At 51.7% G+C, this 70,696-nt stretch overlaps 1 protein-coding gene across 1 annotated transcript; it reads left to right on the top strand.

Annotated features, from left to right (window-relative positions):
• The first annotated feature begins 28,955 nt into the window (after positions 1–28,955).
• On the top strand, positions 28,956–55,353 carry TRIM29 (tripartite motif containing 29). The gene is made up of 9 exons (XM_007196680.2): positions 28,956–29,753; positions 38,479–38,574; positions 39,340–39,573; positions 40,750–40,948; positions 43,602–43,703; positions 46,040–46,123; positions 48,304–48,399; positions 51,312–51,388; positions 54,196–55,353. Exons 1-9 carry the CDS (start codon positions 28,962–28,964, stop codon positions 54,256–54,258), a joined length of 1,743 nt encoding a protein of 580 aa, XP_007196742.2. The 5' UTR covers positions 28,956–28,961; the 3' UTR covers positions 54,259–55,353.
• Positions 55,354–70,696: the final 15,343 nt, after the last annotated feature.

Genomic DNA, 70,696 nt, shown 5'->3' with positions numbered 1-70,696 from the left:
AATTTTCTATGCTTAAATGCGTTTACTTTTTTTTTTTTTTTTTTTGCCATCAGCAGGAACATATGATACCCGCTCTTCCATATATGGCTTGCTCTTTTATTTTTTAATTTAAAAATTTTATTTTTAATGTTTTATATTCATATTTATATTGCCCTATATGACTTGTTCTTAATATATCTTAGAGATCTTCATATAAATCTACTTCATTTACATGCACATATATTTCTTTATATACACACATATCTACTTCATTCTTTGGCTGGTATTGTATAGCATAGATGTACCATAATTTATTTACCCCACGCTCTAGTGATAGACACTTAATTTCTTTTTAGTTTTTAGTTATCATAAACAAAAGTGCAGTGGACAGCCTTATACATACACGTCTGTGCAAATATAACTGAGGGGTACATTTCTAGAAGAGGAATTGCCGTATCAGAAGTGTGTCGTTTAAGCTGACAGACGTTGCTCGGGTTGTTTTCTGGCCAAGATTGCATCCAAAGTGCGGGGAGAATTGGTTGTCAACCTTCCATCTCTCCCCCACCTCATCTGGGAATAATGTGACCCCCAGGGTGGGATAATTCCCTAGGGGATGATTGAGAAATCATCTCTGTTTGGCTTTGGGATGCAGGAAGAAAGGTGTTTTCTGTCTGGTTTTTTGTTTGTCTGTTTGGTTTTTTGCAGAATAGTCTGTCCTCTTAATGATGTTTGCTTGGGCTGAGTGCTTCTTGCTTTCCCTGAGCAGAGCTGCACTGCAGAGGGACTGCCAGATTCAGGGGGTGTCAGCTGGGCTCCCCACAGAGTAGAGTGGCCAGCTAGTCTGCCCCCAGGGAACTCCCCGGGCTTCCCAGCAGCTGTTCACCAAACTGCAATAATGTTGCAATCATTTGCCTGGTGGATTTAACTTTTTAAAGACTTTTGTAGCCAATGTTTCATTCCATTTCAGCTGTGAGGCAGGCCAAACAAATACTCTTAGGTCAGGTGAGGAAACAGACCCAGAGAGGCTGTGTGATGGAGTGTGGTCATGAAAAGGTACTGGTTCGTGAGCTGGGACCCTCGGGTTCAAGTTCAGCACCGAGGTGGTAGCGCGGTGGGCCTCTGTGGAAGCCGTTGGACAGGATGGTCTTCCAGCCCCTCCCCATCAAGGACGTGGTTTGATGACTATCCAAGGGCCTGCAGTTAGCTTGGGCGCAAGCTGGCTGTTCATGATTTGTGAAACCCATCCTACAGCGGCTCCAGGCTGGTACCACCTCCTGATGCGGCTTCTAGAGAGGAAGCAGGGGGTCTTTCTCCTTTGGGTGACGGCACGTCTTCCAAGACTCCTCAGGGCTGGGTTTGGTGGGGCGTGTGGAGAGGGGGGCAGGAAGCACAGCAGTGGCTGGAGCTGATGTAATTGGGCCAGGCTGCTAGGGAAGAGGCCCCGCACCAACACCTTCCAAAGGCACTGTGGGTAGAGCCCTGCTGCCCCATTAAAGCCCCTATAATTCATGCCATCTGCCCCCCATAAAACCAACCAATCTCCAGAGTCTGACCCTGCAGATGGCTTTGGGATCTAATCAAAGCCAGCCCTGTCCCTGGTCTTCTCTTCCACTGGTCTGTGAATAGCCTTCAGCCATCCTGGCTCCAAACCCCCTTTACCCCTTCATCCCTGGCTTCCTTTCTCTCCGCCAGGATCTCTGTTCTGCTGCCCTTTCACCCCCTTGGACTAGGGTCACACAGAGGAGCCCATTCCAAAGCCAAGTGTGATGTCTTGAAAGAATCTAGGTTGGGATCAGGAGGCCGGGGCTCCTCCCCTCGGCCCACCACCGACTTGCTGTGTGGCTTCCAGAAAGTCATTTAACCTTGTGGGGCCTCAGTTTCCCTATCTTTGGCAACCAACATTTATATTTTAATAAAGGGCTTTCAAAATGTTTTTCACCTACATAGCTCCATTTAATGTTTCAAAAGGAGATCATTATGCCTCTTCTAATTACCATCACAGGGAGAAGTTCATGAGAAGGTGGGTTGTGGAGGTTAGGAAGCAATACCTAGGTCACCAGTTACCCTGCCAGACTGTGGAAGGGTCTCCACAGAAGATGGCACGAGCCTCTCTGTAGGCCGGTCAAGGCCCTCTGTGGGAGGGGGCAGGATTTCCTAAAAGCTCCTCACCCTCGAGGAGTTCATACACCACCCAGGGGGACCACAGCATGTGGGTCCGCAAGGAAAGAGACTCCTGCTCCAGGCCACTCAGCTTAACCCAATGAGGCGGGGGTGTGGGTAGTGACAGGCCTTGCACTTGCCAACAGTCAGGGTCTGTCTCCCCAGAAGGCAAAACAGGAGGAAACACGCTAAATAGTAGGGGAAGGATTGAGGACAGACCCATGAAGGGCTGTGTCAAAGGGAGCCGGGGCCTGGGTGGCTGGTTGAGCCGGGGTGTGGCGACACCCTGTGGTGGGAATGAGGAACCACAGCCTGCTTCCCTCGGAAAGGCGATGGGGCGAACCGGGGATGCGGCTTACTTGAGTTTACACCTGTGCTGGGCAGGTACTTTCCCCAGCTGACCCTTGAGTCCCCGAACTGCCCTCTCCTCTGTGTTCACTCTGATGTTCAAGAACACCTCCTGTCTCCTCAGCTTTAAGACAACCTTCCCTGGGCCCAGGGCAGGGAGGAGAGTGAGGATCCAGCCTTCATCACCCTTCAGGCCAGAGCTCAATGAGTGAGCTAACGACAGCAGGAGGGATTGTAGTTGGATACCAGAAGGGACTTACTGGGTGGAAGATTGTTCCATGGTGGCACAGAAATCCTTCTGCCCAGGCCAAGTTCAGTGACGGAAGGTAAAGGAAGGGGATAGACTGTTTCCTAGGGTGTTCAGATGACCACTTCAGAGGCTGGTCCCATTGCCAGTGGCCTGACGTTGTTGTTCTGGTGGACAAAGTGGACACAGCAGGTCACGTGGGCATTGCTTAGTCCTCGGCTCTTAAATGTCCAGGCCAAACCCCAGCCATTCTCGGCGCCAACTTGGTGTAGCCAGTGAGACTCCTCCAGGGTCCCTGCACCATGGGCTTGCTGAGGGCACTGACTCAGGCTGGGAACTGACTCTAAGGGGCGAGCTGGGCATCTCATGTTGGGTGAGGGTATGGCTGCTGAGCCACGTGGGTTGTGGGGCTGGGTGGGTCATAGTAACAAGAACTAACACTCACCATGCATCTTCCTGTGCCAGCAGCTGTGTGTCCACAGTCCCTCCCAGCGACCCTATGCGGTAGATCCGTCATTTCCTCCATTTTACAGGTGAGGAAAGTGAGACACAGAGAAATTAAGGAACTGGTACAAAGCCACACAGCTGGAAGACAGTGGAGCCAGGATCTGAATGCAGGCGACCGGACTCCACAGCCCACACTTGTCACCGTTACACCTGCCTAAGGGGTAGGATGGTTGGGCTGGACCGAAAGTGGGGCTGCGAGGTCAGTGGGGGCAGAGTTGGAGCAGGAAAGGGGGCTCGAGATCCTGGGGGGCCTGAGGGCTTAGGGAGATGGGGGCAGGCTGTGAGGAGGGGAAACCCAGCCGTGTCATTGGACCTCCCTGTGAGAGGCTGAGCATGCTTGCTCAGAAGGGCTAGAGGTTGTACAGTTCCACCTGCCCAAGAGCAGAGTTCCCGTCTGTGGGCAGGGCACACTGATGTGGCAGGAATGAGCTGCAGGTGTTCTAAGACAGAGATCTCCTCCGTCCGATCCTCCAGATGGGCCCAGGTTCCTGGGGCATCTGCCAGCCCCTCCCCCAGCTGTAGCCTCTGGCTGAAAGCAGCCCCTCACTTTACTTCAGTGGGTCATGCCATGCCACGTCGTCGTTTTTCTCACGTGCCATGCGGTGACAAAGTTTGGGAAGCTCTGTCTCAGACAGGAGCTCACACGGTCTCTGAATCCTTCTAGGAGCTCAGAACATCAGATGCTGCTTCAACAGCTGCTACTACTGCTTCTCCGGTGTCAAGAACAGAGAGCCATGCCTACACTGGAGTGCTTGGGGACCTGTTGGTGGGGTGGCATGGGCCCGGCTGCCAGGCTGGGCTCTCTGCCCTGGAGCTGGCTGGTGAAAGCCCACGAAGCTCAGGGAATCTCCTGTGGAAAGCTCATTGTGTCCATCCAGTTCCTCTGTGCCTGCTTGCTTCTAGCTGCATGCTCCTGGGCAGGTGACCTCCCTGGGCCCCAGATTCCTCATCAGGAAAATGAAAATAATAAACGTCCCCTCCCCCCGCCCCCCGGAGGGTACTTGTGAGCATTAAGTGAGCGCATGTGCCTCTTCAGCAAGCCTTTCCAATCTCGCTCTGGGCCGGGCAGTGGTTGGTGTCAGGGATGGGAAGTGAGTTAGTACACCGCAGTGTCTCTGGGCAAAGAGAGGAGGGGACCCAGGGGCAGGGAAACAGATCCAGAGACAGAAACCCAGATACTTAATAAATGGGGCTGCGCACAGAGCCCATACAAAACGCACCACCAGTAAATAACCTGCTGGGCTTCCCTTTAGAACAAGAACGATCGGCATCGTCCCGGTGACCCGCTGGACGTTGGACTTCAGAAGCGCCCTCTGCCTCCCTGCTCAGTTTGGTCGCTCCCCTCACTCACCCCAACCCCTGGGAGGCCAGAGAGAACGTCCTGGAGCCCGGGTCCCTGCCACCCTCAGATGCTCACTGGGCAGCAAACTCAGGTCCCCGATTCTCCGGTCGCGGGGAACCCGCGGGCAGACACAAAACCCATTCCAGCGTTGGGCATGAAACAGGCCTTTCTGTCGGGCGGGAGCAGCCATCAAAGCCGAGCAAGCGAGCGGGGGCAGCCCGGAGCGCTGAGAGCCTGGGCGCCGCTGGTTCCCACCGCGTTCACCGCTCCCACGGGCGCCGCCGCACCGCCGCGCCCCTCCAGACGCGCGTTCTCGCCCCTCTGCCTCCTCCGTTTCCATCCTCCCACTTTTAACTTCAGGGATGAGGCCGCTCTTACTTGCGTTGCACGTTTACAGCTTTGGGGAGCACCTTTCACTCCAGTTGACTCATTTGCTCTGCATCACAGACTGAGGAGGCATGAGGGTGCCACTCAGAGCTTGTCAAGTGGCTCATTTGTTCAGTAAGCACCTGCTGTGTGCTGAGCTCTGAGGATACAAGGGCAGGGCTGGACTTTGCAGGGCGTTGGGCCATCTTAAGGACCAAGGTCTTGTTCCTGAGAGCTGTGGGGCGCCACTGGAAGGATTTAGGTAGGGCCAGCATGTGAAGAAGGGAGGAGATGGCAAGTTCAAATTTATGTTTCAGAAAGACCCCCCCCCCCCCCGGCTGCTGCATGGAGAATGCATTGAAGTGAGCCAGAGGCATTGCGGGGAGAGCAGCCGGAAGCTCCCGAGAAGGCCAGGGTGGTGATGGGGACAGGGTCACACAAGTGCAGAATTCAATGCATGACAAGTGTTGTGTGATTCAGCCCTTCGTCCAGCCCCTCACACGAGATTCAGGGTAAAGCTGTTTGTAGGGTGAGAAGAGGGAGGGGTATGGAGACATTTCAAACTAGAAAGATTCAGGGGAAGCTCCCCATCCGTCGACTGTGGTAAGACTTGGGCATTAAAGTTGATTATTAGCCACAAGACTTTGGGCCAGCCACATAATTTCTCAGTGCCTCAGTTTTCTACTGTGTGAAAAGGGATAATACAGTTCTGGCTTCTAGTAATGGAAGAATAGCTTTGTGGGACTTACCCATCCGCCCACCCCCACCCCAAGCAGTCACCAGCAACAGATAACAATTATAAAATCTGGGAAAGTATTTAAAAAAAATTATTTGAATGACTAAAAGCAGGCAAAAACTGAAAGGGTGTCTACCCTTGAAAAAAAGTAAACTGCAAGGAGGGAGATTTGTGAGTCTGTAGCCATTTTCTGATGAATACTCTGATACCCATGTGGATCTAGTGGTAGGATCTGCAGCCTCACTAATTTGGTAAGGGCAGAGCAACCAGAAGACTGAGGGGGGCCTGAAAAGGAGGGAACTGTAGCAGGGGTGAACCCCCAAATCTACATGTAAAATCTGTTCATATTCTCTGTTGATTTTAAGTTATTAAGCTAAACTGTCAAGCGTTAAGGAGATTCCAGGCAGCCTGCCAAAAAAGCGGTGGCTAGAAGCTGAAGGAACGGAACAAAGATTTCAGATGTCACCACAGCGGAGGCAGAGTTTGGAGTTTTGGTCCAGCTAGGTTAACTGACAGCTTGAATAAAATTTACCCTTCAAAGAAATACAACACAATCCGGAGTCCATAACATATCATTCATAATGTCTAGTATCTAATCAGAACCCAGTAGACATGCAAAGAAACAGGAAAACATGACCCATTTTCAATTAAAAAGAGCAGTCAGTCAACCCCCAACCCCCATCCTGAGATGATCCAGATGTTGCAATTAGTAGACAATGATTTTAAAGCAGCTGTTATAATATGTTTTCTTAAATTAATTAATTTATTCATTTATTTAATTTTTGGCTGCATTGGGTCTTTGCTGCCGCATGAGGGTTTTCTCTAGTTGCTGAGAGCGGGGGCTACTCTTTGTTGTGGTGCGCGGGCTTCTCATTGCGGTGGCTTCTCTTGTTGCAGAGCACGGGCTCTAGGCGCGCAGGCTTCAGTAGTTGTGGCATGCAGGCTCAGTAGTTGTGGCTCGTGCGCGGGCTTAGTTACTCCGCAGCATGTGGGAATCTTCCCCGACCAGGGCTCGAACCCGTGTCCCCTGCATTGGCAGGCAGATTCTTAACCACTGCACCACCAGGGAAACCCTGTTATAATATGTTTGAAAGCTTAAAGGAAAACAATTGGGTTATGAATTAATGGATAGGGAATCTTAGCAGAAAAAAATATATAATAAAAGAACCAAATGGAAATTCTAGAACTGAAAGTTGCAAAAAATGAAATAAAACGTTTACTGGGTGTGCTTACAGCAGAGTGGAGAAGGCAGGAAATAGAGTTAGTGAACTTGTACACAGACCAGTAGAAGTTATCCTATATGAAGGGCAAAGAGGAAAAATATTAAAGAAAAATGAAGAGCACCTCAGAGGCCTGTGGGACAACATCGAGCAATCTAACATGAATCTAGAGCCCAGGAAGGAAAGGAGAGAGAGAGAATGGGTAAGAAAAATATTTAAAGAAATAATGGCTCAAATCTTCACAAATTTAGTGAAAGACATCAATTTAGAGATCTTAGAAGCCCGGTGAACCCCAAGCAAAGTAAGCATATAGAAAACCACACCTAGGCACAGATGGTCAAACTGCAGAGGTAAAGAGAACATACTGAAAGCTTCTAGAGAGGAACAACGGTACAATGATGGCCAACTTCTCAGCAATGATGGAGGCCAGGACACAACTGAGCAGCATCTTCAAAATGCTGAAAGAAAAAAAGGAAAAAAATCCCTGTGAACTCAGAATTAAAAATTTTTTTTGATTTTTTTTTTAGAATTCTATATTCAGCAAAATTATCTTCAAAAATGAAGATATATAAATTTTAAGAAAAATAAGGTGAATTCATTAGCCATCACACTTAACACTACAAAAAATGTTAAAGGAAAATTTTCAGACTGAAGGGAAATGATACCAGATGTTAACTCAGATTTATAGGAAAAGTGAAAATCATCAGACAAGATAAATATGTGGGTAAATATAAAAGACTATACATATTTTGTCTTTTCTTCAATTCTTTAGAAGATCTGACTATTTAAAGCAAAAATTACAACACTGTAGTGAGGGGTCTATTACGTATGTAGATTAATATATATGACATGCAGTGAAAACTATGATGGCAAGTGTAAATGGAACTGTCTTGTTGCAAGATTCTTATATTTTATGTGAAGCAGTACAATATTAACTCTAAGTAGATTGTGGTAAGTCAAAGATGTACATTATAATACCTGGAACAACTCCTACAGATGCAAAGATATATAGCTATAAAACTAATAGAGGAATCACAATAAAATATTTTAGAATATTTTATTAATTCCAAACAAATCAGGGAAGGAAGAACAAATGAACAAGGAAACAGATGAAATCAATATAAAACAAATAGGATATGGCAGACCTAAACCCAAATTTATCAATAATTACATCAAATGTAGTTTTATGAATTATTGATAAAATTGATGAATTAAACATTTTAATGAAAAGGTATAGATTGTCTGACTGGGTCTGACAGGACCTAGATATGTGTTGACTCCAAGAGGTGTACTTTGAATCCAAAGAGACAAAGTGAAAGTAAAAGGATGGAAAAATATATACCATTTGTGATAATTAGTTTTATGTGTCAATTTGATTAGTGCCCAGTTATTTAATTAAACACTAATCCAGGTGTTGCTGTGAAGGTATTTTGTAGATGTGATTAACATCCACAATGAGTTGACTTCAAGTAAGGGAGATTATCTTCTGTCATCTGGGTGGGCTTCATCCAATCAGTTGAAAGGCCTTAAGAGCAAAATTAAGGTTTCCTAAAGAAAGAAGAAAATTTGCCTATGAACTACAGCTTCAGCATCCGTCTGAAAGTTTTGAGCCTTCCAGCCTGCCCTACCCTACAGATTTCGGACTTACCAGCCCCCACAAGCACATCAACCAACTGCTTGAAATAAATCTGTCTCTATCCATCTCTCTTTTTCTTTTTACACATAAGAAAACATGGATAGATAAAGAAATATTGTTATAGGTCTCCAGTAGGTTCTATTTCTATTAGGTCTCTAAGGCAGCATTTAAACACAACACATAGGAAAGCTGGAGTAACTATATTAATCTCAGACAAAATAAACTTCAAGTCAAAGATAATTACTGGGAATAAAAGGAATATTTCATAATGATAAAATGGTCAAAACATTAAGAAAGCATAATAATTATAAATCTGTACTAAGATATAATAATACTTAAAATAATTGTTTATAATCTGTACTAAATCTAGTAACAGAGCTTCAAAATACATGAAGCAAACACTAACAGAAGAAAAGAGAGAAATAGACAAATTCACAATCATAGTTGCAAATTTTATCATCCTTCTCTCAGAACAACTGGACAAAAATTTAGTTAGAATATAGAAGATATGAAGGACACAATAGACTCCCTCAGTTGAATCGACATTTATAGAATACTACCCATAACACTTGCTATACACATTTTTCCCCCAAATGCCCATGGAACACTCACTAAGATGGATCATATGCTAGATGAAATAGCATCTCAGTAAATTCCATAAGACTGAAATAAGATTGAGGATGTTTTCTGACCAAAGTGGGATTAATTTAAAAATCAATAAGATATTTAGAAAAATTCCAAATATTTGAAAATTAAAAAATACAGCTTTAAATAACTTGTGGGTCAAAGAAAAAACTAAAAGGTAAATTTAAAAGTATTTTGAACTAAATAATAATGAAAATACAACATATCAAAATTTGTAGCATGGTATTTAGAAGAAACTTTACAGTTTTAAATTCTTCTATTAGCTAAGAATAATGGCTTAAAATCAATCATCTAAATTTTTACCTTCAAAAACTGGAAAGAGAGGAGAAAATTAAACTGAAAATAAGTAGAAGAAAGGAAATAATAAAGGGCAGAATCAATAAAATAGAAAACAGATGATAGAGAAAAACAATGAAACCAAAAGTTTTTTCTGGAAAAATTAATAACATTGATAAACCTCTATCAAGACTGACCAAGAAAAAGAGAGGAAATATCAAGTACCAGTATCTATAATAATAGAGGAATATCCCCACAGACTCTTTAGGACATCAAAAGGATAATAAGGGGGCTTCCCTGGTGGCGCAGTGGTTGAGAATCTGCCTGCTAATGCAGGGGACACGGGTTCGAGCCCTGGTCTGGGAGGATCCCACATGCCGCGGAGCAACTAGGCCCGTGAGCCACAACTGCTGAGCCTGCGCGTCTGGAGCCTGTGCTCTGCAACGAGAGGCCACGATGGTGAGGCCCGCGCACCGCGATGAAGAGTGGCCCCCACTTCCCGCAGCTGGAGGAAGCCCTCACACAGAAACGAAGACCCCACACAGCCAAAAATAAATAAATAAATAAATAAATATATATATATATATATATAATAATTAAAAAAAAAAACTTAAAAAAAAAGGATAATAAGGGACTATTATGAACAACTTTATGCCAATAAATTTGACCACCTAGATGGAATAGGCAAATTATTTGAAAAAAGCCAACAGACCAAAACGGACATAAAAGAAATAGAAAATCAAAATAGTCCTATACCTATCCAGTACATTGAATTTGTTATATAAAACTGCTCTACAAAGGAAATTCCAAGCCCAAGTAGTTTTACTGTTGAGTTCATTACATATTTAAGGAAGAAATAGTACCTGTGGTCTTTCAGAAAATGTAGAAGAAGGAACACTTCTCAGTTCTTTTCATGGATCCAGCATAACCTTGAGCCCAAATTTGACAAAGACAAGAAAATTATAGACCAGTATCTCGCATAAACATATATACAAAAACCTTTAACAAAATATTCACAAATTGGATCCAACAATATATAAAAAGGATCATATATCTGACTATATGAGGTTTATCCATTGCATACTTGTAAATCTGTTATTATAATCCACCTCATTTATAGGATAAAGGAGAAAATTCATATGATTATCTTAATAAATGCACAAAAAGCATTTGACAAAATTCCGCTCAATCATGATAAAAACTCTCAGAAAACTAGGAAAACAAGAGACTTTCCCAGTCTGATAAAGGGCACTATATGAAACCTACAGCTTTAATCACCCTTATTAGTGAAAGACTGAACACTTTCCCTGTAAGATCAGGATGTCTACTTTTATTACTTCTATTTAACATTGTACTGAAGATCATAGTCACCGCAACAAGGCAAGGAAAAGAAATAAAAGACACAAATATTGGGAAAGAAGAAGTAAAATAATATGTTTTCACAAATGACATGATAGTTTATGTGGATAAAAACCTTACTAGAACTAATGAATGAATTTAGCAAAGTTGCTAGATACAAGGTCAATATATACACATAAACTATATTTCTACATACAAGCAGCAAACAACTTGAAAAATTCCATTTACAATAGTATTATAAATAACAAGATACTTAGGAAAGTCTTTAACAAAAAATATGCAAGAACTGTGCACTGAAAATTATAAATTTTCCTGAGTGAAATTTAAAAAGACCTAAATAAATGGAGAGTTATATAACATTTATAATTGAAAGACTCAATCTTGATAAGATGTAATCTTTGCCAAGTTAATATGGAGATTTAATGTAGTTCCATTCATAATCCTAGAAGGGTTTGCTAATAGCATTTTATAGGCTATTCTGAAATTTATATGGAAGTTCAAAAGACCAAAATAATCCTAAGAAAGAAAAACAAAGATGAAGAGTTTATAGTAGATTACTTTAAGATTTACTATAAAGCTGCAGCAGGGACTTCCCTGGTGGTCCAGTGGTTAAGAATCTGCCTCCCCATGCAGGGGACGTGGGTTACACCCCTGGTCAGGAACTAAGATCCCACATGCCGCAGGGCAACCAAGCCCGTGCGCTGCAACTACTGAGCATGTGAGCCACAACTAGAGAGAAGCCTGCGTACTGCAACAAAGAGCCCGCATGCCACAGCGAAAGATCCCATATGCTGCAGCGAAGATCCCATGTGCTGCAACTAAGACCCGAAGCAGCCAAAAATAAAATAAATAAATAAATATTTTTTTAAAAAGCTGTGGCAATCAAGACAGTGTTGTATTGACATAAGGATAGACAAATTGATCAACAAAACACAATAGAGATTCTAGAAATAGACTTGCACTCACACAGTTAATTAATTTTGAACACAGGTGTCAAAGCAATTCTATGGAGAAAAGAAAATATTTCAACAAATGGTCCTGAAACAACTGTACATGTTTATCCAGAAAGAATAAGACTTGACACCTGAACTTTATATCATATATCAAAAAATTAGAGTTGGATCATAGACCTAAATGTAGCAGCTAACACTACAAAGTATTTTGTTAAAGCAAGCATAGGAGAGAATATTTTTGAGACCCAAAAGTAGGCAAAGAGGTCTTGAACAAGACCCAAAAGTCAATAACCAAAAAAGAAAAAAATGATAAAGTAGGCTTCATTAAAATTAAAGAAAAAAACACTTTTGCTCATCAATGAACACTTCTGCTTTCATCATGATGGAGTAATGGGGACCAGATCTACCCTGTCACCTTAAACAAGTAGAAAATTGGAAAAAATATATGGAACAATGTTTTTCAGTTATTAGATAATAGCACAGGGCTGTGATCCTTGAGAGAAGGGAAAAAATGAAGTGAGCCCTCCAAATACCTTACTTTATTGCCTGGAGGCATTTTCCAGGTCACAGAACAGGGAGATAGAAGCCAAGCACTGCCTGGTGGTCTGATTGAATTGAGGAGAAAGTGACTGGAGGTCAGGGAAGCCAAGGAGCAGAACTTGCAGGGCAGGGTACCAAAGAGGAGGGAGCTACAGAGGAGAGAGAGCTCTGGAGATCTTCAGAGGTGTCCCTTGAGTCTTTGATTGGCTATTGATTTACAATGTGTGAGAGGAAATGACCCAAAGCTAGGGAAAGGATCCCCAGAAAGGAGTGGGCAAAACAATCTCTAGAGCCCACATAGAACTTGGAAGTTGTGTTCTCACCAACCAGAGTTGAGAAACCTTACAATGCATGGGACATTGGGTTAAATGCTCAGAAAGGTATTGCCTTAGGAGTGGAGCTAAATCAATTCTGGTCTAAAGGTTGCTGTGGACCCACTTTAAAGAAGCTTAGACACAAGTCTTGAAAGGCTTCAACTGATTACAAATCACTTACCTGTGCATCAGAATAAAGTCCAGCACTTAAAGGAATGCAACAAAATTCAGCACCCAACAGATAAAATTTACAATGCCCAGCATTTAATAAAAATTTCCAAGCATGAAATGAATTAAGAAAAACATGACTCATAATCAGGAGATAAATTGGCCAATAGAAAAACAGATAAAATAAAATGAACAAGCAAGAGTGTTAAAAGCATATTATAAATATGCTTCATAGATTCAAGAAGGTAGAGGAAAACTAACATAATGTGAGAAAAATGGATAATATAAAAAACCCAAATGGAACTTCTACAGATGAAAATACAATATCTGAAATAAAAAATACTTTGGAAGGAACTAAATGCAGGTTAGACACTGTGGAAAAAAGGAGTAATGAACTTGAAGATCCAGCAATATAAATCATACAGAATGAAACACAGAGAGGAAAAATATTGGGGGAATAAATGAACAGAGCTTCAATGATCTGCAGAATAATGTCAAGCAATCTAATATTCATGTAATTGGAATTTCATAAGGAGAGAGTGGGGCAGGGCAGAAAAAGCTTAAACCCAATGCAGGAAATAAGAAAAATGAGAGCAGAAATTACTGAAATAAAAAGAAAAAAAGAGAAAAATCCAAGAAACCTAAAGCTTACTCTTTGGAAAATATTTTGATTTCCCCCTATTCACCCAGTTGGTGAGACAGGGATTCTTGCCCATGAGTTAGGAAAATGGTGGAACACGTAACACCTGACACCAGACAGATGCAACTGACAGGAGTTTATTAATCACATATACCCACAGTCAGGGGGAGGAGGACACTATGTGCCATTCAGGGCTGCATAGGGGTTGCACTTGGGAAGAGAGTGAACACCAGGGGCTGTTGGGAGGCAAGCTTTGCAGTACCAAGAGGCTGAGGTGCCCCATGATTCCTAGGATGTGATTGGTGTGTTTGAATAATTCCACCGGCTGTCAGGGAACTGAAACTTACTATTCAGGGACAAATAGGAACTGCACCTGGTCCTCTTGATAGGGTGGGTTGTTTGGCTAGAGGACCTTACTCACAGGAACAGAGTGGGAAGGGGAAGTTGAGGTGGGGCCAGATGAGGCCCTCCTGATTTCACTAGGTGTCAAAGCAGCACATAATATTGGACCAGAATTTTAGACCTTACACCATAGAAAGATCAACATAATTGATAAAACTCTAGCTTGACTGATCAGGAGAAAAGAGAAAAGACACAAATGACCAATATCAGGAGTGAAAGAGGGGAAATCGCTATAGATTCTACAGACATTTAAAAAACCTAAGGGAATATCATGAACAACTATATGCCAATAAATTCAGCAACTTAGATGAAATGGACATATTCCTTGAAACACAAGTCACACAATAAGAAATAAATAATTTGACTATCCCTATATCTATTAAATAAATTAAATTAATAGTTTTTTTAAAAAAAACTTTCTATAAAGAAAACTCCAGGAATGGCTTCACTAGTGAATCCTACCCATTGGTGTGCTGGTAAATGTTTCACCTGTGATTTTCCAAAGGGAAAAAAAATCCCTGGTTTGTAGCATTTGCCAGTTTCCTTGGTGTAAATATTCCCACCATGATCAATTTCAGTTACCAATGTGATGTCACTGATCATGGAGCTGGGGAGAGATGTGCAGTAGAACACCACATGGATAAAATAGTCATAAATGTCCTCAAGAGCACTGCTACTAATAAAATGTAGCAAAAATAATTAAACAGTGATGCACAGTCATTCAGGATTTATTACCTTTGTTTTTAATATAACTTATTTAATTTTTAATAATGGCTGTGCTTAACAATGGTTCACAAAATTCCTAAAAATTTAACAATAAGCTATCATGAGCCAATACAAGCCAGTTCTGGTATACCAATGATTCTAATAAACATTTAAGGTAAAAATAATACCAATTCTATAAATACTTTAATAGAAAATAAAAGAGGAACGAACATTTCCAAACTTACTTTAGCATTACCTGGATACAAAAACCATACAAAGAAATTATAAGGAGAAAAAAAAAAGCTAAAACTACAAACCACCGTCACTCAAGAACATAGATACAGAAATACTTAACAAAATTTTGGCAAAGAAATTTCAGCAATATGTAAAAAGGATAACAAATCATGACCAAATGGCCTTTTTCCCAGGAATTCAAGGTTGTTTTAATATTCAAAAGTCAATCTATGCTTTATCATATGTGATAGACAGAATATCCATTTCTTAATCCCAGAACCTGTGAATATGCTGCTTTCTGTAGCTTAAGAGATTTTGCAGATGTGATTAATTTAAGGATTTTGAGACGGAACGGGATTCTCTCCTAGAGCCTCCAGAAGGAAGATAGCCCTGCCGACATCTTGACTTTAGCCCAGTAGGATCCATTTTGAACTTCAAACCTCCACATTGGTAAAGTAATAAATCTGTATTGTTGTTAAGCCACTGTTTTTAAGCAGCAGCAGGAAACTAAGTAGAAAACTAATGCACCATTTAAACAGTCTTAAGAGAAACAACATACAATCATGTCAATTGATGCAAAGGAAGTTTTGGACAAAATTCAACATAGACCCATGATAAAATTTTAGCAAACTAGGAATAGAAGGGAACTTACACAACCTGAAAAGAAAGGATGTCTATAAAAAAACCTAAATAAAGATGTTTAAAATTTTTTTAAAAAACCCCAAAAAACAAAAACAAAAAAGAAAACAAAACAAAAAAACACCTACAGCTAACATCATAGTTAGTGGTGAAAGGCTGAATGTTTTCCCTCTCAGATCTGAGACAAGGCAAGGAAATCTGTAAAAACTATTCCCCCCTCCAGTTTTATTGAGATATACTTAGCACATAAGATTGTACTAGTTTAAGATGTATGACATAATGATTTGATGTATATATTGCAAAATGATCACCACAATAAATTTAGTTAATTTATCCGTCACCTCACATAGTTACATTTTTCGCTTGTGATGAGAATTTTAAGATCTACTCTCTTAGTAACTTTCAAATATACAATACATTACTGTTAACTAGAGTTACTATGCTGTGTATTACATCCCCAGAACTTATTAATACTATAATTGGACATCTTGGCCACCTTCACCCATTTTTCCCATGCCCACCCCCCTTTTATAAATATTTCTATTCAACAGTGTACTGACGGTCCTAGGCAATGCAAAAATTCAAGAAAAAGAAATAAAAGGCTTGTTGTTTGGAAGGGAAGATTCAATATTGTCTTTATTTACAGTCAACATGATTGTCTATCTAGAGAATCTCAAGGAATCTACAGAAAAGTTAGGGTACTAGAACTAATAAGTAAGTTTGGCAAGATTTCAAATACAAGTTCAATGTACAAAATGAACTGTATTTCTATAGACTAGAAACTAACAACTGGATATTTACATTAAAAATAACATTTATAATAGCATAAAAACATGAAACATTTAGGGGAAAATTAGCAAAATTTATACAGTACACTGAAAACTACAAAATATTGCTGGGAGAAATTAAAGAAGATCTAAATAAATAGAGAGATAGACCATGTTCATGAACCAGAACAATTGATATTGTTAAGATCTCAATTCTGCCCCAAATTAATCTATAGATCTAATGTATTTCCAGTCAAAATCCCAGCAGGTTTTTTGAGAGTTTCACAAGCTGATTCTAAAATTCATGTGGAAATGGAAAGGACAATAATAGCTAAAAAAATTTTATGAAAAACAAAGAACAAGGTTGGAGGAATTACCACCTGATTTCAAGACTTACAATAAAGTTACGTTAATTAAGACAGTGTACTATGGTGTAGAATAGAGATTTGGATCAGTGGAACAGAATAGAGCGTCTAGAAATACTTACACATATACAGTTAATTGACTTTTCACAAAGGTGCCAAGCTAATTCAATGGGGGAAATGGCAGTTTTTCAACAAATGGTGCTGGAATAATTGGATGTCTATATACAAGAAAAAACAATGACCCTTGTCTCACACCATAAACAACAACTTGAAATGGTGGGTCAAAGACCTAAAATCTTTGTGATCTTGAGTTAGCCAAGATTTCTCAGATAGGACAAAGAAAGCACAACCTCTCTCTAATGAGAAAAAAAAAATCAGTATATTGGACTTCATCAAAATGAAAACCTTTTGCTTTTTAAAAAAGACATTGTTAAAAAAGTGAAAAGGCAAGCCACAATGGGGGAGAAAATATTGCAAATCCTATATCTAATAAAGGACTTGGATCCAGAAAATACATGAAAAACTCTTCCCACTCAGTAGAAAGACAAATAACCTGGTTAAAAAGGGGGCAAAAGATTTGTAGAGACATTTCACCAATAAAGGTAAACAGAGCAAATAAGCATGTGAAAAGAAGCTCAACATCATTTGTCACTAGATAAACACAAATTAAAATTACACTGAGATACCACTTAACAACCAGTGGAATGGCTATGACTTCAGGAGACTGATTTTACCACGTGTTGGCAGGGTGAGGGGCAGCTGGAAGTCGTGTGAGTTGGTGGGAATGAGAAATGGCATGGCAGCTTTGAAAAACATTTTGATAGTTACTTCTAAAGTTAAACATAACTTTATACGTTATAAAGTATTTATTTATTTATAAGAAATAAAAATATTTATGTGTCTTTAAACACATAAAGACATTTATGTAAGTACTCATAGCAACTTTATCTATAACAGCTGCAAACAGAAACACCCAAATGTCCATCAAGTGATAAATGGATAAATTGTAGAATGTCCATACAATGGAATACTATTCATTAATAAAAAGGAATTATTTATATAGGCAACAATGTTAATGAATCTCAAAAACATTATGCTAAGTGAAAGAAGCCAGACAGAAAAGATTACATACTGAGAGGCTCAATTTATAGAAATTCTGGAACAGGCGAAACCATGGTGCCAGAAAGCATATCAGTGATTTCCAGAGCCTCGGGGGATTCACTATAAAGGAGCACAAGGGAACTTTTCAGAATGATGGAACTATTCTAGATTGTGCTTCTCATGCTGGTTATATGACCGTACACATTTGTCAAAATTCTTTGAATCGTACACTGAAAACGGGTGAATCTCATCTAAATTATGCCTTGATAAATCTGATAAAAGGACACCATTAAGAAAATTAATAGGCAGGCCACAGATTTGGAGAAAATATTCAGAAAACATATAACCGACAAAGGACTGACTACAAGAATAAACAAAGAACTCCTATGATTCTATAATGAAAAGACAAGCAAGTTCATTAAAAATGGGCAAGAGGCTTGAACAGATACTTCACAAAAGATGTAGGAATGCCAATAGCACATGAAACATTGCTTGACATCATTAGAGTAATGCAAATTACAAGCAGTACATACCAGCCAGCATGGCTAAATTTTAAAAGCCTGACAACCACCAAATATTGACGAGACCATAGAGCAACTGGAACACACACACATTGCTGGTGGGAATGCAAACCAGTACAACTGCTCTGGAAAAGGGTTTGACAGTTTCTCATAAACTTAAACATACACCTATACACCTACTCTTTGACTCGGTAATTCCCCTCGTAGGTATTTATCCAAGAGAAGTGAAAACATACGTCCACAAAAACAAATGTTCATAGAAGTTTTATTCACAATAGTCACATACTGGAAACAGCCCAAATGGTCATCAACAGGAGAATCAGCAGACAAATTCTGATACATTCCCACAGTGGAGTACTAGTCAGCAATGGAAAAGAAACCAACTACTGATGCATGCATCAAGATATATGAGTCTCAAAAATAATATGCCGTGAGAAAGGAGCAAGGCACTCAGGAGTACCTATGGTATGATTCCACTCATGTGAAGTTCTAGATTAGGCAAAACTATCGTTAGCTACAAATTAGATCAGTTTGGGGTGGAGGTAGGTGGTGGGATTGACTGGGAATGAACATGGAGAACTTGCCCGTGAGATGGTAATGTGTCATATTATGACAGGGATGCGGGTTACTTGGATATAAACATTTATCAACATTATAGAGCTATATTTGTACATTTTAACGTATGTAAATTTTCCTAAAAGTAGACGTGTCAAAAAATAATAAAAATTGAGTGGGTGAAAATATAGTGAAAGGAAGAATGGCACAGTGAGATAATTGTTACAGCGAGGCGATGTGTGCATAGGGATTTAAATTATACCATTATGTTTACTCTGTGTATTTTTGAAGTTTTCCGTAATAAAAAGTAAAATAAAATAAAAGGAAAGAACAGGATAATGATACCTCCTGGAGCTGTTGTGCGTTCATTTAAGCAGAGCCGGGGAAAGGGTTTTGGAGTCTGGGAAGTATGTTTTGACACAAGCTTTCTCCACTGGATCTGCCTTCCCCTCCCTCTCATGTACTCACTCTAGTTCTTGCTGTCTGCTGCACTCTTGCTCTGTTTTGTCCTTCCTGCCGCTCTGCTTTCTTTTTTCTTTCCCACCTGCCTAGCTCCCTCCCTCCCCCTGCCTGCCCATCGCCCTCTGTCCACTGATGCCTCCAGATCTGCCTCGTTGGGGCTCTGCAGACTGGGCGCGGGCGGTGTCCTGAAGGTGTGCCTGCACAGCAAGCGGCCTGCTTGGGGAGGTCAGGGAAGGTGCTGCTTCCTGCTTTCTCCTCTCGCTCCCCGCAGCTCGGCCACCGTGTGTCTCCCAGGCTGCTCTGGTTGCCTTGCAGCCTGAGAGCCAGCACTCTAGCCAGACGGACAGGCTGCCATTGCCCTGACAACGTCTCCTCTACTTGGCGTCCCTGAAGAGTGTCAGATTTGAGGGAAATTTGAGCCAGGCTCCCAAGCCCTAAACCCCAGCCCATCTCCTTTCTGGAGCCGCCCTGCCCTACTCCGACCTCCACAGGGTAACTGCCTCACGGCTGCCGTCAGCATCTCGGCCCTTGTACCCTGATTTGTTCTTGCCAAGCCCCAGCTGAGTGCCTGGCGATGCTCCGGAAACTGTGGGCTTCGGGGCAGGATCCACAAGATGCCTACAGTCTGCTCTTTCTTTTGTTCTGTTTTCATCCTCCGTTAACTCAACAGATATTTATCAGGCACCCACTGTGTGCTGGGCACCGAGTGAGACGCTGATGGCCGTAGAGCTGGCCTGGTGGTGGGAGGAAGGGAAGGTTACAAGGCAGTGTGACCGGGTCAGCCACCAGGGAACTCGGAGGAGCGGGGTTGGGGGGGGGGTGGGGGGAGCGGGAAGGGAGGGGTCGCTTGGCCTGGATTGGGGTGAGGGGGTGTCAAGAAGAAGTTCTTGGAGGAAATGCCAACTAAGTGAAGACCCAAAGTGGGTGGAGTGGCAAAGAAGCAGCGTGTGAAACAGCCCCAGGGTGCGTGCTCCTTGCAGGGCCTTCCGGGAGCTGCAGAAAGTTCAGTCTGGTTAGACTTTGGGTGTGACGGGGGGTCCAGCCCGCACGTGAGGCCTGGAGACCCCCTTGCTCCCTGGCCAGAGCTGCCGACCAGCCTCCCCGGGAGCCCCTCCCCGGGCAGTGGTGCTTCTGCCTGGACCAGGGGGACTCCAAGGTGGTTGGCGCCGGCCGCCCCTGAGCAGCACAGGACTTGAGCGGGACGGTGCCGAGCAGGGGCCTGGGTGCCCCTCAGCTTGCTCTGCCTCTTCCCCAGCGGTCCTCCCCGCAAAGCCCTCAGTGACTCAGGCAGAGCTGGCCTCGCCTCCTTCCATGTGTCTCACACCTTGTGCCTCTGTGGGGCCCGGCAGCCTCCTCTGCCCCCTTTGCCTTGCAGGGAATGCTCTGGCTTCCCTTCCAGTTTCGGTTCCAATTCTTGTTCAGGTTCCGGCTCTGGTTCTGGGCTCAGCTGTACCCACAGGTGAGGCCACACACAGAAGCCAGGCCTTGCCAGGGCCAGGAGAGCCGATTCTGACCTCAGTCTCCTCCTGGGGAGGGGCCTCCCCCATCCCTGAGCCAGGATGGGGGCAAGGGCGGCCACGGGGTGATGAGACAGACTGTGGATGAACTTCCCAGAAGTGGAGGCTGGAAAAACATGGAAGATATGGAAGCAATTTTTAGTGACATTACAAAGGTAGCCGTTAGACTCTAAAATCAGTTAGCATGCTTGGCTCAGAAGAAAAAAATTTAGCAGTATAGTTTAAGGGATTAGAAGGAGAGCTCTGGAGTCAGATTATGTAGTTCAAAACTCAGTTCTGCTACTTATTAACCTTGTGACCTTGGGCAAGTTACTTAACCTCTCTGTGTCTCAATTTCCTCCACTGTAGCATGGGAAGAATGACAGTACCCACCTGGTAAGATTATGGGAGGGCTGAATCAGATAATTCATATTAAGGATTTAGCCTAGTGCCTGTTACATGGTGAAGGCTTCATAAATAATAATAATAATAAATAATAATAATGCTATTTATTGGTATTATTCTCTCCAACCCCTCTGATAGACGGGTGAGTGACCCTTGCCTGCCACCCACTGGGGGCTTCACAAGGGTTTACTCCCCCCTCCCCCCACCATGGGATGTGAGAGCGGCAGAATGGGGGTTCTGCTGGGATGTATGCCGTCACTGGTTAACAAACAGCTGAGTGACTGAGGGCAAGTTGCTCAACTTCCTGGTCTTAATTGGTCTTAATTTCCTCATCAGTGAGATGGGGATAATGCTATCTCACTTGTGAGTAGTAAAGTTTGTATGGCATGGATGGATGGCACAGAGCTGAGTTTCAGCTCTGCTGTGTGACCTTGGGCAAGTTCCTTCACGTCTCTGGACCTCTGTTTCTTGGTACTATGTACCAGGGAGAGTTGTGAAAGTGGGGATAATCTATGTAATGTTCCTGGCAGAGAGTATGACTTCAATAAAAAATAGTCACTAGTATTGTTATCCTGATGATGAAGATGGCGAAGAAGTTCAGGGTTCTGGGAGGGAACTGGTTGCTTCTGGGAGGGAACTGGTTGGACCTACGTGTTCCTTGGGAGAGAGAGCTACTTATCGCAGCCTCAGAATGAGATGTGCATCTTGTTTTCCTTCATGTCTTCCTGAGATGTTAGCACTGCCTGAACCTGGGCAGGTTCACGTTCAAGCTGTGTGGAAGGGATGGGGAAGGAAGGTGACCTTGGAGGCCTTAGGAGCAAACCCAAAGCAGAGGCTTCTCTGTGACCGACCCCCCCCTCACTTTGTGGGGCTTGTGCTGACCGACCCCCTCATCCCCTCCAGCCCTCCCCGGCTGACAGGCCATGCAGGGCAGCCGGGTGCTGCTGGACCAGCCCTGCCACACCCATTCCGTCTGCTCTCCGATTTGATTGTTTGTTTTTTTCCTTTCCTCCTATCTGTCACAATTCTGGGGAAATTAGTTTCTAGAATTCAAACAGCCAGGAGGAAAGCCGGAGGCTATCCAACACATTTCCTACCACAAGGCAGGTCTGCAGCAATCCCCCCCTCCATCCCCCCGCATCCCCTGCCCCCCAAGTCCTCTAAAGGAGATGGTATCTTGGGCGAGGCAGACAGCCTGTGGTCTGTCTGACTTCAGTCCCTCTAGCTGGGCTGTTAGCCTGTGCCCTCTTGTTTGGCCCTCTAGAGAGGTGGAAAGAAGCTGGCCAGCCTATATCCAAATAACCCTCCTGAGGTTAAGAAGGGTGTTATTAAGGCATCCCTTCTCCAGGCTAGATAATCCTAGTGCCTTTAACCCTTTCCTCTCAGATTCTGTTTTCCAAGTCTTTAATTCTTTTCATTGCCCTCTCTGTAATTTAGGATACCACCCTATAATCATAGAATGTCAGAGCTGGAAGGTACCCAGGAGAGGTGTGGAGGAGAGCCAGATGCAGAGGGTTCAGGCCTCTCCTTGCCCAGTCGCCAGAATGGGAAGGAAGCCCAGTAGGTTCCCCTTCACGACGCCCTTCCCCATCCCTCTTCCAGCAGGGGAGAGCCCTGCTCATTTGTCCTTAAAGCAAAAATTGATTGAGCCGTTCTGGTGAGCTGTGCGCTGTCTAGGCATTTTCAAAATTGTGACCTCCTTAATCCCTCCACTGACCTGCCAGGGAGCCTCATTTTGTAGGCAAGGAAACTGGCTCGGAGAGATTAAGTAATTTACCCAAATTCACACACGCAGAAAGTCCCAGGGCCCCTCCACCCAAACTCCCTTCTCCTGCTACTCTCACCCCAATCCCAGTGGCGCCCACGGAGTCAATTCCCACAGGCCTTTATGGAAGCATCTCTCTCCTGGAGAGTCTGTCAAGCTGCATGGAGGCCAGAGCTGGGCTGCGGCAGGAATTGTCAGGACTCTCTCTCTCTCTCTCTTCATTTATATATCTTTATTTGTATATGAAGAGATTTATTTCAAGGAATTGGTTCATGCAATTGGGAGCTGGTAAGTGCAAAGTCCAGAGGACAGGCTGGCAGGTTGGAAATCAGGCGGGATTTGATGGCGCAGTTTTCGAGGCAGAATTTCTTCTCCAGGAAACCTCAGTTTTTACTGTTAGAGCCTTTCCACTGATTCGAAGAGACTCAACCACATTAAAGAGGGTGATCTCCTTCACTTAAAGTCAACTGGCTGTAATGTAACCACATCTACAAAATACCTTCTCAGCAATACCTGGATTAGTGTTTGATTAAATAACTGGGTATTATAGCTTAGGCAAGTTGACACAGAAAGCGACCCATCACACGCTCCTTTATGGGTATCGATGGGGAGAAGTTGGCTTGATCCAGTGAGCCTTTTCCCCAGAGTCCCAGGCAAGTGCTGGGAAGGTGCCAAGGAGGGCAGAGCCCTCTGTGGACCTCCCCATTATGAAGGTGCTAGGTCCCAGGTCAGGGTTATCCCACCAGATCCACACCAGAACGCTTTCCCCTGGGGATGTGCTGCCTTTGTCTGCTTGAGAGCTGCATTTAAGACCCAGGGACTTTTCAGGAGGCAGAAGGCTTAGGAGGAGCAAAGGGCGATCCTCAGAGGAGGAGCAAGAGGACTGTTGCCTGAGTCCAAGGGACCAGGTAGGCCAAGAGCCCTTGAGGGTGCGGACCGTGCCTTATCTCTCTGTATCCCAGGGCTGGGACCATGGCCCACGGGAGATGTGCTACAAATGTCTGTTCCTTTCCCTTCATCAACCTCCCCGGTAGGTGCCTAAAACATACTAGGCAGGTAGAAATCAGACCTGTTTTTAAAGTTCTTCCAATAAGAATATTTACTGATAACAGAAATAGTATTTCCCAGTCTAGAGAGTTCTTCTTCTTCTCCTCCTTCTTCTCCTTCTTCTTCTTCTCCTCCTCCTCCTCCTCCTCCCCCTCCCCCTCCCCCTCCTCCTCCTCCTCCTCCTCCTTCTTCTTCTTTTTCTGGTCAAAGGGTATAACCTTTTCTTTTTAAAATAAATAAGTCCTGGGGATGTAACGTACAGCATGGTGACAATAGTTAATAATACTGTATTGTATATTTGAAAGCTGTTAAGAGAGTAGATCTTAAAAGTTCTCATCACAAGAAAAAAAATTAGAGAGTTCTTCTCAATGTAAAATCAAAACCCCTCCAGTTTCAGGTCAAACCCTGTAGGACTAGGATAGCAGAAATGAGTAAATTAGACTTCAGAGATTTTATTGTTGCTCTAAAGTTTGAACCACCACAGGCTTCTGGCTGCTGTTTACAACTAGAGGCACACAGAGACACAAAGGACAGAGATACCGGCAGTTCAGAAGACCCATGCAAGCACTAAGATTGGACCAGAGCCCTCCTCTCACAGACACAATTGCCCCTCATCTTGTCTTTCTCAGGGCTTGAGGCTCAGATAGACTCAAAGAAGAAGTTCCTGCAGCAAACAGTCCTAAAGCTTGAAATCAAATGGCTAAGGGATCTTGTGAAATCTTTTTCTTTCCAGGTCTTTTAGAGGACGTTTCTAGATATAGTGTTTCTCAGAGGCAGGGAGTGGACCAGCTGGCCGCTCCCTCTCAACCCTGGGATTCCAAGGGAACAGGAGGAGTTTTCTCCTTTTCAGGGGTTTCCTCTTTCATCTGGAGGTGATTGGTGAGAGAATCAGGTGTTGCCAGGGCACAGCAGCGGGTGGGTGAGGCTGCTCCACCCATTGAATCAAGGGACGCTCCCAGGAGGGGAATGGCTTGGAGATGCCTCATGAAACAAGCCTGGGAGGAGGCTTGGGGTTGGCTGATAGGTGGGTATGGCTGGAAGGGCAGGCCTAGTCTGAAGAGGCAGGATTCGCCCCAGCTTCACGGGAGTCCTTCTCTGGAAGCCATACCTGTCAGCTCTTCTTACCTCCTAAACCTTGCAAGGGATGGGGTAGGGGATGGTAGCCAGTGACATTCCACCATCAGTTGGTATAGGGAGAAATGTTGCAGCCGGAAGGCTTTAAGCTAGACCAGAGGGAGAACTGGATAAGAAGGGAGATGAGTGAATGAGGGGCTCCAGAGCCCCCTTTCTTTCAAGGCCTTTAAAAACAAAGAGGTTTCTTCTGCTCCCAGCACCCTCCTCACCTCCAAGGCACAGTGATGGTTATGAGAGCCTTTGGGGGCTTTTTGCCAGTTTGCGCGTAACACGTAGGTTCTGTGAGCCATCAGGAAATACCCTTTCGTGGAAACTGTGCAACTAGATTTGGGATTGAAGAGCAGCCAGACCCCAGCAGATAGTGTAGAGTGTAGTTTCGGGGGGCACAATGGCAGAACTGGAGTGAGGGGTTTGGGGGAGCTCTGGGAGCAATCCTTCTCCCATGGATGGTCCTTAGTGCCCACACCAGACCTCAGTACTCCAGAGGGTAGAAATCCTTGCTTCTCTAGTTCAGCCCTGGGGCTGGTGGGCATGGAGTCATGGGGTCCCTGGAAGGACAATTGTTTCATTGGCTTCTTCCCTTTTTCAGCCCTTGGATTCTGGAGATTGTCAGGAGACTCTACATAGGGTCCACCATGCCTTTGGAAGGAGCACCCGCACCAAGGGAAGGAAGGGCCTGAGGCCCTTACCTGGGAGGGCCAAAACGCCGGTAAACCAGCACCGACACAATTCAACTGAATCAATCTGCTGAGTCAAATCAAATGCTGCCTCTGTCTGGCCAGGGAAGATGCTTCTGTGCATGGGAAGTGAGCCATGCTCAGCCTGGTTGGAGGGACCAGCCTCTCTCAGCAAGGCCTGGGCTCTCCCTCCCCCCGCTGGGCAGCCCAAAACTCTCACATGGATTTCTCTCATTCACGGACATGCCAGATTCAAACGACTGACTCACTGGTTTGTTTCCCCACTGGACTGGGAGCTCCCCAGCCACGAGATCTGGGACTCATTTATGCCTGTGTGATCAGTCTCTTGTTTAGAGCCTGGCATATGGTAGGAGGCTGGAGAAATAGCAGTGTGAATGAGTGAGTAATTAACCCCATCGGGTGATCTGAGCTAAATATCTCTGAGTCGGACAGACAGGGATGTAACAGGGTTTCCGAGGAGGGAGCCATCACTGTGGGCCTGGGTCAGAGGGAAAGCCTCGTGGAAGAGATAAAGTAGCCTTGTCTTCCATTGCCTTAAAATCACTTGAGCCCATTTTCCTCCTTCAGGACAACTGAGAGTTGAATTCTCCAGCATCCCTTTTTCTATCCTCCTTCCTACATTAATTCGTCTACCCCGGTCACCCGCTGATCCTCCGTGATGTGCTGGAGGGGCTCACAGTGGCCTGGCGGAGCTGACGGTGCTCATCTCTTCCCCCTCTTCCCTCTCTCCTTCCCACGAATCTTCCTTCCTTCCCTTTTCCCTTCTTTTGTTATCAATTCTTTTATCCAGTTCCCCACCTACCTACTCATCCGTCCAACCACCATCCATCCACCATCCATCCATCCAGCCATCATCCATCCATCCAGCCATCATCCATCCATCAATCCACCATCCATCCATCCATCCAGCCATCATCCATCCATCAATCCACCATCCATCCATCCATCCATCCACCATCCATCCATCAATCCACCATCCATCCATCAATCCATCATCCATCCATCCATCCACCATCCTGCCACCCACTCACCTATCATCCACACATCTACTATCCATCCACCCATCCATTTCCCACTTGGATCCATCTAACTTTTATTTCTTTTGTTCATCCATCCATCCATCCAACCACAAATGCTTTCTGAGCATCTTCTCTGTGTCGGCCTATTCCCCAGGCTCAGAATCTTTCCCAGACCTCTGGAAGATTGGTGCATGAAGGACTAGCCCTTAGAAGGACGAGCAGAGGTCTCCCAGTGCAGCACCCCAGGGTCAGCCGGCACTGATGTTGGGTTCATGACCAGAACACTTGGGTTTGCCCCTTCTGCTGCTCCTTGCTCCTCATAGCCTGTTCTCACAGGGTCCAGGAGACACTAGCAGGGGAAGGAGAGGCACGTCCCCATCTCTCACTCCCTCCACACCTCAGGCAAGAGCCCAGTGGAATTGGGCCTGACTTTGAGAAAGGGTTTCCTGCCCCAAAAGTCCCCACGAGCTCTTAGACAACTTACCAGTGAGTTCAAACAAGATGGGGCTCCCCTGGAGCCTGAGAACAGAGACATGAGGTGAGAGGGAAGCCCCATCATGAAGCAGTACTCTCTGCCCCCAACACCACCCCACCTCTCCTCTTAAAACTCTGGCTGCTCTGTGAACCAAGCTTGTCTCTCGTTCCCAGGGGCTGTTATTGCAAACGGTTTGCTGTTCAGCCTGGTGAGCCAAAGGGGCTATAGGGCTCCCAGAGCCCGACCTGGAGTCGAGGGGAAGGAAGGGAAACCCACTCCCCTACACGCAGTCCAGAACCTGCCACCTCAGCCATACCCATCTCCTGCGCTGCCCCATCCAGCCCAGCCTGGGAGAGGCACAGCCCTTTACTCTGTGGGGAGGTGTTGGCTTCCCTGGACCATGGCAGAGGGTCGCAGCCCAGAGGGGACCAGGTGGCATGTCCTGGCAGGAGTGGAGGGTCCCCAGTGTTCCTGCAGGGGGTCAGAGAGAGGAAGTGGCTAGAGTTGTTTTTCTCACTTCTTCCCCTGGGGTCTGTGTTTATATGACAGTCGTACCCAAACGTCTCACTTCTGAGAGTATCTGAGTCCACACTTCACTGGCCTCTTTTTGGAGGGTATTGCCTGTGGCCTGGCAAGGCAGAGAGGGCGGGCAGATTTTGTTCTGAGTCACACAGCATACCTACTGTGGAGACAGATGAAAGTGAAGTGTTTGGGCCCCGAGGATGCAGCCCCCTGTCCTGGCACTGCTTGCATTCGTGTCCCTCACTACTATTTCTCTGTCCTTTGGATCCAAGCAGGTTATTTCTACCTGCTCTGAGAGAAATAACATAAGGCTGTATGCATCTTGTTCGCGCTGCTGGGACAGACGTGACTTTCCGAAGCTGTCTTCCATTGCGATAGTCAGGTGGCTGACGGGACCTTAGCATCTCAAAGGCCTTGGGTTCAAATCTCAGCTCCACCAGGACTCAGCTGACTTAGGCCAGCGAGTTACCTTCTTAGAGCTTCAGTTTTCTCATCTATTAAATGGGGATAATTGAACAGGTTGCTGTAAGGTTTAAGTGAGCTCATACAGGTAATGTACCTAACACAGTGCCTGGAAGTTGGCATGCAGGATTAAATGATCAGTAGCCACTTCACTCCAAATCCTAAAATCCAAATCAAACTGAACCCATCATTCCCTTTAAGATGAGAAGCAACTCCATTGTCTCAGGGTGGCGGGGGATCTTCCTCTGAAACCTGGGCCCTCAAATTACAGGGTTATTTGGCTTGTGTGAGCCAATGAATAGCCCTCTGTCCTGTGGGCCTCTGCGGGCACCTCACCTTCTGTCCCGGGGGCTGCTCAGCTCAGTGAAACCTGTGAGGACAGAGGCTCACACTTTCCTGATGGGAAGAAAGTGAGTCAGGAGGAAGCAGCCCAACTGGTTGCTGAGCCGTGGAAAATAATTAAACTGGGGGAGAGAAAAAACACTTGTTTAAGAAATCAGACGAGGTATGAATGTGTAGGGTGTGGCCCCCTGTATAATTAGCTGCTCTGCCGGCTCTGGGAGCTGCTTGCCTCTCTGGGCCCGTTGAGTCAGGTTCGCCTGCGGCCCCTCCTCTCCGCTCCGCCTCCCCTTTCCCTGCAGGTGTGTCTCGGGCTCTGCGGCTGCCTGTCTCACTCCTGCCGAGACGCCGCGCGAGAGGTCACCCACCGCACCTCCAGCGAGCCTGACACAGACCAGCCAGGCGACCCACAATGGAAGCTGCAGATGTCTCCAGGAGCGATGGGGCCAGCCTGGAAGCCAGGGGTGCCCGCAGCTTGCTGAGCCCCAAGGGCAGCCTGGAGACTGGGGCCAAGGCCGAAGGCAAAGAGGCCAAGATCACCAACGGGCACGGCAGGGAAGCGGCCGAGGGCAAGAGCCTGGGCGGCTCCCTGAAGCCAGGCGAGGGAAAGGCCTCCCTGTTCTTGGGCAACGAGCGGCGGCGGCCCATCATCCAGTTTGTTGAGTCTGTGGACGATAAGGGCCCCAACTACTTCAGCATGGACTCTGGAGAAGGCAAGAGGCTCCCCTATGCCAGGCTCCAGCTGGGGGCCACCAAGAAGCCACCCGTCACCTTTGCCGAGAAGGGGGAGCCGCGCAAGCCCATCTTCTCGGAGCCCCGCAAGCCCACGGAGCCTGGGGACCTCCAGCGGAACAGCTCCCCCCGGGCCACCTCGAGCAACCTCCTGTGCTCCAAGTCGGGCTCCGAGGAGGTCCTGTGCGACTCGTGCATCGGCAACAAGCAGAAGGCCCTCAAGTCCTGCCTGGTGTGCCAGACCTCCTTCTGCGAGCTGCACCTCAAGCCCCACCTGGAGGGCGCCGCCTTCCGTGACCACCAGCTGCTCAAGCCCATCAGGGACTTCGAGGCCCGCAAGTGCCCCCTGCATGGCAAGACCATGGAACTCTTCTGCCAGATGGACCAGACCTGCATCTGCTACCTCTGCATGTTCCAGGAGCACAAGAACCACAGCACCGTGACCGTGGAAGAGTCCAAAGCCGAGAAGGAGGTAACAGCGGGCCCCTCCAGGTCTCTCCTCCCTCAACGCGTCCTCCCACCTCATCTTCTCCACTGCGGGTTCCCAGGGTCTGGGGCTTAAGTCTCTGCTGTCCGTTGTCCTTTCAGAAAACAGTTCTTTGCCCTCCCACCCCCTCAGGAGACCAGGCATCTCCTAGATGAGCAAATGCGGGCTCAGCAAAGATGGGGGGCTTGGCCAAGGTCATAGGATAGATTCAAGTCAGGTCAGGGAATCAGCACTCAGTCCTGGGCTCTGTGTCTGGCTGGGTCTTTTCCTTCTTTCTTTCTTTCTTCCTTCCTTTCTTTCTTTCTTTCCTTTCTTTCTTTCTTTCTTTCTTTCTTTCTTCCTTTCTTCCTTTCTTCCTTTCTTCCTTTCTTCCTTCCTTCCTTCCCTCCCTCCCTCCCTCCCTCCTTCCTTTCTTTTCTTTTCTTTCTTTCTTTTTTACTTAAGGGAGAGAGAATTCTTCCCACCTGAGCAGGGCTGGCTCCTGGGATGAGTCATGGGTGAGGAGAAGGGAATTTGAGGACCACTTCAAGGCCCTTTTTTTCTGGCTTCAGAGTTGGCTTTTGCAGTCCGGTGGCTCCTTCTTGTTCTATCTGATCCCCCAGCCAGTCTCTTGACCCTCCCAGTGGCCTCCTTTATCCTTCCCTCTGCTGCGCCCCGTGTGCTTTGTGTGTGTGGTTGTATGTGGACATACCTCTGCCTGTAGGTAGACACTCCTGGGGAGGGTTGGAGCTGGGGGCGGGGGAAGGGGTGTGTTATATTCATATGTGGATGTTTGCGTATGACTGTATATGTGATACGTTAAGTGTGTTTGTGTTCTGTGTATGTGATCCTGCACGTGCTTCTGTGGGGAGGAGCGGGGGCGTGTGGAAACCTGTGAACATGGACACCTTACACCTGGAGAGCGTGTGCTGGACCAGAGGCTCAGCTGTGGCTGCCACTCGTGACTCTACAGAAGCTGGGCTGGTGCCCCCGCGGCAACACAGCTCTGCGACGTGGGCGGTCTCCAGCCGCTGGTCAAGGCAGGGCACCTGACTTTCTGCACCCCGCAGAACGGGGCAGCACAGGACACCCTCTGGGCCCAGGCTTCCTAACCGGGAGTCTGTAGGTTACTCTCTCCTACCCACACCCCTGGGGCAGAAAGGATGAGTCAGGGATGAGAAAAGACTCAAAGATCCTTTTCAGAAGCCTCATTTGGCCCAGGAAAAAGGTGATCCCAGTTTCCCTAACTCCCTGACCCCAGTCTGGCTTCAAGCTTCAGACAGGGAGATGGAGATGGGGCAGGGGCCGTGGACCCCGCCTCCAGGACCTCACCTAGGAAATCAAAACAGAACGAGGGCCAATCATACTCAGCCACTGCAACCAAGACATTGCAGAACCCCGGGCTGTGTTTTAGGAGACTTGGCTTCCAGTCCTGGTTTTTGCCTCTAACCAGCTGTGAGATGGTGGACAAGTCCCTTCCATTCTCTCAGGCTTGGTTTCCCTTCATGTGAAACTAGGGGATTGGACTAGATTGGAAGTTTTCAAATGACCCCTGGAGCCCTAGGATTCTTGGGAATGTCTTTGAGGCATCAGGGATGAGGAGGGGGGCAAATTGATACCAAGAAGTCAGGGGAACCCTGTTTCCACACCCCGTGCAAGCAGCGCATGCTCTTATTTATCTGTAGGGTTTGGCCCCAAATTTCATCTGAAACAAGGGTAGCTCCACTTAAGAAAAGCCTGAGTGCCCCTGGAGGACAGGACGGTCTTGGGCAGTTTTCTCTGGTGGTACCTGGGACTCGGAGTTCATGTTCTAGTACTGGAACAGGACTCAAAGACACAGTTCTCACCCTTGAAGGCTCATGATGTAGGTCAAGAGGCAGAGCTCAGACGCACAAACCAGTCTGGGGCGTATCCCCCACCTTACACAGCAGTGGCTGTAAGTAAACATCAACTTGCAGAGGACAGAACGCCAGACTGGAGCATTAGCGATCTCGTCAGTCTGCTCTCCACCTTGCATGGGGACACAGACCCAGAGAAAGGAAGAGACCTGTCCAAGCTCAGTGTTTGAGGAAGAAGTTCCCCGAGTCCTCTTCCAATGTCGGGGAGCAACTTAGGGGAAGGATTAGGGTTCCTTTGAGGGGGATGGGATTACAGGGACTCAGGGGAAAATGTCTGATTCACTGGAGTGACTTTAGGGGTGGGAGCTTCAGACTGTATGTGTGTGTGTGTGTGTGTGTGTGCATGCGTGTGTGTACACCAGCAGTGTAGGTAGGCAGGGACTGGTGGTGCCGGGCAGCTGAGTGGAGATGGAGATGCAGCGGAGCATTTTGTCCCGGTCTGGCTCTGCTGGAATGTCAGACGTGAGGGACGTTGGCACAGAGCAGTGTTAGATGGGTTGACAGATCAAAGTGGACTGGCGTGTCAATCCTGGCATCCTTTGGAGGCAGCCCTGCAGACTCAAGCATTAGGCCCCACACAGCTTTTTGCAAGGAGCCCCGTCCAGAACCTGTTCTGCAGCCTGGTTGGTGAGGCCCAGGTGAGGTGATCGCTGACCTATCTTGGTTACTTGCACAAACGTGTAGACAACACCCAAGGCTGCGGTGCTCATCTCTTGGGCTTCAGATCTTGCTACAGACTCCGAGCCGAGGCAGTGCTGGAGAAAGGCCACTTGGTATGCCAGCATGACAATCCTTCCTCTGCTGACCCAAGACCAGAAGGTTTCCAATTCCACTCCGAATGTCACAAGGAAGGTCCCACAGATGTCCTGTGGTCCACCCCTCTGCCTCTGGGCGTTTCCCAGGCTGGATTAGACTGATGAGATTGCAGTGTACACATCCATCCTTTCCTGTGTCTCGTGGCCCTTCCTTCTGCCTATCCCGAGTGCCTTCTGCTGCATTGGGTCAGGGTGGAGGATTCCTGGCCATGGCTGCTTGCTGCAGGGCGGCCTGCCTGTCGTGGGTCCTCTTGGGCTCTGGGTTGGCAGCCTGACAAGGCGCCGGGAGGAGTGCTCAGGCCAAGCATTGCTCTGGAGGGCGAGGTCCTAGCTCGTCAGCGCGGCTCAGATTCCGTGCCTCGGTCGCTCTCCTGACGCCATCACTTGGCTCGGTTCCTCTCTGTCACCATGGCCTGTGGCTTCGCTTCTGGTCTCATCGTCCAATTCTTCCTTGAAGGCTGAACTGCCGGGCTGCTGGGCGTGGGCAGTTGCTGCTCATTGAGTTTTGGGAGCTGTGCTGGTCTGGGCTTTTGGGGCTCTTTGGGTGGACAGCCATGACTGGGGTTTGGGAAGAGGAGCCAGGCGAAAGGCCTAGGGTGCGGTGGCAGGTGTTGGGACCATCCTCCCCAGAGATCCTGGGGGAAAACTTCTGCTCTGGGACAGGGTGGGTGAGAAAGGAGGTGGGATGAACTCTGTGGGCGCTGGGGAGGAAAGGACAAAATAAAAGAGGTACAGGGCTTCCCTGGTGGCGCAGTGGTTGAGAATCTGCCTGCTAATGCAGGGGACACGGGTTCGAGCCCTGGTCTGGGAAGATCCCACGTGCCGCAGAGCGGCTGGGCCCGTGAGCCACAATTACTGAGCCTGCGTGTCTGGAGCCTGCGCTCCGCAACAAGAGGGGCCGCGATGGTGAGAGGCCCGCGCACCGTGATGAAGAGTGGCCCCCACTTGCCACAACTAGAGAAAGCCCTAGCACAGAAACGAAGACCCAACATAGCAATCAATCAATCAATCAATTAATCAATAAAAAAAAAAATAAATCTTTAAAAAAAAAAAAAATAAAAGAGGTACAGACACAGGAGGCGGGGAAGGAGGGTGCCAGGGAGGAAGGCAGGAGACACCCCTGTCTTTATGGAGTACATCTATGTGCCAGGCGCTAGCTTGAGCATTTACACAGTTACTCCTGACAACAGTCCCACGGGGTGGGAGTAACTGCTTCTATTTTATAGGTGAAGAAATGGGCTCAAAGATGCCAAGAAACTTACCCAACGTTATAGCACTGGGAGGTGGCAGAGCTGGGATTCAGATTCATTGTGGCCATAGCTCAACCTGTTTTCTCTCCACCATTTTAAATGTTGTTTTTATAGGGTTGGCAGTGGCTCCTTGGGGTCACCTGGGAGGTTCTGATTCAGGGGGTCAGGGCCTGGGATCTGTATTTTTAAGTCACCCTCAGGGATTCGAATACGTAGTCAGGTTGGAAATCAGGAATCTAGTCCACTTTTACCAGGAAGAAACCGAGGCCTGGGAGGTGGGGTAACATGTCAAGGGCCCAATGCTGGTCTGGAGATAGTCTGGGTGATGCTCTTCCCACCCCGTCTTGCCCCTTCCCCGTCCTGACACCCAAGGAAGCAGAAGGAACGGTGTGCCCCGACTAAGCAGACTAATACTGGGCTGTTTGACATCTGTGTGGAAATGGGGAAATCTCTCCAGCACTTCAGATTCTTTTCCATATAATCACCATTTGTCTGAAAGTACAAATTTGGCAATTAACTGGCTCATTTGGCAAATGTCACAGCCAACGGCCTGTGTGGTTAATTCAGACCAGGGGAGGATCCTTCGGGGCCCTGTCTCCTCTTCCCTGGGGGCAGCGCAGGCACGTGTCCAGGTGAGTGCTCAGGTGTGTCTGCACTTGAAGGCCCCGTCCGTCCGGGCTGAGACACCACCAGCCACTGGCCACCCCTCTGCTCCCCCAAGGCCGGAAGGATTTCAAGGCTGTGTGGTCTACACAGGCCCGTCCCAGGCAACCAGGCAAGAGGCAATCGACGTGGAGGAGTGTGGGAGAAGAGAACAAAGAAGGCATTTAGGGACAGGCCCAGGCAGGGTGTAGGGAGTGAGCTGGGGAGAAGGAGGAAGTCAGGAGGGAGGTGTAGACAGGGGCGGAGCTGAGGGGAGCTGAGGCCCCGTCAGACATCAGATTTAATCAGATTTCAAGGGAGGAGGGAAAGAAGGAGAAAGCGGGGCCTCAGGGGGTGATGAGGAGGGTGTAGGGAGGAGAGCAAAAGAGGCAGAATTGATGAATTGCCCCATCCGTGAGGTGGGGGAGCTTGGGCAGGAGTGAAGGGCACGGATGATGTCCTGGAAGGTACAGAGAATAGCCCAGAGGTTGAGGCCATGTAACAGAGCTGAGTCCTGTTGCTGTGTCGTGGTCTTCCCACTTCCTCTCTGGGAGAACTCAGGCAAGCTCCTCAGTGTTTCTGGGCCTCAGTTTCTGCATCTGTAAAATGGGGATAACGCGGCTTGCCTCCCCAGGGGGCTTTTGCAGATGAAAGGAGAAATGTGGGCACATAGTGGATGCTCAGTAAAGCAGTTGGGGTCCTTCCTTCTAAGGTTGCAGGAGAACCCAGTATTTTGGAGCCTTCCTATGTTTTATTGTTTCCTATATCCTGCCTTTTCTGGCTTTTGTGCAACACTGCCAGCAGGGAAAAATTGCCAAGGGCTAAACAGATGCTGGACACATCCCCAGAGGTCTCACCCCAAATCCTCTTCTCCTGACAGGGTAGCACTCATCCCAGAGGTGAGAGCAGACCCTTCTAGTAGCACAGAGTTCCCAGCCCAAGGTCCCTTCGGAGATCCCTGGTGCCCTGCAAGTCTGGCCTTGCAAGGCCCCTCCCAGCCGATGTTGACTTCCCTGGTGCCCCAAAGAAACCAGGAGACTAGTCTCTCCTCCGCCCTGACTGATGTTTCCGCCCACTGCTGCAGACAGGGCGGCTCCGCTTTTGACCCTTCTCTCGCCTGTTTCCAGATCGGCTGCCTCTCCCTCCGGCCCTCCCAGGTCACTGGCCGACACCTCTGGCTCTCCTCTGTGTGGCCCCCGCTAGCCTCCCTCTTCCCTGCCTCTCTTGCTCAGGATGGACCCCAGGGGCTGACTCCGGCTACCCTTGGCCGAGGCTCTTCATTGTTCTAGAGCCCCTGGACTCTCCCTCCTCTGTACTCAGTGCCTTCTTCCTCCCTCTTGGCCAGTGAGTCTGTGCTCTGTGGGTTAGACCTTTCCTCACCTTAATCCCCCATGCCCCACAGCTGCCAGCAGGTTCCCCGAGCACCTCTGCTCACTCCGCTGGCTCCTCACCTCCACCTTCTCTACGCAAACCTTCTCCCCTCGCGCAGGGGGTTAGCCTGCCTGCACCACCCCCTTTATCCTACCTCTTTTCTGCTTTCCCCAATATCCTCCAATCTTCAGTTCCCCACCATCTAAGCCTCTACTTTGCGTCTGCAGCCCAATGTCTTGACCTCCCTCCCCCAACCCCCGGACGATTCACTCTACCCCGACTGTGCACGCACCACCCTTGGGCCCCAGCACAACGGCACACTCCCATCTGCACCCCTGAACACCACCAAGACCTCACCTGATTGCACCTGCCCACTCCCCTCACTTACCCGGGCCCTGTGGGCCTGCCCATCACCCTGTCCTCTCCCCTCCGAGCCCGGCTCCTGGTCCATGGAAGGTACCCCACCCAGCAGTGGGGATGGGACCACTCGTCAGCGCTTCCTCTCTGCCAGGGGCTCTCTGAGAGCCTCACTTGCCTGATCCGAGTTCATCCCACACCTGGCTGCGAGATGGCCCTCATACTACCTTCACGAACAACGGAGTGACCGAGGCACCAAGTTTGGTAACTTGTGAAGGCCACCTGCCTAGAGGTGGTGGTAACTGGATTCAAAGCCTTGGAGCCCCAGTCCTGGGCTCTGGGTGGGCTCCCTCCTGGATCCCCCAGGCTCATTTCATGGAAGAACTGCCCTGACCCTGCCCCCCGCCCCACCCCCAGGCCTGGGGGTGGGAGTGAATGCACTTTTGTTCTCTGCTTTCCTTGCTCTGGGTGCTGAGGTAGGGTGAGAAGCCCCAGCGCCAGCTGCTCTGTTGCTGAGCTGGTAAGGACGTCTCAGCTGCCGGGGGAGGGGTGGCTTCCAGCGTCCCATCCCCCTCGGGCCGCGCTTGCTGGGGGTGAGGAGCTCTCCAGGGCTGGGAAGGGTGCCCAGCACAGACCCACTGGCCGGTCTTTAGGCTTCTTCCTCACAGACCCACCTACGAGTCCCAGGCTTCTCAGGAAACTTCCAGGCCACCGGCTCTGCCAACCTCAGAGTTCCGGGCTCTTGGCTCTGGCCCCGCAGAGAGTCTCCGCTGCACACATGGGGTCTGGGTCCCTTGGCTCTCCACCCTCCCACCACCGTGTCTATCGACAGCTGGCTTCTCCCAGCCTTTGTCTGGAGACCAGGCCAAATCCTCTTCTTCATCCGCATTTACTCCTCCTCTTAAACATTTTCCATCCCTGGCGATGGCATTTTCCGTGTTGTGGGATTTCCAGCACGTAGCTCGTGGGGCACATGCTTTCTGAGAAGAACTTAGAATCTCTGGCCCGGGGAGCCCAGGGGTGTGGGCAGAGCGGGTAGGGTTGGAATCCCGGGCTGTCTGTCCGGGGGCTCTGCAGCTCCTGCCCGAGGCCTTCCCACCTTCTCCACCAGCTTCTCGGCCCTCTGGGCACTTTTTCAAGAAAGCCAGGACACTCTCTCCTCCATCAATCCACTTCCCTGGGTGTCTGCACAGGGACCCACCAGCAGCCCCCTGGCCTGGGAGGGTATCCAGGAGGTGTGACGTGTGCGCCCAGCTGCTCAGGACTCCTTGCCAAGAGAGCTCACATTCCTGGTGGTTTGTGGCTTCCACATCTTGACTCTTCTTTGTGGTTCCTCAAGGAGATGGCTGGGACTCTGTGTTCAAAACCCAGGGTAGTGGGGAGACCGGTGAGCACTCCGGGGTGTTCTCAGATGCCTTGGTCTTCCTGCCTTCAGGTGGAGATCACCCACCTGTCTTCCAAGCTGGCAGGTGCTTTGGGAGCACTAGTGGGGAACCCACAGAAGAAAAGAGGTGCCTCTTGGCTGAACTGGATTGACCTTAGCTTCACGCCTCCACTTTTGTCTCTGTTGTAGCTGCTTTTCAGAGAAGGACATTCCTCCGATGGAAGGAAACCATTATCCATACTTTCCGTATCCATCAGAGCTCATGTCCCAGCTCATTCCTGATAGACCCTCTTCCCAGCCCACCCCACACCCTGACAGCCCATGTTCTCTTCCTGAGCAGGGGTGCCTACAACCTCTCCTTCTCTTCTCCCATCCACCCTCACTGCCTCACTTGCTGGCCTCTCTCCTCCCCCACGGACCCCGAATAAAGTCCCGATCTTGCCCAAACTGCAGACGGCACTCCCTTTCCCATAAACAGGTTTATAGCTGTGCCTGCCCAGACGGAGTCCCCGCTGGCGGCAACCCAGGCTCCTGCTTGCAACACAAGCCTCACGTCATGTCATAGAAACGCTGCACACTGTTACTGCCACGGGACACTCCCTGGGCTGGGCCCTGCTGAGCTGGGCTGCGTCCCCTTTCTCCCCTAAGCTGCTCCCTGATGGCCCCAGGTCCACTGAAAGGAGTGGGAACCCCATAAATGAGCTTCCTTCCTGCTCACGTTGGGTGGAAGGCCTGGCAGAGGGTCAGCCTTATGAAGACATGGCTGGGCCGCCCAGCCCCAGAGCCCTGAGTTTACAATGAGATGGCGTTTGACTAGTTGCTGGATCCTCGGTGACTGGCGTGGTGCCTGGCATATCCGACGGCCTGATGAGCATTTGCTGAATGAACGGCTGAAGGGCTGAGTGGTGGACCCTGCTCGAGTTTGCCCCCTGGGTGGGCCCACTCCCTGACTCTCTGGTTCTCTTCCACCTCTTCCCCCTGACTTCTCCTCCAACCCCGGCTCCTTCCCTGCAGACAGAGCTGTCACTGCAAAAGGAGCAGCTGCAGCTCAAGATCATCGAGATCGAAGATGAAGCTGAGAAGTGGCAGAAGGAGAAGGACCGCATCAAGGTAAGCAGCCCCCAGGGCTCTCCCCAACCTGTGCTGCCTGGAAGAGGCAGACCTGGGCTCCAGCTCGAGGTCTCAGGCCCATAGTTACAACCCACACTCGTTTCTTCTACGTTCTCTTGCCCCCTTCTAAGTGTGGGCCAGGCATCCATGTTGCCCAGCAACTAATGCTCATTTTACATCATCCCAGCAAATAAAGACCCTGGACCAACTTGTCCTCTAGTGTGGCTTTCAATGTCCACCGATGTCTGTTCTGCCCACCAGGCTACCCAGCCACCAAATGCATGCTATCTTCCCTTTCCTTGTGTCAGTGTGGCTAGATGTATGTCCGCCATGGTTTGAATGCTTGTAAACTACAACCTGAAATCACTGACTCTTGACCCTGGCTGCATAAACAGCTCATTAATTCACTTTCTGAATGATGTTTGGGTCTGGTTGAAGTTTCAATGGACACACCCTGACTCATCTGGGAACTTCTGGGCCCACGGAGTTACCCAAGGGTGGAATGATGGTTCATGTCAACCCACCAACGGGGAGGAGCTGCTGACAGATAAGGAAAGGTGGGCTGTTAAAAAAACCCTGGCCATCTCTATCAAGAGATGGCATCCCTCAATGATGCCTTTGAATGAGATTCTTGGTTGAACAGGCTTACAGGGTCAGGGCAGTAGAAATGCCCTGACCCTATGTTGGGAACCTAAAGATGCACCCTCTAGGGAGATTTTTAATTCCTGAAACCGTCCTTCCTCTCTCCCCTCACTCTGGACGCAGAGCTTCACTACCAATGAGAAGGCCACCCTGGAGCAGAACTTCCGAGACCTGATGCAGGACCTGGAGAAGCAAAAGGAGGAAGTGAAGGCTGCACTGGAGCAGCGGGAGCGGGATGCTTCAGAACAAGTGGAGGTGATCGTGGATGCTCTGCATGAGAGGGCCAAGGTGCTGCAGGACGACAAGCAGACCAGGGAGCAGCTACACAGCATCAGTGACTCAGTGCTGTTTCTGCAGGTAACAAGCAGCTCCTCTGTCATTCAGTCCCTCACTCCTTCTATCCACTTACCCAGACCCTCATCCAGTGTCCATCTGTCCATCCATCCATCTATCCACCATCCGTCTATCCACCATCCATCCATCTATCCATCCATTCATCCCTCTAAGCTCCATTCCATCTGTCTATTTAATTTTTCCATCCAAGCCATTTCCTTACCTACTTTAAAGATGGCACACAAATATCACTTTGTCCCAACTTCAACTGATAAGTACAAATAGTGCTCCAGGCTCAGTAGGAAACAGTTCTGTGATCGATTAGTGATGCCTGCACTGGGGATGGGGTGTGTGTGACATACAAGCGCTGCATATTTGTTATCCTTCATCTTATCTGTCTGTCAATTCCTCCATCCATCCTTCCACCTGCTAGACTGTTTTGGGTACTGCATGCCCAGTACTCTATCAGGTGCTGTGGAGAATAGAAAGGTATAAGACATGGTTATTGCTCTCAAGGAGCTGCAATCGGCTGGGAAGATAAGACACGTACAATTAGAGAACAATATAGAAGAGAGTGTAATTAAGTGATAAAGCCTATGGTTCAGGAGATAAGAGCCTGTGGAAGCTCTGGGAAGGGCAAACAGGCTGGAGACAGCTTTGTGGAGGCGGTGGAATTTGAACTGGGTCTTGAAGGCCCGTTAGGACTTGAGATGAAGGGATTCTCCAGTGAGAGGGAAGGGAGGTGAGAAGTGCCAAAGTGTAGAGGCAGTGAGTGGGCATGTGCAGGGGGAGAAACCACCATGACCGACCCACACGCTAGTAATTCCTTGCCTTTCTTTGGTGCTTTCACGCCCAAAGACTTCACAGCTTGTGTGACACCCATAAACCCCTGTGAGGTAGGCACAACACACCCAGTTTAAGAGATGGGAACCACAGAGTCACATGTCTCGGTGCTAGTGCCATTAGGGATATTAGCATCTAGTGGATTTTAGTTGAACCCTTTCATTTTACAGAAGAATAAGAAACAAGTGCCTAGTGGGAAAAAGTGGGACTAGTTAGTAGCAGAGCTAGATCTAGAGACCAGCTCCTCTGCCTCCTGTACTGAGTCTTCCAGCTGGACCATGAAAGCCCCGTGCAGAGAAAGGTCCCCATAGCTCCCAAAGACCCAGAAAGTTAATGGCTTCTTTCCTTTCCTGGTAGGAATTTGGTGCCTTGATGAGCAGTTACTCCTTCCCCCCGCCCCTGCCCACCTATCATGTTCTATTGGAGGGGGAGGGCCTGGGGCAGTCGCTGGGCAACTTCAAGGACGACCTGCTTAATGTGTGCATGCGCCATATTGAGAAGATGTGCAAGGCGGACCTGAGCCGTAACTTCATCGAGAGGAACCACATGGAGGACGGTGAGTGCCCTCTTGTGGGCAGGCCCCAAGGCCGTGGATGTTTCCTCCCAGGTCAATTCCTACTGCCTGGTGCAGGCCGACATCGAGCCAGCTGGCCCCTCACTGTTCCCAGCCACCCATCCCACTTAAGGGTGTTCGGACTAGGATTCAGGGATGGTGCCCCCCTCCCTTGAAGTTGCTGCCACAGTTATGCAGCTATTACAAGGGGCCTCCAGGGCAGGAAGCATCCCAGGCACTGGCTGCACAAATGTCCGCTCTGTGGGTTGTCCATCAAACTCAGGGATTGGTTTCATTCAGCTCTGTGTCTGCTTGGCGGACCCAATCCAGCAGCTGTGTAGATGCTGCAGCTTGTAAGGGCCAGACTCCAACCTGGTGGCTTTGCAGGTTCCAGTGGACATGACCTAGAACGGCATGTGTGCTTGGAGGGAGAACTTGCCTGTCACCATGGCCGTGCTGAGCGGTGTTGAGCCCAGAGGTGGACTTGGCCTGGTGGCCCGGCTGGGGATGGCTGGGCACAGCGTGTCTCGGTGACTCACCAGCTCCCCTGAAGTCAGCTTCTCTACTGAATCACTCTGTCCTCTGCAGAGGCAACTGAATCATCTCACAGCGTCCTAACATGAGAAACTGCCCCATTAAATGCTTTTCCACCAGTCCCAGCCCAGTTCCTTTAGGGCCTGAAGCTGGACACTTTCCCCAAGCCCCACCCAGTGGCCCGGGCCTTGAGGTTGCAGCCTAACTAATGACTTCTTGCCCCAGCACCCCGAAGGCAGTGACCCTGGTCTTTGGTCTCCGAAGGGAGCATGTGATTCTTTGGGAGATGAGAAGGGGGTAATAGTGCGCAGAAGGGCTGGGACTCAGGGGGCAGCGTCTGTATATCTTGGGGATGGTGACGTCACATAGCGTCCCCGTGAGATGTGAGGGACATTCAGTCACACCTGAGGACAGATAAGCCATTGCAGCAAGACCATCATTTGGCTTCAAGTGGCACCTGGGTCCTGAAATCCTCCTAATGACCATGGCGACCGTCCTGAGGGGACGGCTCACAGCGACTGGGTGTTCCCTGGATGCTGGCTTTGTGTGAACGCCTCCCTTACATTATCTTAGTCTCCCTGTGGGATGAATTGCACGTCACAGATGAGAAGGCTGAGACTCAGAGAAGAAGCTTTTCAAAGGGCACACGGCTAAGCAGGGGGCGAGCTGGGTTTCACGCTCCGCTGTTCAACACCCCCACCCGGTGTCCTCTCATCTGAGAAGCAGCTGCTGCTGGTGGCCGTGCAGAGGAGCTGGGAGCGTGACGATCATGACCCCTGGGGTACACACCTGGTTCGGGAGCCCCTCCACTGAGGTCTGGCCGGACCGATGAGGACAGCCCCGACCGGGTTGGGGTGGCCCGTGAGCCTCACAGGGACCGCCCCCGCCCCCTGCCTGCGGCCCGCCCACTCTGCCATTTCTAGGTCATGATTGTGCTGGCCATGGCCTTTGTGCAAGTGGGGCCCTGTGTCCTGTCCAAGGTGTGCTGGGAAGCGGCTGCCAGGAGAGGATGGGTGCTACTGATGTCAGCAGCCCTGCACCTGTGCCTGGGGCCCTGGGCCTCCATGTTGGCGTTTTGTCACTGCTGTGTGCTTGGGAGTGTGTCTGGCTGTAGGAGGTGGGGCGTGGGTGGCCGATAAGTCAGACCTTGGAGTGACCATCTTCTCTCCCTTGATTGTGGCCTGCCCACCGGACAGACCAGGGACTCAATCCCCACCATCAGAGGTGTGGGGTCTGAGACACACCAGAGTATCTTCATCCTGGGCTTGGTGGGGATGGGGCGGGGCCAACATCGAGGAGGATTTCCATTTGTCGTGAAGTGCCTACTGCGTGCCAGGCCCCTGCTTGGCACACGTGATGGAGATGAAGGATGAGTATCCTCACTCCTCCTCTTGCCCGGGAGAGAGGGAGAGGGAAGGGCCGAGGGAAGGTAGGAGATGGGGAAGAAGCAGGAGAACGGACTGGGGCAGAGGGCAGTTGGGGAAAGGCAAACTTGGAGGCACAGATTTGTTTGGGTTCAGGGGTCTGCCGGTGGGTGTAGGGGGGAGTCAGTTAGGGTTAGCTACCCCTCCTGAGTAGCTCACTCTCCTCTGCACGGCTCCGCAGCTGGATCCTTGGCCATGGAGGCCAGTGCTGGGACTTCATTCCATCTCCTTCCTGGGCTGCCAGCAGTGGCTGAGACAGAGCCAGGAAACAGGGATGAAGGCTCGAGCCCCACATCTGCCCTTATTGGCCATGGGGCAGTGGCTTCACTCACCTCCTGAGCCTCAGTTTCCTTATCTGTCACCTGGGCATCTTCATACCAGCCCAAGGGTTGATGCACACATCAAACAAGAAATGAAACTCAGTAGCACCTTGCAAACTGCAAAGTGCCGTGCACACGTCTTCCTCACAGGGGCTCAGTCCCAGGGAGGGTGGATGGCCCACCACACAGACCCTCTCTCACCCCCCCAGGAGCTCAGGGCCGGAGGGGATGCTGGGCAGGGGGCCACCTTCTCCCAGGTTAGGGACCTCGCCTCTCCCTGGGACAGAGGGGCTATGGGCTGACTCAGCGACGCCCTCAGTGGGCCAGCTCATCCCCCACCCCCTGCCCCTCTGCTGACCCGGCCTCTCTGCTTCCCAGGGGGTGACCATCGCTACATGAACAGCTACAATAACAGCTACAGCAGCGAGTGGAGTGCTCCAGACACGGTGAAGAAATACTCCATGTACCTCACACCCAAGGGTAAGGGAAGGGAGCAGATCCTCCGCTGAGGGGGTGGTCCAGGAGAGACGCAGCGGGCTGCCCTGGGGCGTGACCCTCGTGGATGGGCCTGGGAAGGTCCTGGCGCGTACCTGCTTCCCGGTGTACGTAGCGGCACCTCCTCTCGCCCTCTGTCTGGCACCTGCTCCTCAGCTTCCCTGGCCTGTGTCCACCCCTCCCACCCCCTTGCCTCCAGCCCACACCCTCCTTCTCCTTCCTTCCGGAGGGGCTCCTGGCTGCTGGCCTCAGCCACTCCCATCCACCAGGCTGAGCTGCGTTTTGCTTCTGCGGAGGTTTCTGTGGTCCTGAGGGAGGGCTGGCTTCTCCAGAGCCATCCTGCTCCTCAAGGCAGGGGGGCTGACGGCTGCTCTTTTAAACTCCTCAGCCCGCCCCCCCCCCCCTTGCAAGCCAGCCCCTCAGCCCTCCTTCCCAGGCCCTGGTAAGGCGCCGCCTGAGGGGCGGCAGCCCAGCTGGGCATGGGTAGAGACCAGCGCCTGCCTGTCCTTGCCCTGCGGTAGCCCGTCACATTCTTTGGCACCAGCAACAAACCACAGCGATGCCCATTACGTAAGGGTGGGTGTGCCCGGTGGATAGAGGGGTGTGTGCGTGTGTGTGTTGTGAGGGCCCAGGGGTCGGGACAGGAGAGGGTGTGCAGGGAAGGGGGAGAGAGGAGACGTGGGGAAGACGCCAGGGCCTGGAGCACAGAGCCTCGAGCCCTGGGCACTGATCCACACGCCTCAGACGCGCGCACACACACGGACCCGGTGGGAGGGGCCCAGGGGAGATGAGCTCAGCAGAGAGGAACCTTGGCCGCCCCTCCCAACTTGAAAACAACACCTGGGCTTCCAGCAAAGAAGCTGGACCTGAGTACCCGGCCCTACGTTCCTGGTGGGGCCTGGGCCCGGCCAGCCGGTCCTGCTCCCTTCCCTCCCCCGGGGCGCTGTCCTTTGGGTCTAGTTCTGTGAGTGGGTGAGCTGCGTTAACCAGCCCCATTCCAGCATCACTGGCCCTGACCCAGACCCTTCTGGCTCCCCAGCTTTTGAGGATCAGACCCTGGGGTGGTATCAAGTCCCCCGACTGGCCCCTGCTTGGCTGGCCTGCTCTGTAGAAGGCGGAGGGGAGTGGAGCAATAATGGGGGATTGAGGAAAGAGCATGGACCCCCCCAGATGTCACCCGAGAGCCCGGGGCCTTGTGACCTTGGGCTGGTCACTGCCCCCTCAGTATCCTCATCTGAGAAGAAGGAGGTTGGACTCAGCTGTTAGGAGAGCTTCCAGCTCTGTTACCGTGAGTCAGGCTGTGACACGTAGGGAGAAGAAACAGGTTCGTCCGGTGTCTCCGCCCCTGCACTGGGGACGGGAGGGAGGAAATCTGGGAGCCCCGGGCTCAGGGTAGAGGCAAGGGAGGGGCCAAGGGAGTCAGCAAGGAGATCAGGAAGCAAGGCCACCAAGGGACAGTGGCCTGAGCCTGGGAGCTTTGGGGCAGTGGGGCTGGGCAGTGAGACTTCCAGGAGAGGTTAGTTTCCAGGCTCCCTGCAAGAGGGGCCAAGGGCTCGGTAGAGAGGGCGTGGCTGTGATGGACAGAGGGCGCAGGGCGAGAGGGATGGACTGCAGGGGTGCGGGTTTACAGAAGGACCAGCTGGTGCTCGGCCAGAACGGGAGTGGGGCTGGCTAGGCGGGAGGGCAGGAGCTGATGGAGGACTCTGACCCATGCAGACGCACATGGGGAACGCGTTGTCTTCACCTGTGAAGTAGGGGTGTGGGGCCCGAAAGGGGGAGGGAGGGAAACACCTGTGCCATTTAGAGCTCGTCCCTGGGGAAAGCATCCCCGTAGTGGGGGAGGTATTTGTGGCACAAGCTCATCAGGCCCCTCCAGGTGGCAGCCCTCATTCGGCCCTACACCTCTGCCCCATGGTGGCCATGCCCAGCTTCCTCACGGGCACCCCATTTCCCAGCCTCTGGAGTCTCAGTCACACAGGGCCTGGCTCAGGAAGGCTCTGGTGACCCTCAAAGCCCCTAATTAGGACAACCATACATCTTAGTCCATCTAGGACTCTCCAGGTTTACACCCGGTACTCTCAGCATAACCATTCATAGCACCCCTTTCACACTCAACCATTCTGATTGGAAGGGTAACTTACGTGGTCACCTTATCCTAGACCCAAGGGAGCTGTCTTGGTGGGGGAACAGGCCCTGGCACAGGCAGAGGTCGCTGTCTGGGGGCAAGGAATCCTGCAGTACACCCCTCAGGTCAGAGCCACAGGCCCCCGACTGAGCCAGGTCCCCCTTTCTGCAATGAGAGCCCCTCCTCGTGTTCACAGGTGGGGCCAAGACATCGTACCAGCCGGTGTCCCCCAGCCGCCTCTCCAAGGAGAAGACCTTCAACAATCTGTGTGGCACCAAGGGTAGGAGGCAGCTCAGCTGGGGGGTGGGCAGGGCCTGTGTGGGAACCATGCAGGAGGGGCTGCGGGCTGGGTCATGGGCAGGGGGCCTGGGCTCCCCACGTGAGGTGAATGTGGGGAGCTGGGGTGGGGGTGGGGACCCAGAGACGGGTGACGAGGGGTCCTAGTGGGCTTAGGGCGTGTGCGCATGTATGCGCATGTACAGGCGTGAGTGTGCGTGTGTGTGACGTCGTTAGGCTGAGGAAAGGCAGCCGGGCACCTCGGCATCCCTGGAAATCCCTGAGTCCGTAGGATCTTCTCCCTGAAGGCTGAGTCAGGGGGAAGTGAACCCCGGGGTTAGGTGTGGGGACTTCCCTCAGCAGATGTCGGGGCTGGGGACCACAGAGGACCTCTCCTGATTTGTGTACTCCTGGGTCGGAAAGTCATACAGTGGTTAAGACAAACTAGGGGAGCAGGAAACGAGAAGTCAGGCATGCTATGAAATGGGCCGTCCCTGGAAACCCAGGAGGTATCGTTGTCAGGGAGGTGTGTGGGTGACTCATCCTTAAGACCCGGGAGGGGTGGAATGGGGGTAGAGACACGGCTTCCCCAGGGAGAGCTGCTGAGCGCAGGGTCCCCTCTGCCCACAGCGCTGAGGGCACCGCTGCGCTGAGGGCAGGGCCGACCCTCGATGAGCCCGGCTTCTGGGGGCTCCTGTGGGGGGTGCCACCTGCGGGGGGCAAGGGGACCGGGCCAGCTCTGCTAGAGTCCCCCTCAGACACAGCACCGGGACGTCTGAAGAGACGAGGAAGGGAGTCAGGGCTCGGTAGTGAGGACAAGGCCCCCGGAGATCTGGAAGGTCAGGGGCACCGTGGGCAGGGCAGTGCCCAAGCCTCTAGGTGCAGGACTGGCTTCACCACAAGCACAGGAGACTGTGAGCTCCGTGAGGGCAGACGCTGGGTCTGTCCTGTTCCCCGACGCGATCCCAGGGTCCAGAAGAAGGTGGGGCTCAGCAAACATTTGTTGAATGAGAGGAAGAGGGGACCAATGAATGGGCGAAGGAAAGGGCAAGGCGGATGGCCCCTTGGAGCCTTGGCAGGCGTGCTCAGTGAGGGCCTTGCTGCAGAGTCTGCCCGAGATCCCTGTGGGAGGGGGTCCGCGATGGGGCAGGCCGCCTGCCCCAACCCCATGTGACCGCTGACCCGGCTCCACCCCGCAGGCAGCAGCAGGAGAAAATCGCCAGGGCTGGGGGGCCCCGCTGTGGAGTGAGCTCAACTAAGGGGGAGTCCCCCACGCTCTGGGCTGCTGAGAGGGTGCACTGCCCACAGGGGCTCTCGAAGGCCCTCGCGGTGCCCCTGCTGTCCCTGCCACACCGTCCCCATGGCCTCTTTTTGTCCACCTGCAAATGGACACTTGCAGCCTGTTCAACCTGGCAAACAGAATTTCAGGACTTGTATCAGCTGCTTCCGCCTCAAAGTTTTAGCCTGTGTTTGTATTTATTTGTTCCTTTACTCATTCATCCATCCATCAGCTGTACAATGAGCACCTTCCAGGAAGCAGGCTGGGTGCCAGGCATTGGGTGTGATGCTGGGCCAGACGGGCATTCCACCTGCCCCCACAGAGCCCAGTGGGGGATGTGGACCATTAAACGTGCAGTTACAATGAGATATGGGGCATGGGGCTGAGACACATGCAGACTTGGGGGAGGTGACATGGAAGCTGACACCTGAAGCCCCGACACCTGAATTTGCTACACATGGGGGAGCAGGTGGGCTATTCTAGGCAGAGGACCTGGTCTGTGCAAAAAGCCTGAGGCAAGAGAGAGCCTGGTGTGTGTCAAGAGCTCAGAGCGCAGCCTGGTTGGAACATTGAGTGATGGAGGCCCGCCTCCAGGCGAAGGCAGAAAGTGGAGACAGTGGGGAGGGGTGAGGGCCTCATGAAAGAGCTGAGGGCCGTGCTAAGGACTTTGTACCTTAATCTGAGGGCAGTGGGCTGTTAGGTAGGGCAAGGACCTGACAACACTTTATAGTTTAGAAGGATAACTTGATGGCAGGAAGGATTGGCCAGAAGTGTGACGAGGGCCCAGCAGTATCCTGGCTGGAGACGTGCGGGGGCTGGAGAGAGTCACAGAAATGGCCGTGTCCCGGCCTCCGTCCCCCATGCCAAGCTGTCCAGGGCTGATGCCTCTTCCTTTCCCCGCCCAGGTAACTACACCTCCCGGGTCTGGGACTACTCCTCCACCATTCAGAGCTCCGATGACCTGCCTGCCGTGCAAGGCAGCTCTTCCTTCTCCCTGAAAGGTGAGCTCGCCCTGTCCAGAGTGCCTTGGACTCTACTCACAAGTTCTTACCTTGTAGGGATCGGAGCCCTGCCTCCACATCTCTGCTGTCAGGAGGGCTGGGCCACCACACGCCGGTCCCTCAGGATGTGCTGTGATACAGGCCTCGGTGTCAGGGAGGTGCGGACACACGACACCCTCTACACCCCCCCACCCCAGACATCCCCAGGGTGCTTCCATCAGGCACCGGGTCTTCCTACTGCAGAAAGTTTACTTAACTTAGTCACCCAGTGACTCCCAGCCTTGGTTGACTCTAGAGCCCTGTGACCACATGGCACCTGTCAGCATCCCACGGAGCCAGAGTCCTGCCGAGTCCCTGCTGGGAGAGGCAGATGAGATGATCTCTAAGGCCTCCCAAGTCTGATTCTGCCCCCCAGAGCTCTTTGACAAGGCTGAGCAGCCGATGCCTCCTGTCTCCTGGGGATGGGGTCATCCTGAGGGGCAGGCCTGAGCCAGGCCCCAGCTCACAGTGGGGCCCACGGCCCTTGCATCTCTTCTGAAAGGTGCATGGGGCAGCTCTGGTGGGCTGAGGTGGGAGCAGGCCTGTCTGCCTTCTGGCTTAGAGACATCCGGCCTGGGAGACAGGATAAGCAGGCTGGGTGGGCTCAGGTGGAGGGGGTGGGAAAGGGGCAGGCGGACCTCCCGGCAGTGGCCTCCAATGGTGACTTTATCATCCAGCATTCCCTTCCGGGCTGGATCCCAGCCTATACCCAGGGCTGGGATTCTTGGATCTACCAGCAAGGAGATATGACTAGAGGGTCCCAGCCTGCAGGACCCCCAGGCCTGGGGAGTTCTGGGACTTGCCTTGGCCTGTCTGGCTTCCAACAGATCATCCCTGCTCTCTGGTCAAGCTTGGATTGACCGGCAGGTCAGGGCCCTGATTCCCGGCAGGGAAGACAGCCGCCCTTAGGTGTCATTTGGAGCTTTCACGCTCCCTTGCATCTCCCCGTTGGCCTGCAGTCTCCCCAGGCGAAGGCCTTGTCCTAGGAGAGCCTCTCCTCAAAAAACACCAGGACCCGGGGACACCTGTTGTCACCTTCATGCAGATCAGCTCCCTAGATCTGCTCGGAATGGCCTATATGGGTGTTCTGGGCAGGGGCTGCCTGCCTGGGAGGACTGACCCCACCTACTCTGGGGTGGGGGGAGGCAGGGTGTACACTCAGGCTGCCAGCGAGGACTGAGCGAGGGCTTTGAGAGCGGCCGTGCCCATGGGACGTGTGACTCCCGCTGGCCCCTCCTGGGACCGGTGCTAATGGCTCTCTCCCAGCAGGCACTGGGAGAGTCCCCTATCAGTTCACCACCTTGGGACAGGCTATCACAGAGTTTTCCAAACCACTGGATGTCAGTGGGCTGTTTAAATATCGTCCTGGTACCTGCCTGTTTGACATCCCCCCCGCCTTTTCCCTCCCACAGCAGGGCAAATGGGACACCCTCTGGGGCTCTCTGCCACTACTAGGGTGTCCTGGTCCCTCCTCCCCAGAGCCCCCTGGAAGAGGATGCATGCCCCTCGCCCCCTGCCATCCCTAGCCCACCTGCCCCTGGATGCTGCCTGCTATACAGGCTGGTCTCCTGGACCACACCCCTGCCCCGTCCCCATCCCCACCTCTCTCATGGCTGGCTTGGGATTTTCTTTCTGGGAACTGAGACGTGAGACCTGAATTCCCCCCCTCTCAACCTCCCACTCAGGACCTGAGGAACCCTCTCTTTCCAAGACTGCCCCCATCCCCAGATGCAGGGAGACCGCTGGGTTCTCTGCTCTGTTTCCACCCCCTTACCAACCCGGGGAAGGGCCGGCCTCGCTGGCAGTCTGGCAGTGCTGCAGGTGGTTTCTGGGCCGGACCAGCTCATCCGCCTTTGAGCAGGCCAGCCTGCCCAGGGCTGCCCAGCCTGCAGGGCTCCAGCCTGGCCCTGCCAAGGCCAGATGCTGTTTATTTCTTGAGCTCCTCCATGTCCAGGTCACAGCCCGTTCCTTCCCGGGCACCACCGCCGGTCCCTGCAGGCTGAGGGCTGACACTGAGGGCACTTTTCACAGTTCTGGGGACTGCAGCTCCTTACAGACCCGCTGGGCTGAGGGGGAGGGGTGGGGAGGTGGGCTTGGGCAGCGCTGCCCCGGACCAGCGCCTCGAGGACCCCAGGCCCAGATGGCGCCCATGTGCTCCAGGCCCCCTTGGGCTCGCTGTTTTAACCCTGGACCGCAGCCACATTGCTGCCCCTCTCTGGGCCCCAGCCTCCTGCTCGTGAAGCAGGGAAGAGGGAGCCAAACTAGGCAGACAGGACGTGAGGATGGGTTTTGGAGTCCAGCAAACCTGGGTTCTAATTCTGACCATTGATTATTAGCTGTGCAGTTCAGGGCAACAGAGACAGGGAAGACCTATGCGAGTCCCAGCACAGTGCCTGGCACGAGTGGAGCCAATAAATGGGGAGCCTCATCCACACAGTGCGGGGGCGGAGGGGAGTTGGGATGAGTGCCTAATGGTGGAAATCCTGGCAGGTCGTGCTTATAAAGTGGCTTCCCTGGGCTTTGGGGAGGGGAGGGGTCTGTGGGGTGAGCCTTCAGGGTAGGTGGGGGAAATCTCAGCAAGTGGTGTGATTCTGACCTGGATTGGGGGTGACACTCCCCTGCCGCCTGGCCCAGCCCACCTGGCCTGTTCCTCCTCCTTCTGTCTGCCTTGGTGCCCCCTCCCCTTGGCCCACCTCCTCAGGATTTTCCATTGCAACCCTCCTGACTCCTGCATGCCTCCTCAGGGTTGGCTGCACTTGGTAATGGGCTGGATGGAGCTTGGCAGTCACTTTGGAGGTGGCGTCTGTGCTCCGGCCCTGGACCCCTGACCGCCAGCCCATGCTCCCTCTGACCAGAGCCTCTTTTCTCCCCAGGCTATCCTTCCCTCCTCAGGAACCAGAGCCCCAAGGCCCAGCCCCAGACTTGGAAATCCAGCAAGCAGAATTATCTGGTGAGTGAGGAGAGCCTGCCTGGGCATGAGCATGTGCAGAATGGGCACTGAATGGGGCTCCCAGGAGAAACTGGTCATCACTTGCCCAGGGCCTGTGGGAGGATGGTGACGTCTCTGGGCCATGGGATGGAGGTGGCAGTGGCCTGAATACCTGCGTACAGCAAAGGTAGTAAAGAAAGACCCAGGGCTAATAGGCAGGGGGCCTGGGTAAACATTACTTTTTGGGCCTCGGTTTTCTAATCTGTAAAGTGGGTGGCCCAGGATTTTTTTTATGTGCAGATGGTTGTTTGCTGCCTATGCTTGTTGAATGATGGCCAAAATGCTGAGTCCAGGGGATGGGCATCCTAGAGATGAGTGTCGCTTCCCTGGGGGCCAGCTCTGACAGCATAGAAGCCATTGGGATGATAGCGTGGGTAAGGCAGAGGCTGCAAAGTTAGGAATAGATATATTTAGGGTTCGACAGCTAATGACCCTGAGCTGGGGCATCAAAGAGCAGCACGAGAGGAAGCATGGTCTTGGGGTCCAGCCGCCTGCTGACTGTGGGGTCCTGAGTGAGTCAGAGCCCTCTGGGACTCTATAATGCGGTGCTGAGATGGGGTTGAACTCTAATACCTGTAGACCTGACGTGCCTGAGCCCTGCCCGAGACCTCAGCGATCAGGGGTTGTCCTTCATGTGCTGTGCCTTCACTTCCCCGCATGCTCTCCTCCAAGGCCCATGCCAGGCCCTGCTGAAGGAGTCAGCCAGCTGCCTTGGGATGGGGCTGGCATCTGCTGGGCCCAAGGGCTGGAGCCCCCCGGCTCCCTTCTGTCTTTGCATTTGGAGGTCAGAGCATGGAGAGGTGATTTGCTTCAGGTCACGAAGAGTGACTCGGGCTGGTTTAATTGGAGAGAATCTTTAATTTGCTGGCGATGGAGCTAAGTGATGGTGTGTGTAATCTGAGCCAGGCCCAGGGCCACTGCAACAGCAGGGCTGCAAAAAGCAGATATGGAGGGAAAAAGGAAGCTTTCTCTTCCTGGACTCGGTCCTTCCCCTCCCTCCCACTACTTTCCCTCCCTCCCAGAGCCCTGATCCCAGCAGAGAAGGCTCAACATCACCTTGAGATGCCTGGCAGGGCAGGGTTCTGGGGTCCCCAGCTGGCACCCAGCACTGGGGGAATGGAGGCAGGTGCTAGTGTAGGAAGAGGCTGGCCTGGGGTCTGGCCCCAGTCCTCTCACCAGCTTGCCATGCGAGTCATTCTTCCCCTGTGCCTCAGTCTCCCCATCTGTAACATAAGGCAGATGGCCTGGATGCTTTCATAGCTCTTCCAACTTTCATGTGCTGTGACCCTGAGCCAGGGAGGGAACGGGGCAGGGGATGGGGGGGGGTGTGTGTGTGCAGAGAGCCCTCTGCCCAGGTGCCCTGTTTGTGCCCGCCCACCACCCTGGACTCTTGACAAGACAGCACCATTCACTGGCCTGCGATCCATTTGATTGTCCCAGCCTTCCTGTAAGAAAGGCTTCAGCCATTTCTGGGTCTATTCACTTTGCCTTACTGACTCCTTTGGGGTCCAGGCTGGCACCTGGGGATTAGGAGACCTGGTCTCTGCCACTGAGTAGCTGAGTAACTTTGGTTATGTCTTTCCCCGCCCTGGGTCTCCATCTCTTCCGTTGTTTAATAAGTGTTTTAACCAAGGCCTGAGCTACGTTCCCTCAGCCCCCGCATCCCACAGGCCCCCAGTCCTGCTGTGGACCAGATGTAGGCAAGGAGCTACTGTAGATACAGGTTTCCAGGCAGGCAGGGCCAGGGCAGGGGCTGGGATGACCCTTGGGGTCTCCTGTACTGGGGTCATTGGGGTGTGAGGCGGGCCCAGGCTCTGACCCAGCTCAAGGGCGAAGCCACTTCTGGAGACCCTCTAGGGGCCAAGGGTGCTCGCAGGGGCAAGCAGTGGCTAAAATGTGCTCTTCCATTGCAGCCTGGAGGGCGATTTCTCAGGGCCCTGACTAAGTGATTGGGAGGAGAAGGGAGTGCTGATTTTGTGAAATTGCTGTGGGATGTAATACACAGGCTGGCAAGAAAGTTGTCGCCGGCCCTGTCCTGAGAGATGCTCCCTGAATCCCTATGAGGGTTCCGGGATGAAAGAGGCGGAAGGTCTGGGATGGGAAGCCCCCAGTCTGTGTTGGGCTGGGGCAGTGGTTTGCCCTCTCTGCACCCCTTCTGTCAGGGAGAATTATGCAGAGAGAGCAGAGACCAAGTCTTGAGACTCAGAAGAGGTGCGTTGACATGGATGAGGCTGGGGGTTGAGCTCTGGAGCCAGGTTGCTGGGTATTGAATCCCAACTCCTCTGCTTGCCAGCTGGGTGACCTTGGGCAAGTTGCTTAGCCTCTCTGTGCCTTGGTTTGTTCATGTATAAAATGGGTACGATAATAGTAACCCACTTAATTGGGTAGCTGTGAAAATTCAGTGAGTCCGTCTATGGAAAGCCCTCATACCAGTTCTGTAGAGTAGAGAACACCATGTTAATGGGAGCTACACTGGTGCTGGGAGGGGCTTCCTGGGTGTGGAGAGACCGGTTGACGAGGCTGAAGTTCAAGCTCACCAGTCGACTGATGGAGTGAATTCCAATTAGGATGTGAACCCAGAGACTCTGATAATACTGGGGCCCAACTCCAATCCCAGGGTAGATGGAGCTTGCGGGTTAGGCCACAGGCCCCTAGAATTATTGGGGTTCAGACCACTGCTGCTTCCTGGCGGAGGTTAGGGGGTGGGCGTCTGGCTGGTAAGCTCGAGTGCCATCCGACCTCCCTAACTACTCCTGTTTCCCCCGCAGTCGAACTACCAGCCCTTCTACGTCAACAAAGGCAACGGGATCCGGTCCAACGAGGCCCCATGAGTGCCAGGCAGGCAGGAACGAGGCACCGCCACCCCTGCCCTCCCCAGCCGGCCCTGCTGTTCTTGCTACTCTTCTCATCTGGGTGGGAGGGGGCCTGGCCCTCCCCCCGCCCCGCCTTCCCCTGTTCTCTCAGGGCTGCCTGGCCCCCCCCTCCTCCCCATCAGCCACGCTCCATCCAGGCCCCCTCCTGCTTTGTGACTAAGGATCACCATCTTGCCTGTGCTCAGAGGCCAACCCTAATGCGGGTGAGAGATAAGGCTTTTCTCCCCTAACCCGCCACATTCCTCCTTTTGGGTGGGATCCTTGGGGCCGGTAGTGGGTGCCCACACGGTACCAGCCTGCTTCCCCCGCCCAGGCCCCTGCTGTCTTCAGGCCTGTTGGCCATTTCTCTCCAAGGCCCCTTAGCCCGTGATGCTGTCAGTAGGTGCCTGGCCATGACAGCTGCCCATCTCCCACCCACACGGGCCCACTTCTTCCCAGCAGCCTGGACCCCTAGGAGAAGACTGGCCCCGTGTGCCCTGCTCTGGTCCTACCTACCCAGGCTCAGCCTGGTGGGGCCTGCAGCCTTGGCCACCACAGAGGAAAAGCTCTCAGTGTCTTGGCATCACCCTGCCCGGCCTTGGGTCTCCCCACAGCCACCGCGAGTCTGCGGTCCCTGAGGACAGGCTCTCCTGGCTGGCAGGATGATCTTCACCAAGATATTCCTTTCTTCTACCTGCTGAGATAAGCGATTCCCTTGACGTGATATACTCCACCCATGAAAATAGCCACCGGCCCAGCTGCTCCGAGGGAAATGTTTCATTGGTTTCATAATTGTGTTTCTCCCTGAGAATGGGAAGTGAGCAGGCTGGCGAAAGTGTGGCTGGGCTGGTAGCCGCAGGTGCTTATTTACAATGGTGCCTTACACCCCGCCACACCCCCATCCACTGCCCCCACTAGAGTCTCCCTCTTCCCTCTGACTACCCTCCATGTTACATGTTGTCATGGGGCCCAGGGCCTTGAGAGGAGCTCACACCAGCAGCACCAAGGTGGGGTCATCCCTCCTCTCGCCGTCCCCCTCCCAAGGGCCTATGGGGGCTACGGGGAGGGGGGCCAGCTGGCAGGGGTGGGAGAGGGAGGGAGGGAGGGAAGGATGGAAGAGGGAGGGAGGGAGACATTCAGCTTGGGCTTTCCCCTCCTGAATAAACCATTGATCACTCACTTCTTTGTATTGAACAAGCGTTTCCCTGAGGGTCACCAGACGGACTGGCTGCAGCTCTTCGGAGCACACTTTTTCCACCTCTGATGAGTATGTGGTCATTTCCCCTCTTTCCTCCAGAAGACGTGCTTCCTTTGGGTCTCCCTCCCGCCCCTCCCCACGTCCACCTGAGTCCCTAGCGGGCAACGCAGGACGCTGGACCTTTCTGAAGCGGCCTTGGTTAACAGTGAGCAGAAGGGAGGATGGTGCAGGTGGGGCCCGGGGGATCACCTGAATACCCCGAGGGCTGTGAGAGCTCAGAGCCCCTGGCCAGCCTACCCCAGAGTCCCCAGAGGGGAGCCAGGCCCAGGAGTGGCTACCCACGGGCTGGGGTGGAGGCCAAGCAGAGGCTTCAGACCTGAGAGCCTTCTTAGTAGGGGGAGGGCTTCCTGGGCAGGGGAGCTCACAGCCGAGGCCTGGCAGGGGAGCCCAGCTCCCGAGGGCAGCGCCATCCTGAATTTGGGCCATGGGGAAAGGAGATGAGGCCTTCCAGTCCCTGGGAACCCAGAGACGCCTGGGGAGGCAGTCAGGGAAGGCTCCCTGGAAGAGGCAAGCAAAACAGAAGGAAGCATGACTTGGGAGGGAGGGAAAAAGGGTGCAAGAAAATTACACCCCTGCCCCGGTATGGCTGGGACCCCCCAGGCCCCTCCATTCTCATGTCCTTCTTTGCTCCCCTCCAGGGGCCAAATGATCCCAGGGGAGCAGCCCCACCCACCTCAGTAAGAGACCCTCAGTGAGCTCACAGCTGGTCCATCGTGGAGGGGCAACACCCTCTTCTTCCCCTCCCTGCCCTGCTGGGCCGGGCAGCTTTGGGATGCCAGCCAGCAGCCAGACTTCCCAGAAGGGGGCTCCTTGGAATCAGGAGAAACGGATAAGAGGATGACCGGGAGGAAAGAGGGGAAGGAAGGAAGGGAAGGTGAAGGGAGAACCTCCTGCCATCGTCAGGAAGCAGGGCCGACTGCGCGTGGGACGCTCTGCCACCTTGGTGCCCTCCCTTGAGGTCTGGGAGCAGCGTCCTCGGCCTTGGCTGCTGCTTCCCGCAGCCCCGGGGGCTGGTTCCATGAGCGATGCCCTCTGAGGAGCGTTCCCCTCCCAGCAGGTCCATCTCAGTGGCACCCAGCGCCCCGTGACCTCCCCCACCTTCTTTAGGACCTGCAGTCCCTGTGGCTGTCATGGTGAAGAGGGCCACCACCCCCGCTCCCGGGCTCCAGGGGCGCCCAGATGCTCTGAGAAAAGGCCTGTCTGCCCACATTTTGGGCCCTTCCCCAAGCCTGCCAGCTTGAGGAGGGGAAATGGACCCTGGTCCTGCTGAATTCTCCGGGCTGAGAGCCATGGGGGGCAGCTGGGCCCCTGCCTGTCCGAGGCCTGGGCCTCCCCAGGAGTGGCCACCTGCAGCCTGTGGGCCCTGGGCCCTCTGCTGGGACCTGGGTGGGGACGTCCCCCAAGCATGGTGCTCCCACATCCATCCCCACTGGTTCGATTACCACCAGAGCTGTGATTGTAAAGCAATCAAGGGAATCCTTTCTTCCCACTTCTTAGAAAGCCTCCCTGCTCAGCGTGAATGAAAACATTGGGACTATCGCAGGCCCCAAGTGGCTCAGGGAATGGGAGGGGAGGCGTCCCTCCCCAGAATGGGAGAGAAAGGAGAGAAGCAAGACTCCATTTCTATTCTAGTTTCTCTCAGATCCATGCTCCCCTGTGCCCTGTCCTCACCAGCTCTGTGCCTTAGGCGATTCCGGGGGTGCTGTGGGTAGCCTGCCGGCCCAGCGGGGAGGACCCATGGGGTCTGGGCTGGAGGAGGCGGCATGGCAGAGCTGGGGCTCAGCAGGGAGCTGGGCCAGGTAGTTGGGATTTCTTTTCCTGACTCCATCACTTTGGGCTGTGTGATCTGCTTGCCCTCTCTGGTCCTGACCTTCCCCATCTAAAAAATGAGGTGTTTTCACTGGATCATTCCTGGAGTCCTTTCCCAGCTCTGTGCAGCTAAGATCATAGCATGAGTGGTTGGAAGGGACTTAAGAATGGAGCTTGGTCCCAGGTGAGGGATCTGATCAGGACCTGGTCGAGAGCCAGGTGGATTGGACTCCTGACTCCCCAAGCCTCCCCTTACCCACCCGGCTGCCCCACCTCACCTTTAGACCCCGACAGTATGGGGCTTGGGCCTTCCCTGAGGAGATGCCTTTCCTGTTCAGAAGGAGGGGGAGGCTGGGCCTCAGAAGCGTGGAGCTCTGCTCTGGACCTGGATCTTCAGGACCCACTGGAATATGGGCTCCGTGATATCAGGGGTTACTCTGTTTTGTTCTCCTAGAGGAAAGTGGGCGTGTGGACAGGACTTGGAGGCGGAGAAGCAGCTATCCGGGGGGAGGGGGTGGTAGCCAGGGGATGAAAGAAAAAACAGGGGAGTTGGGGAGAGGTCCAGTGAGGGGCTATCTGGGACATTCCATCGTGTGGGGAACCAAAACGTGGGCTTTGGAGTTTGGAGTACAGAGTCTGGAGCCAGACGGCCTGAGTTAGTCTCGACTGTACTGCTCAGCAGCTGTGTGACCTTGGTGGGCTCCCTGGCCTGTAGGAGGGTACATTCCGTAAAGGCATCGTACAGGATTGTTGGGAATGTGTGAAAAGCACCTGGCACGGCAAGCGCCCAATAATTGATACATGATAATATGACTGTTGTCAAATCAACATCCAAACCTGAGCACAAGCTCGGTTTTCTGGTCCTTTCAACCTTCCGCAATTGGACAGGGGGTACTGGCAGGCCGCTGGGCAGTTTCTGGTCTCCTGACCAGCCCCAGGGCTCCCTGCAGTTCTGAGATATGGCCAGAAGGTGGCAGCATTTCACCACAGTTAATGGGCACTAAGCCTCCCTCCCCTAGCCCTGTAGTCAGGAACGGCCCCTCAAGGGGAGCCCCTTTCTTCTCTCTTTCTGCATTAGCTAAATAGACCCTGAGGTCCTAGGCTGTGGAATGCATCACGACAGCTGAGCAGGAAGGAGGGGCTTGCTGTTCACCCCATCAAACCCTGTCCAGCCTGGCATGAAGGTTGCAGCGTGGTGCATGGGGAGGGTCCCCTCCACGTGGGCACTGCTGCCCTTGCGCTGTCTTTGTGGGCCTGAGGAAGGGGGCTGGGTGGGCTGGTCAGGGTCACTTCTGCAGCCCCCGAAGGCAGGACTCTGTACAAGGCAGACCCCCCAAGTGAAGTGCGAGATGGAAAGTCAGAGCCCTTGAAATCCAAAGTGAGAAAAAAACCGAGGGGCTGCAAACTGCAGAGCCCATTGATGTCTGTCATCCTCAGATTTCCTGCCCACACGGAATGGGGGGATCTTGTACATTCCTCCTGATCAACTATGTAGGGAGGGCAGAGGCCTCAGGAATAACTCTGGGGAGGGGTGGGAGCTTGGAGGCAAAGATGTGGGCTGAGCTCCTACCCTGTCCTCATCTTCCCACCAAACCCTCACATCACCTCCCAGGAGTAACCCAGGCAGGTTTACCTTTCTGAGTGTTGACTATTAAGTCTGAAAATGAACTGTTGTCCAGCCACACGATCAAGAGAGATAAATGCTAATTGCTGGATGGATGTGCTAACTCCTGGCTCCTAATTCGTCACCTTGCCTAGGCTGAGGTTGAGAGAGGCAAGGGAAGGAGGAGGTGCTGGGGCCAGGACCCTGGGAGCCACTAGACCCTCTTGCAAGAGGATGTGGCAATGGGTGGGGGAGTCAGGACCCCCTCCCCAGGGGATGAGAAAGATACCATGGGTCCCTGAGGCTCTCCAGGGAGGACAAGGAGCCAGGTGAGGGAGGACGGAGAGGTCTTCGGCTAGCTCACGCTTATTAAGAAATTAATCCCAAGTAGACTGATAATTTGTTTCCCCACTGGCCTTGCGGTTGGCCTTGGGGAGCAAACTATTTCTCTGAGGTTGGTTGCATCCTCGTGTTAAGACGCTCAGTGGACTGCAAAACCCATGACTGATTGGCAACTTGCCGAAGGTGGATCTGGCAGTGGAAGGCGTGGGACTCACGATTATTCCTCGAGAGGTGAGGTTGTGAGTCTTTGGTGGCTTAGGTGGGGACCTGCCTAGAGCGGGATCTGGACTAGGTGACCTGGCGCAGATCCAGGTGAGAGCAGAAGGGGGGGAATGGGGATTCGTGTGGCAGCAGGACTGGTGGGAGCTCCTTCGTTCATTCCCAGGATTCGTGGCATCTCAAGATCCTGGCCCTCAGTTTTCTCATCTGCGAAATGGGGCTAGTAATCGCAACCACCTGTGTGTTTTGTGAGAATTAAATGAAAGGAAGTAAGGAAAGCATTGCCACAGCTCCTGGCACCTTATCCCTCGAGAAATAAATGTTCGGTGAGTGGGTGTTGGGCTTCGCTGTTCTCTTCTGACCCTGCTCTTGCTGCTGCTGGTGGCAGAATCCAACCTCACCATTCCAGGGGAGGGCCTGCCCATCCCTTAAGACCACCCACTCTGGTTTCTGGGGACGAGATGAGTCTGGGCCCCTCCTTCCCCGCCTGGGCATGCAGCCACGGGTCCTCTGGCTGCATCTGGCAGGGGAGGCAACCCGCGCACGGGAAGGATGGAGGCTGGTGCGTCTCCTCCCAGCATGCGGGGCTGGCCGCTACATGCATGAGTGGCCGGGGTAATTAATTTACACATTTCATCCTGCTTAAACTAATAAGCTTCTATATCCTCCTTCTCCACTGAGCCTGAGCCTGAGCCTTCATGCTGGGCTGTCATCCTGGCCCCAGGGAAGCTGTCACATTCCCCACTGCCGTCCCGTGGGCTGGGCCCAAGGCTTGGAGGCCCTGTGTCCACGCTTCTGAGCGCGCTGGTCCAGGTCAGCCTCAGAGGCTGTCTCAAGGTGCTCAAGCAATCTCAGACCTGTCTGGGAGTAAAGGGAGAACTGGGAGTCCATCCTTGCAGCTCCCCTTCCTGAAGCTGCGGGGTCTGGTACAAAGATGACTGGGGACATGAACACATCCTCTGGGCAGGGATAAGAAATAGCCTCCAAAAAAGGTGGTGAAGTGAAGATAGTGTAGGGAGGATAATGTGTATCCTATTCTGTTCTGTTAAGAAACGGAGAGAAGCATGTGCATGTTTGCTTGCAGGATAAAGCCTGGACGGGTACACAGGAGACTGGCTGCCCCCAGGGAGGAGCTGGGGCTGCAAGGCAGGCGGAGGGAGACTTTCACCCTAATCCTTCTGTACCTCTTGAGTCTTGAGCGCTGTGAATGCATCACATATTCAAAAAGCGTCAGCTGTTCAACAACAAATACAAATGTAATGTAAAAACCCCGTTTGTATCCAGCACGTTTGTTGAATACTCCTGTGTGCCTGGTGGTGAGGCTGCAGGAGGGTAAGTCATGACGCTCCCTTCAAAGATGGGGTGGGGAGCGAGGAAAGTCCTGGGTGATAATGACCGTGGTGAATGGAATGCCTGAAAGCCCTTGGGCTCAAGGACGAACCCCAGTGGGTAGTTCAGCAGCTGCCTGGAGGAGGGGGTCTTGGGCCATTTTGAAGGTAGTGTAGGGGTCCACCAGATGGAGAGGAGAGAGAAGGGCTGGACGGGCTTGAAGCGTGAGTTCCTATTTGGACGGCAAAACCCTGGGGTGCATTCGGGCCCTAGCGTTCCCATCTGTAACGTGGGAAGAATCCACTCAGGGAACCAGTAAGGAAAGCGATTCCAGCCCCTAGAACTTCAGTGATCACCAACCCTCGTTGTCCTGGAGTGAAGCTGTAGGATCCAGGTCTGTGCTTCACAGAGAGGCTTTCTCCTTAGCTGAGGACGGCGGGCCAGCTCCTTCTGGCGGCTTCCTCCTACTTATGGATTCCACTTGTACGCTCCGATTCCAAATCCTGCAGGATTTAATATCCACTCTGTAATCTACTAGCACCAACAGGCATTATGTAACTAAACCTTAAATTGAAAATGCTAGGCTTCCATTTTCCCCATGCTGCCGGGAGAAGTCGGGGCTCTCCTCGTCCAACGTGACGGACTCTTGCACTAATTAAAGCGCTGTCTGTGCAGACACACAACCTGCTCCCGACACACCTCACGACACAGCCTGGGGTGACCAGCCACGGTAGGGTCCTGGGCTGGCCATCCTAGTAGCTGCAAGATTGGCCCTGTATCTACCCCAAATATCACTTGCCCTAAGCCCATTTCATTTCCAGCTCACTGGCTGTAATGGCCATTCACTCATTCACTCACTCACTCATGCATTTATTACGCACTCATGGCAGGCACAGAAGTAAAAGATGCTAACACATAGTCAGGCTCTTCTCACCTCCTTCTCTCTTTTGCTGTGACAGCTTCATATAATGCCAATTCCCAGGCCATACCAGTTCATAGCGGAACCCAGAGGAACGGAGAGCAAGAATAGCTAATGTGATAGATGCTATTCTTCTACAGATATCTTCTTCATGAGATAACTCTCTTTTTAAAAAATTAAACTTTTAATTTTGAGATGCTTGTAGTTTCACATGCAGTTGTAAGAAATAACACAGAGAGAGCCCGTGTATCCTGTGTCCAGTTCCCCCCATCTTGCACAACCTTAGTACAGTATCACACCCGGGATACTGACAGGGATACGGTCAACATACAGAGCAAAAGGATCTTTTCTGTTGCCCTTTATAGGCACCCTTACCTCCCTCTTCCTCCCTCTTTCCTGATCCCTGCCAACCACTGATCTGTTCTCCATTTCTATCATTTTGGTATCAAGAATGCCAAATGAATAGAATCGTAGAGTGTGTAATCTTGTGGTTTTGGCTTGAAGGACTCATTTAATCCTCACAACACCCCAGCAACGTAAGCATCCCTATCCCCATTTCACAGAAATGCAAGTTGAGGCCAGGGAAGTAACTTGCAGAGGCAGGATTCAAGCTTGGGTCATCCTGACTCCCAAGCCAGCCTCTCAGCTAACACTGAGCTGCAGGTATTGTTGGAAACATGGGTCTGCCCATGTCAGGGGAGCTCCCTCCGCATCCAGGACACAGCTGGAGGTCCTGGCCCTGGATTGTTGGGGGTTATGGCCCTAGCCTGTCTAGCACAGCCTGAATTCTCAAGGGCGGGCATAAGGGAACCCCACCCCAGGACCCCTGCTGTGGTGAAGAGACAGAGGTGGGGCTCCCTCCTTGTCTGGAGGGGCTGGCAGAGGGGCTCAGGTGCGCTGTCCCGCCTGAAGGCACGACAGGCTGATTGAGCTCCTTGGGGGATTGTGGGGGGAGGTTCCCACACTGAAGTCCACCCCTGCTGCCTCCCAGGCTTCCCAGCCCAAGATTGGGTCTCACAGCCCACTGGTTGGGTCAGCCTGGGGGCCACAACAGGTCAGCTCCGAAGCAACGTCACTCGCAGAGCTAACCAAGCGTGGGATTGCTCAGATTGCTAGAATGAGCAGCTCCCCGTGTACACCCCCTCCCACCAGCCAGCCACAGGCTCCTCCGGCTCTCGCCTGGCTCTCTCACTCCTGCCTTAACCCGACCTGGTCTCAAAGCCTCATGGCTCCCACATCACAGTTGACGAGGGCCTCATCTCCCTGTGGAGGGCTCAGCCCCTGGTTCCTGGGGAGGGGAATCTGGCTCTCTCTGTATCCAGTGGGAGGGCCGGATAGGCCAGTGGGAGTGGTCACTCCCCAGACTCAACCCTGGAGCGTGGTGGGCAGGGCAGGGCTGGGGCTCGTGCATGAATGTGGGACAGAGGGGACCTCTTCTGGACCAGGGTTGGAGTTAGCGGCAGTGACCCAAGCCCCTGCACATCAGGAGTCTGCTAGAGGGCAGAACCAGGGTCAGTGGGAGAGGTTATGATGAGGGAGGCAAGTTTTGCTCAATGAAAGAGAGAATTTGCAGTAACTAGGAATGTCCAAAAGTAGAGCAGACGGCTTTGTGAGTAGTGAGGTCCCCGTCAGTGAAGGCACGCATTCACTCATTCATTTAACCCCTGTCGATTGTCTGCCTTGGGAAGGCAATACACCACTGTGGCTCTCAGCACTAGAGTCCCCCAGATGTGGGGTCTCCCCGCTCTGCCACTCCACAGTCTTTAGCAAGTTCTCTGTGCCTGTGTTGCCTCCCCTGCAAAACAGGAATAATAACAGTTCCTTACCTATCTCAGTGGGAAAATTGTAAAGACTCTCAGCCCCATGCCTAGCACCAGCTAAACACGAGCAGCGTGTGTTATTTCCCAGGTGCCATTACCTCTATTCTATAGATGAGTTAAATAAATTCTCTGCAACTCAGTGCCTGAGTGCGGATTTGAACTCAAGCTGGTCTCATTTCAGAGCCCATGGTCCTCCCCCTTGACCATAAAGCTATGCCAGTTAGGTGTTAAAATCTGAGACTAAGGGACTTATAGCTAGAGTATATAAAGAACACTTACAACTCCATAATAAAAAGACAACCCAATTAAAAGGTGGACAAAGTATCAGAATACATATTTCTCGGGGCTTCCCCGGTTGCGCAGTGGTTGAGAGTCTGCCTGCGAATGCAGGGGACATGGGTTCGAGCCCTGGTCTGGGAAGATCCCACATGCCACGGAGCAACTAGGCCCGTGAGCCACAATTACTGAGCCTGCGCGTCTGGAGCCTGTGCTCCGCAACAAGAGAGGCCACGACAGTGAGAGGCCCGCGCACCGCGATGAAGAGTGGCCCCCGCTTGCCACAACTAGAGAAAGCCCTCGCACAGAAACGAAGACCCAGCACAGCCAAAAATAAATAAATAAAAATAATAAATAAAAATAAAGGACTTCCTTTAAAAAAAAAAAAAGAATACATATTTCTCCAAGGAATTACACGTGGCCAATAAGCACGTGAAAAGATGCTCAACACCGTTAGTCGTCAGGGAAATGTAAATCAAAACTGCAATGAGATGCTACTTCACGTCCAGTAGGTTGGTGATAATCGAGAAGACACATAATAGCAAGTGCTGTCAGGGATGTGGAGAAATTAGAACCTCATACACTGCTGGTAAGAGTGTGAAATGGTGCAGCCACTTTGGAAACCAGTCTGGCAGTTCCTCAAATGGTTAAACATAGTTACCGTATAACCCAGCACTTCCACTCTTAGGTATATACTCAGGAGAACAGAAAACATACATCCACACAAAACCTTGTATGCCAACGTTTATAGCAGCTTTCTTCATTGTAGCCAAAAGGTAGAAACAAGCCAGTTGTTCACCAAGTGATGAATGGGTGACCAAAATGTGTGTATCCACACAATATCATCCAGCTGTGAAAGGAATGGAGTCCTGACACATGCTACCACGTGGATGAACATCGAAAAGCTTAGGTGGAAGAAGTCAGTCCCAAAAGTCCACCTAGTATGCAATTCTGTTCCTACAAAAGTCCAGAATAAGCAAATCTGTGGGGACAGAAAGTAGGTTAATGGTTGCTTAGGGACTTGAGTGGGGCTGGGGGGATGGAGGGGTGATGGCTGAAAGGTACGGGGTTTCTTTTTGAGATGATGAAAATGTTCTAAAGTGAACTGTGGTGGTGCTTGCACACGTTTGTGAATAAACTAAAAACCATTCAATTGTAGACTTTAAATAGGTGAATTATAGGGTATTTGGGTTGTAGCTCAATAAAGCTGTTCAAAAAAGAGAAAAAAATCCATAGAAAAAAACTGAGGCTGAGGGGCGAGGTATGGGTGGAGACAGAGGCTGGGGAGTTGCTAATGGAGGGCTTGGTGGTGGGGGGATGACCTTGCTCAGGAAGCATTTCCCAAGGGATGGATGATGGACCCTGGGGGAATGCCTTCATGGAGGAAGAGGTGTCACTCAGGCAGGTGAACCCCTGGGAGGTGTCGGGGCAGGCAGAGGGCTGAACCGGTGACCTCTGGCAGCCCTCAAACCCTCCAGCAGGAGAGGGCGGGTCAGTGTTCTGTAGGGGGATCTGGGGTTCTGATGAGGTGCCTGCAGCTCCAAGGAGCAGTGGCCCTGCCCACCCATCTACCTCCAGCTGGAGGTCATCACACCACTGATGTGACCTTGTGCAGAGGGACAGAACTTGACCCAGTCCATGTCCCCATGACTGGAGCACAAATGATGGGAGCTTGAGTTTGGAGGAAGAGGACCTCTCTGACCTCAGGCTCCTTATCAGTAGTCTGGGGTGGTCATTTCCCCCTCCTTGGGTTGCCCTGCATGAAATTAGATGCTGTGTTGAAAGCACCTGGTAGGAGTTCCAGTGATGGGTGAAAACTGATCTCAGTTGGTCTTGGCATCAACCCTGTGAGTAGATGGGGCGGCTGTTACATGAGGAATCACAGAGGCCACGTGTCTTGGTGACTCGTCGAAGGGCACATTGCCGAGAGGGAGGACAGAACTGGACCCTGCCTCTGGGATGCCTTGCACCTGACAACGCAGCAGGGCTGACACCTCACAAAGCACTGAGGGCAAATACTCTCATTTCACCTCCAGGACAAGCTTCTGCGTAAGTAGGATGGGTATCACTAGCCCTGTCTTACAGGTGAGAAAACTGAGAGTCAGGAATGTGTCTCCAAACATTATTCAGAGCACCCAGACTCCTGCCGGCTTTAGAGCACTCACACCCATGATCCTGGAGGCTTCTAGACTCTAATATGCAGCAGATGAAAGCCCTTGCAATGAAGGTGGTGCCGCGGGGAGGTGCTGAGGATGGAAGTGAGGTGGGTCTGTGCTAGGCCGAGTGTGGGTGGCTCTGGCAGCCCCTTCCGTGGACCCGTCCGCCTCTCCCGGTTCCGGCGGGAGGGAGGAGGCAGGAGGCTTCTGTGCACAGGGAAAGTGGCTGCATGTTCAACGGGAATCACACAAGCGCTCTTGATAAACAGCAGGTAGCCCCGCTTCCGCTAGCTAACAGGATTAATCTAAACGCACACAGACGCAGCTGGGCAAAATCAAAACACAGAACCCAAGCTAAATTACACCACTTAGTGGCGGGGCCCTCAGAGCCTCTGAACATGTCACCTGACTTGCTCACCTGCTGCAGGAAGAGGCCACGTGTGATGCTCATGTGAGGCACAGGGGTCAGGGGGACCCTGGAGGAGGGCCAGGGGCCGGGGCACTCGGGCAGGGCCGTCTCCGAGGGTCCGTAGCCTCAGGAGGGTGGTACATTCTGGAAGGCTGGGGCAGCTGCCAGGCCTGAAGAAAATGGAGAGGCCAGGATGCTCCTGTGACCAGCATCCCACCTGCTGGTCCTGCCTGATGAGAGTCCTGCCTCCCAGGGAACCTGACCCCAGGATGTCCACACAGAGAGTGTCGGGTAGCTCTGCCCAGTGGTCTGGCATCCTAGGCTTTATTCTGGCCTCCACAGTGAGGGAAGGGAGGGGGAGGGGGAACTCTTAACCCTGGTAACCACATTCAATCCCCACTATGGCTATTATAACCCCACTTTACAGATAAGGAAACTGAGGCAGAGTTAGGTTTCAGATCTGTTGGGATCCAGAGCCCACGCTCTCGCACTGCCCCAAGCTTCCTCCCCAGTCATAGCTTTGATGAGAAACAAATGTATCCGGGGTCTGCCTTGGGCTCAGGTGGGCTCCAAGCCCAAGGTCAGGGCAGAAGCTGCTTAACTCCCCAGGGTCTAGAGCCCTGTTTCCTTCGCTTTAGCTTAGGACACCTTGGTAATGTCCTCTGGCTGTGGGCGTCTAAGCCCCAAAAGCTGCACAGGGAGGGGACTCTAGGGGAAAATGAGAAAGGCCGTGAAAATGACTTTCTGGGCCCCTCACCCTGGGAGAGTACTGGGGGGTCATTATGTCCATCTCTTGGCCAATGAGCGGCAGGCAAACCAGCAGGGCAAACTCCCCTTCCCTTAAATCTTAGGAATGATAAATCCATTGCTCACGTCAATTGAGCACATACTGTCTGCTAGGAGCTCTGCTAAGCCCTTTGAATCCATTCTCTCTCCTAATGCTCCCAATAACCCTAGGGGGTGGGTATTATCTTCATTATAACAAGGAAGTGGCACAGACCCCAACGTCCTGTGATCTCTCTCCTTCCCAGGATTCGGTCACCTTAACCAGGTTCTCCCGTGTGACCCACAGAAAGGGCAAGGTTGGGGTGCAGTTCCTGCTCCCCCCAGCTATCTGGTTCCATGGCCCCGGGCAGCCCGGGGCTGCTTTTTTTTTTTTTTAACATCTTCATTGGAGTGTAATTGCTTTACAATGGTGTGTTAGCTTCTGCTTTATAACAAAGTGAATCAGTTATACATATACATATGTTCCCATATCTCTTCCCTCTTGCATCTCCCTCCCTCCCGCCCTCCCTATCCCACTCCTCTAGGTGGTCACAAAGCACTGAGCTGATCTCCCTGTGCTATGCAGTTGCTTCCCACTAGCTCTCTATTTTACGTTTGGTAGTGTATATATGTCCATGCCACTCTCTCTCTTTGTCACAACTTACCCTTCCCCCTCCCCATACCGGGGCTTCTTTGAACTGGGAATTCCTGGCTTGTAAAACAAGGAGAAGCCCTCCACCCTACCTGCATTCCTACCTTATTGTGGGAATCACAGGAGAGAAATACACCCTGGCTTTCATGCTGGGAGGCACTACATAAACGTTAGTTATTGTTCCACACCCCAGAGCAGGCCTGTCCCAGAGCTCCGCATGAGGTTGTTTTTTTTAAATTAATACTGTTAGGAATGAGAATTACTACTACTAAGCCCGTTGCTTGTCCACGTACCTCTGCGTGGGGACCTCGATGTCTGCAGGACACAGTCTCTGCCCAGGGTCTAAGAGGAGGGGACTGTGCTCCCCATTCTGCAGTGGGGTAAACGGAGGCCCCTGGCAAGAACAAAGGGCGGCCCCAGGCCTCCAGGGGAATGGAGATTTCACTTAGGATCTGGGATTTCCGGTCTTCTCCCTCCTGCTGGGAGGGCTCCCAGGCCTCTCCAAGAGTGATTTATGGCAGCAATGTGCACAGCCAGTGCTGTGTCAGCGCCTCCCTCCCCTCCAACCTCCCGCTCTGGTCTCTCCCCAGCCCCCATTTCAGCTTCTCACCTGTTTCTCCCAATGATGCCGCTCACCTCTCACTGGTTCTCCCCTCCCAGAGCGAGTTGCCCCAGGCTGAGCTGGGCCTACTTTCAACTCCTTTCTGGGCTGAGCCGTCCCTAGCTGCTGAGAGATCTGAGGGGGGTGAAGTGCTAATGAGGAGCTCCCCCTGCCCTGCCCCACCCCTCCCGTGGTCCCGGGAGAGCTGCCCTGAGGCCCTTGGTGGAAAAGGAGGGGAGGGGGCCTGGAGGCTTCGGTTCCTGTCACCTGTTCAGTGGCAGGACCAGCTCTGAGACTCGGTCTGTGGGACTCCCAGGCTTATGTTTTCCCCATCTCCAGGGCTGAAAAAGCCTGGACACTGGGACTGGGGGCAGAGCTGCCCCCTCAGGGCCATGCTGACCCCTGTGCGGAGGTCCTGGTGCTTTGCTACCAATTGCAAAGCACCGGCTGCCGGCTGCCATAATGCAGATTTGAGATCCTGTGGGGAAGGAAAATCCAGGGGGAGTGAGCTTCTAGACTGAGGAGTCAGGGGATGGAGGCTAGAAGCAGACACTGAATCCTTCTTCCCATGCTCCTATCAGAGCTAGTGAAGCAGGAGACCAAGGGCTTCTGGGAAGGCAAACAGGGCCCACGAGGGGGTACTGCCCAGAAAAACATCCAGATCATTAAATAGTTAAAAACAATAGAAAATTTATGAAAACCTGGAATTTAGTGTATTGTGAACTCATTTTCTAACATGGAGAAAGTGGAAACTCAGAGAAGTTCTTTAACTTGCCCAAGGTCACACAGCTAATGGATTCAGAAAATACAGCTCTAGGCTGGTGGGCTCTCCGTCCTGTGCACAGAAGCTAGGGTGTGGGCCAAGCTCTGGCCAGTCCCTGGCTACACTCTCCCTGCTGCCCTTGCCCCTTCCAGCATCCCCAACTTCAGGAGGCCTGCTCTGCCCTCAGCTTCTGAGCTGGGTCAAATACAGAGTGACCCCACCAAAGGCCTCCCTGGGGTTTAGGACTACACACTGCTTCTCCCTCCACGTCCAGGACCTGGGTGGGCCTGGGGAGGCTGGGGAGGGCCTGGCCTTGCTATCATAACTATAACTTCTGGGACCCAGAGGGTCAAGTAGGCATTTTGGAGACAGTGATTGGTAGAGAAGGAACTTGGGGAACAAAAACAGGATGCTGAGGACTTAAGGGGGTAAGGGGGCTGTCCTCCCAGGCGCAGCTGGGATCTTTGGGGCTAGCTCCTGCCTCTCAACCCCTCCCTTGGCCCCTAGCTCATTTCTGGGACAATGAAACACTAGTGCATTGGGCCAGCGGGCCAGACACTCTACCTGATTCCCTTTGGCCTGATCCCCACATGCTGACTTCATGACGAGCCCAACCAAAGAGGCTGGCCCTGGCACGTCTTCCATCCTGTGGACAAACCTGTTATTTACGTTGATTGGTGCATGATTAACAGCTAATTTGTTAATCAACCACAGCCTATGTAACTTAGGTGCGGCTGTCTCTCCACGGAAATCTACCAAGGTCCCATCCTGAGAGGCTAGCCTGGCAGCTGGGGGAGCAGGTGGTGGCAATGGGGGTGTGGGCTTGAGGGTCCCTCCCATCCACAGCCTCTATCGACCCTCCCTGTGCTTGTATGAAACTTCTTCTGGCTCTCTGGGGTTTCCACCATCCTCCCCTCACCCTGTACCAGACACCCAAGGCCACCCTCGCTCAAGGCCATCAGCTGCCAGGTGCCTTGGGCAAATCATCTCACCCCTCTGAGCCTCAGTTTCCCCATTTTTGGTCTCCCAGTTGAGAAGATGGGTGATTTCTGTGAAAGCACCATACAGTCAGTAGGGTGCCAGAGCTGGCTGGTATCGACTCACAAGAGTCAGTTGTTAAACTTTCAGTGATTTTTGCGAGCTGGTTGATAAACATGTCCATTATTAAAAATTAAACTATATAAACTTACAATTAAATAAGTTACATTAAACACAAAGGTAATAAATACTCAAAACTCATTACTTCCTAATTACTTTACTATTATCTGTGCTCTTGAGGTTATTTACGTCGATTGTATCTGTATGTTGGAAATGCTGTGTAATGACTCACTGCTAAGCATCTCTTTCCAACTCCACATTCAATGACATCACCTTGGTAGCTTGAAATCAGCCAGAGTAGGGGTATTCGCAACATGGAAATTGGCAAATGCCGTAAGTCAGGACTTCATTTATTGTTTTGTTATTTGTTTAGACCTAAAAACAGTGATGGAGAAAAT

This window comes from Balaenoptera acutorostrata, chromosome 9 (genome assembly GCF_949987535.1).
Source record: "Balaenoptera acutorostrata chromosome 9, mBalAcu1.1, whole genome shotgun sequence".
Taxonomy (NCBI): Eukaryota; Metazoa; Chordata; class Mammalia; order Artiodactyla; family Balaenopteridae; genus Balaenoptera; species Balaenoptera acutorostrata.
This window is presented reverse-complemented; position numbering and strand designations above follow the sequence as displayed.

Coding starts and splice junctions, on each gene's coding strand:
- TRIM29 (XM_007196680.2), top strand. CDS start 28,962: ATGGAAGCTGCAGATGTCTCCAGGAGCGATGGGGCCAGCCTGGAAGCC. Junction 43,704..46,039: donor CATGTACCTCACACCCAAGG/GTAAGGGAAGGG, acceptor TCGTGTTCACAG/GTGGGGCCAAGACATCGTAC. Junction 51,389..54,195: donor CCAGCAAGCAGAATTATCTG/GTGAGTGAGGAG, acceptor TTTCCCCCGCAG/TCGAACTACCAGCCCTTCTA.